Below are 69301 nucleotides of genomic sequence, written 5' to 3' on the forward strand. Positions count from 1 at the left end.
CTGCTTTTTTCCCTATGAGTTATCTTTTGCTCAATCTCATGTGTCACCCTATATAGTCTACCACTTAAGGTGACTTCTATACACAACCCTGGGGGTCCTTTCCAGTGTCATTCATGTCCAACTCCTGTCTCAAAAATCCTAGCTATATCAGTTTCCAGAATCCCAGTGTCCATCTTCTGAACTCCTTGGACCTACTGGGGTCTGCCTCCATTCACTCTGCTTGTACATGATTTCACAATTGACAGCTTGCCAACAGCCAGAACAACCAGGCAGTCTCTCATTTTCCTTTTCTCCTGGGCTGCCTGTACCAAGTGTCTGGAAATACTTACTGCACCTGTTTTGTTTTGTTTTTTGTTTTGTTTGTAATTTGTAGCAGAAGAGCAACTGCAGACACTGTTAGTACTTGCTAAGCAGGGGTCCAAATTTTCCTAACCCTCTGCTCTGTGAGAGAGTAACCACTTGCTAGAATTCCTAGTTATTCAGACTTAGGAAGCCTGCTGCGTCTTCTCAGTTTTCCACGTGTATTATTCACAGTTATTTAGATTGTCCTTATTAAGATAGCATGTGTTTTCCATCTCCTGTCAGGACTGGTCATTTTCGTGCAGTTTAAAGGGGTGGAAAAGGAAAAGCGAACAGAGAGAGCTATGAAAATGTCCTGCTCAGAAGGAGGTTGAGTTAGTAGAAGTCTGTATGTATGTCTTTCTTGACACCTCAAGGAAAAGGAGCCCTGTGACCAGGGCAGAAGCAAAGAAAAGTCTTCCTAATGGATCCTAAGAGATGCCCCCAGAACTGGAAGATGAACACCTCCCCAGAGGACAAGCAGAGGGCAGAATGTAGGTGGTTACTTGGAAGGCCCAATGAGCAAGACTGCTCTAGGAGGGTCCTGGAGTGGCCCTGGGGGCAGAAACAGCAGCTAGGCTGAACTGATCTGATGAGCCACACTCACAAGCACTCCACCTGGGACCAGTAACTCTAAAACAGACATGCATGGAAACCTCAGAAGCAGAAACTGATGGGGGAAGTCCTGTGTATATGTCAATAAAGCACTGTTGGCCAATAGGAAAGCAAGATAGGTGGGACTAGGAATCGAGGAGGACTCTGGGTAGGAGAAACACAGGGAGTCAAAATGTAACCGCCATAGGGATAAGAAGCCTGGAAACTTCTCTGGTAAGAGAAATACTTAGATTAACAATTATGGGATAAATACTTAAGTCAGAGCTAGCCAGTAAGAAATAAGCAAAGCCAACAGCTTCATAATTAATATAGCCTCCTGTGTGTTCATTTGGGATTGATGCGGCTCTGGAACCAGGCTGGCGGAAGGGCGTCTCTCTATATATATGGGTGTCTTGTCTACATTTATGTCTATATAGCAGATGCATACCCCATACCTGTGCCTGAAGAGACCAGAAGGGAACATCAAATTCCATAGGATTTTATAGACAATTGTTAGTTGATGTGTGGGTGCTGGGACTCAAACCCAGGTCCTATGGAAGAGCAATCTCTCCAGCTCCTCACTATGGATTTATACTTCCCTAGTGACTCATGATGCTGGGCATCTTTCCACATGCCCATTTGTATGTCTTTTTTTTTTTGAGAAATGTCTATTCAAGTCCTTCAAACAATTTTCTAATCAAGTTATTCAGTTATTATTCAGTTATTTAAGATCTTTATACATTTTGAACAGTAACTTCTTACCAAGCACCCGGTTAGCAAATTCTCTCTCCCATTCTATGGGTCGCCTCTTTTTGCCCCTTGGATTCACAGAAGTTTTAAATTTTTTGATGTAATCCAATTTTTTTTCTTTTGTTGCTTATAAGAAACAATACTTCAAGAGTCAATTCTATGACTCTTCTCAAAGATGCTTCTGCAGGAAAAGAGAAAAAGTTCTGTCATGATTATCATGATTGGTTTGCCTCAGTTTCTCAGCCTTATGCTCATTCACTGAGCATTCCCAGCGGGCTAGGAGTTAGCCCTCCATCCAGTCACTTGCCTTGGCAGAGTCAGCACATGGGGTTAACAGAAATCCTTTCTTGGCATACACATGCTGAAGAAAGGGTTCTTTCTATTCTTTTATTTATTGTTTCATTGTTGTTGGTTGGGTTTTATTTTGGTGGTGGTCATTTTGTTTTGTTTGTCTAAGTATGGTATTTCAAGTCATATAGTGAGAAACCTTGAAAAATTAACTTCACATAAAATATCTGAAATCAATCAATGAGTGTTCCTGCCTGGCTACATCCTGCCTGTCCATTGGCCGGAACAGCTTCATTCATTAACCAATAAGAGAAACATATTCATGGCATACAGTAGGACCTCCCCTATCAAATGAGCCACTTATTCAGAAGAAAGCATCCCAGCTTTGCCAGACAGCTCAGACTTTGACCCCTTGAATGAGAAAAGATCTTCCTAAAAAGTGAGTAACTGGACTGAGGAATGAGCCAAGGCAAACACTTGGTTCCTTTTTCAGACAACCAGGTGCAAGGCACCTTGTAAGCGCCAGCATCCAGGATACCGACTGTTTCATGAGCCCTAGTTCGGGTCCAGTCTCCTGCCAAAGACATGCTGAGAAACCAGTGCTTCCCTAATCTCAGTGGTAAATCAGCCGCTGACGGACATTGTGAAGCAGACTGATCTTCAGAAGTCCAAATCCACTGAGTGAACTCACCGTTTTCCTTTTGTAATGGAAAAACAGATCCAGTTTAACGGAAGATGACATCAGCCACTGACTTCAAGATGCTAGGATGTGAGGAAGTGCTCCCAGGCAGGTACAGAAAAGCTACTGGATGCTGTCCAAATTCCTCACCCTTCAGTGAAATTTTCCCTTCCCCTGAGGCCTCACCAATGCCGTGGTCCATGAACACTCTGAAATCCACTAGCTTCAACCCATTCCTTTATGTATGTCATGTGTCAGGCTAGAACAATGACAGCGATGGAGGTGGTAGTGTTATAATCAGTATGTTATGATTGTGGTGCCTACAAACAAGCCAAGGTAATTACAAGCTATGTAGAAACAAGGGTGACCAATGCATGGGAGACTTAGTACCACACAATTTTGTACCCCAAGTAAAGCAAGTAGTCTCAGGGGAAAGACTCAAGGCAGCCACATTGTGGAGAGACACCAACACAAAGCAAGGAACTTACATCTAATGCCTACACACACTGACGCAGATACTCATCGACAACCCCTACACACACACAGAGAGACACACACACTGTGCTGGCTACTTTCACACCAATTGACACAAGCTAGAGTCTTTGGGGAAGACGGACTCTCAAATGAGAAAATGACTCCATAAGATGGGCCTATTGGAATCTGTAGTGCTTAAAAAAAAAAGCTATGGCTTGGGGAGGGCCCAGGCCATCGAGTGTGGTGCCACCCATGAGCTGGTGGTCCTGGGTACCTAGAAAAGCAGGCCGAGGGAGCCAGGAGAGAACAAGTCAGTAAACAGTGACCCTCCATGGACCCTGATCTTCTGCCTGAAGGCTTCTGCCCTGGCATCTGTCAGAGATAGAAGTTGTAAGGTGAAATAAACCCTTTCCTTCCCAAGTTACTTCTGGTCATGGTGTCTTATCACAGCAAAAAGAAACCTAACTAAGACACACACATACACACACACACCCTGATACCAACACATGCACACACAGACACACAAACCCTAATAGTACCACCCACTGACCCACACCCATACACGCCTTGATCACACACACACACACACACACACACACACACACACACACACCCTGTAGTACCATCCACCCACACCCACACACATGCCCTGATCTCTCTCTCTCTCTCTCTCTCTCTCTCTCTCTCCCTCTCTCTCTCTCTCTCTCTCTCTCTCTCTCACACACACACACATACACACACACACACACTGATGCCGCCGCCCACTCATAATAACAAGAGACTCATTCTTCCTACCCCGGTTTAGGTTTTTGTTTTGCTTTGTTTTGTTTTGAAACATCCTCCGCCTTAAAAATAAAAATGAGAAATGAGGCAAAATCCCAAAGCTCCCTGAAGAATTTAGCGGTTAGCTGCTGAATTTATGATCTACCACCATCCTTTGTCCCATTACAAACAAGTTTCACGTGCACCGTGCAAGCAAATGCACCCTGAGTTCCCAGGAGGAAACCGGTGCTCACTGGAGACGCTGACGGAATCTCAGCTGCAGAGCCGCCAAGCCAGGCGTGGTGTGTTTGTTGCAGAATCCACGTGCCCCCAAGACCTACGTTCATTCCCAGGGGTGGGTCCGGGTCTTCCTTCTTCATGTTTCCTGGCTCATTTTCAGCACAGGTCAAGTTCAAATGCTTCCTACAGCACGGACAATGATGGGCCGTGAAGAATACCAGGTGTTTCTGATTTAGGTCTCCTCCAACAGAGAACCCAATCAATTCCAAGGTCGGAGTTCCTGTCCCTGCCTGCCAGGCCCAAGTTCCAATACCAATGGAATGCAACTGCCCTGGTTGGGAAGCAAAATCTTGATTTCTTCTTCCCACCTACCCTTCCCATAAAAAGTCACCAAGAAAAAAAAATAAGTTGGCTTGAAAAAGAGACCCCAGAGATTAGTTTGGACATCGCCACCGTCTGTAAATCAGCATTTTAATGAGTTAAGTGCACATGAATCAGAAACACAAGGGTCACATTTCCTCTCAAATACTTGAGGTTGGGGGTGTACAATACACTCCCAATTTGGCCTAATCCAAAATCAGGAAGCAGGCCAGACCCTTGTCAAGCCTCCCTTGTCCTGATGTTTGAAAACTCAACAACCAGGAACGGTTCTCCCAGCAGCCCTTAGCCCTGCAATTCTGCAGCGAGACGGTGCTCATGGCAAACCCCAGTAGCCCAAATCAACCCAGAGCAAAGATACCGATGGCCAGATGGCCAGACGGAACCGGGGGCAAGCAAAAACGAGGACAGTGAGAGGGTCTGATGGGAAAATTTCAGTAAGAAATGGGCAATTCCAGGAGAGCAAACATTCCAAACGCTGAGAACGCACAACCATGCAAACAGGTGACAGTGGTTCAGGGTAACAGAGAGTTAAAAGCTAGAGCAGCCTTTTCCTCTGAGAAAAGGAGGGGTGGAAGGGCCTGCGGTCAGAGCTGTGACCCTGTCTCTAAGCCCAAGTGTGACTGGGTGTGTGTTTTTCTTGACTTGATTTTAGAAGCTGAATCTAATTCCTGCATCTGAATCTTCTCTTGCACAAACTCCCTTCCGTCCACCAGGCAGGGAGGACTAGACATCAGACAAGGAATCTTGCCTTCTCTGGACCTTCTGGAGGCTCAGCCTGAGGACCACAGGCATGTTGAGGTTGGGAGAGAAGTGTGCCGGGACAGACCTCTGTCCTCTAACTCAGGACAAAGGAGTCACAGTGCAGAAGGTCTTGATGGAAGGTTCCCGCTAGGAGCCAGACTGTCTGCAGCCCACCAGCTGCCCTTTTCCTTCATGGAGTTATGGCACAGCCAAGCTAATGCTAGTCCCTTGCCTGGGAGGATGCATTCTTTCCCTCCAACTACCTAATGGAAGCAAACACAGATGTCTTGTCCTGGTGAGCATCCGACCTGACCATATTTAGTCTCCATCAGGGAAGGTTGTCCTCACCCGTTTGCAGCCTCCTTCTCCTTCTCATGAATACCTGCCAGTTCTGGCACTGGGGAGAAAGGCAGCGGAAGAGAATCCTGGGAGACTGCATTGCCTGCAGGATTGGTTGAGCTGCACTACAGGGACGGCCCAGTTGGAGACAAGGCTAAGATGGCTTTGTGCTGACCTGCACGGCAGTTTCTTCCTGGTGCTTATTTTTCTCTCTAGTCAACAACTGATCACCTTTTCCTCCCCCCACCCCTTCTACCTCCCACCCCTCCTTAGAAGCCTTGGAGCCTCCCCTAAGCCTGACCCAAGTCAAAAGCTGATTTTGTTGTGGCCTAGAAAGATGCTGTAGCTACAGCCATTGCATATCTTAGAATGGAAGTTGCCAAGCTGGGGAGTGGCTGGGGAGGATGGCCTTACCCCTGAGGAATCTCATATATGGTACTCACCTTACTTATCCCTTGGGTTAGGGCGTGCAATTCTCCCTTCGTTCATTCAGATAATAGACTTATCATCCAGGCAAAGAGGCAAAATCACCTGTATCTGTGTAGTGTCTTCAGACATTGAGGCGGCAAAATGGAAAGTGAGGCCCTTAAGCCATAGTCTCCCTTCCCGCCAGCCTTCCCCAAGTCTGGATCATGACAATGGGCCTCGGTGCACACCATCAAAAGGGTGCAGCAGAGATGAGATGGTGCACACACGCCTCCCTGAGACCTCCTGCTCTTTCTGTCTTTGGGAAGGAGAAAATCCAGTGTGCGGCTTTACGCTTTGTCTCTAAATCCTGATGACCAGGGATTCTCAGAGAAGCTCTGGCCTTGGGTCCCAAGGGCACTCAAAAAGCAGGTTTCCTGAAAGAACAGACACCAAGGCTCCTGACGCAGGCATTTGCAGGGATGGAGGCAGAAACTTCTCCAGAGTTCCCCCAAAATCCCAAGGACCAGGTCATGTGGATTCCGATCCTTTCCCAGCATCCAGGCTGGCTAGTTTGGGCTTTCAGGTGATGGGTAGGCCATCCTAATGAAAGCCACGTGGTGGGGGTTACTGTTTAAACCTGCTGGCTCCTTTCTGCTTCTTCCCACCTCCTCTCTCTCTTAAACACACATGCAGCGCTCCCTCCCTCCATTTAAGCAAACAACCCTCTCCGTGATTAAGTGCAGCCCCTTCTTATCTAAATACCACACAGATGTATGAGGACATGGGAGCCTGCTGCTCTTCCAGAGAACTTATCTTCTCCAAGGCCGCACAAAGCAGCCTTCCTTGGCCTTTGCTGACAGAAATTCTAATACCTGCACCCTAGTAAATCAGCCCTGCTTGGCAGGCTGTCCCCCATTTGTCAGAGATAGGATTTTCCCTCCAAAGACTTCAGTCGCCTTTCCCATCTTGGCTTCCCCCACAGCAAGCGTTTGAAACTGCCCAGATGCGAACAAATGGAACACAGAAAGTCCCACCTCTGTTGGCAACTTCCTGTCTTACTTCAGCCATCCAGATAACACCTTCAGTTGGCTAGCTACAACTGCCGCGGCAGTGGGAACTAGCACTGTTAAGGGACACAGCTTGAAATGGTAACAGAGTAAAGATGGGACCTTTGAGTGTCCCTGGAGGCAGAGAGAAGAGTATACTCCAGGGGGATGGCAGTTTAGGGCTAGGCGGTGTACAGTTTGCCTCGCAAGGCCTTAGGTCTGGCTCCCAGCACTGTAAGCAATTAAAAAAAAAAGTAGTGAATGATTCAAGATTAACCCTAGCTAATTTGGGTTTATAATCAGTTCTCACTCCAATTGGTTTTGTTCTCGATTCAAAGTATGGCTCATATCTTGAGTCTAGAAGAGATGGCTTCTCATAAGGATTCCCAAGACACATTGTTCCAATAGGTGTAAGGACACTCTGGAGCCTCGAGAGAGACCCAGCTCCCACTGTCCTTAGAGGTATGAAGTCTGTAGGTGGTGGATCACACACTAGGGAGGCAGAGGTGGGGGGATCTCTGTAAGTTCAAGGACAGCCTGGTCTACAGAGTGAGCTACACAGAGAAGCCCTGTCTTGAAACACCAGAGAGAGAGAGAGGGAGGGAGGGAGGGAGGGAGGGAGGGAGGGAGGGAGGGAGAGAGAGAGAGAGAGAGAGAGAGAGAGAGAGAGAGAGAGTTACACTCCATCTTAGATCCACAGAATCAGAACCTGCACCTGTCCTATGTGGCTTGTGCTTATTAAATCTTAGCAGTGCTCTTTGAAGATCCAGATGTGCCCTACTATAAAGGAAAAAGCCGAGTCTCATCCCCTCCCTCTGAACCACTTTATTAACTAATATCAAAGTGACCCACAATACTTCAGGAGATCCTGTAGCAATGTGTGTGGAGGAGAAAAGAAAAAGTCCCAAATAAATACCTGCTTTTTTGTTCCCAAGCCATGTTTGGGCTATTAGAAGGTTTTGCAAAGATGCAATGGACTGGGGTCTTGGAACAGCCAGCATATGACTTACAAGTTCTAAATCTGGTGTTATCTAGATTGTCAACTTGATTGGACTGTAATGTGCCCAGGAGAGATAACTAGATCTTGAAGACTCTGACCCAGTAATAGTTCAATCCTTTGATGAATTAAAAGTTTGAATGAGCTGTTGGGAGGGAAACTGCAGGTGGGATTCCAGCAGGAGGATGTAGGAGAAGTGTTCTTGGGGCTGCCTCTTGCCCTGACTCCTTGCTAAGACTTTTCTATGTTTCCTGTGTGTTGTGAGCACCTGTTTCAGTGAAGGGGAGGCAAACTAACATATGAGACCCCATTACCACCCTTCATAATCAAGATTTCTGGGGCTGGAAGCCAGGAACTGGACACGGGCATGTCACTCTCTGTGACCACCACACAGGCTAACGGGGAACCCGTGACTTTCATCAGGTGATGGGTCCAAGTTTTTCTTCCTTAGAAGCCAATGTAGATTTGCTGGCATGTCTGGATCCTATTGGGAAGATGGCGAAGACAACCTAACTTGGACCCACCTCTTGCTGCCCTTTGATAGGATCTGGCTAGTTCCTTGAAGACAAGTGACGTTATGCAGACTGAAATCAAGCTAGCCTGTAGTTCTAAGCACACCCACATTCTTAGGCCTGGGGATCCTGAACTCCCCAGCACCCTCCCTGAAACCAAAGTATATTTCTGCACACCTGTCATCATCTTTGTGCTAATTGGTTGAAAGAGGACAGTTTGAAATGTCATGAGATGTTATGGGTCATGGAAGTTTGGCTTCTGTAGGGGTGGTACCAAGCCTGAAGGAAATTCTCTCCTTAGACCACAGAAGAACCAAGAGGAAATGCCAATAGTCTACTCCGCAGTGCTTGCATTTCGGTATTTCACCAGTTAGGCGAGCATGTGAAAACCCCCATTCCTCGCCTTAGAGATGGTGATGTTGTGCTTGGGTAGGTGAAGTTTTGATGTGCATTTGGAACAAAATTACTAGTTGTTCCAATGTGGAGGAGCTTTTTAACTAGGGTGCACCATCCAACGAAGCTATCACTACAATAGAAGAACTCTGTAGGCAAGAAGCCCAACCCCAACATAAACAACCAGGGATCAGCAAAGTGTGTCACTCTGGGTACAAACGCAGACCCAGCAGATAATTCAGCCTACACAGCTGGGACTCAGGGACTGTGGGTTCTAATTCTAGCCATGCCAGTGACCCAAAGTCTTCTGGGAAGTCCCAGCCATGTCACATCTTAGAGTCTTCATCTGCAAAATCCCAGATGGGACCACAGGACCAGATACAAACCATTTCTTAAGTTCTGGCTGGTAATTTGAATGTGAACACTAAAACGGACCAGGGGATGGGGAGGAGGGTGGGGTATCTGAAACATGGGGCAGAAATCTTGGCAGAACTGAAACCCACACAGCCAGACAGACAACAGGCTGTTAGAGAGAGATGGTTAATGGGGAAGGAGGGTGGGGAGATTCATGGTCCTTCTCAGGTCTCTTCAAGCCTACCACACCCAGCTACCACTTAGAGGTGATGTCCTAGGACCGGAAACCGCCACTGAAACAACACAAGGGAATATGCAGAGCGGCGGAGTGTAGAGTGCTGGATGGCAGGGAGTCAGGTAAATCACAATTCACGTGGTTATTGATTGAGTGATTTTAGTGAATACATGGCAGGAAAAGCATGAAAACAAAACACATATGGGAATTACTATTAACATACGTGATAACATCAAAACATCTGGTCAAATGCAGTTAAAAAACAACACAAACGAAATGGAATGTAAAACATCTTCACAGTATTCAAAGCTTTTTATAAAACTTTTAGACTCTAAAAGTGGAGTCCTCACGCAGGAACTAGGGCCAACAGGAATTCCATCTGCGTGCTTAGGACCTGTGCTGCCAGGTCAGAGCAGCCAGCATGCCACCATCCAGATGTGGCCTCAGGTTTGCTTCTGAAACACATCTTGAAACACTCCAGCTATGAAGGTGCAACAGACCATCTAGTTGCATGGAGTCTAACAAGGAAAACGGGTTCTAGCTTTGGGAAATGAGATTTCTGTAATTTACACATTCATAGGAGGCCTAGAGCTCTGCTTAGATCCTGCCCCTGGGAGAATGTGGCGCTAACCCACCAACCATGAGAGCTGAGTGTTAACACAGAATGTTTTCAAAGGAAAATACTCTTACAATTCTTGCTTCCAAGTCTACCTTCTACGACAACTACAGATAGTGTGCAATGGTTCGGCGGGCCTGGCCTCCTCCTCTCCAGAAGGACTACTTGAAAGCTTTCCAAGTCTGCCCCTTTCACAGGCAACAATAGTCAGAACACACATGGCCCTCTGCTACTGGAGGCCAGTGAAATGAGTCTGCACATCGGTTTGTTGTACCTTTTGTCGAAAAAAACAAAGGTTGGTGACCACGTAGCTTTGTGTGCATACACAGCCTCCCTTTGTTGCCCTGAACTGCTGATGTCGTGGAATCAAAACTGCTCTGTGTGTGTCTAAAACCCTCACAGGTCCACAATGGAACTCTAAAGCCAGGGACTCTGAAGCTGGAGAGGAGCCGCTGCAGTCCACGGTGACCTCCTTCTGACAGCTACCTGAGGATTCCTAACCCAGAGCTTCCCAGTGCGGCCTCTGGCTTGCTATCCATGAAACAGCTAACACACCCGCCAGCTAAATTCATGTAGGAAGTCCTCTGCATAACACACTTTGCCAAGATGAGCAGACCTTCAGTGAGCCCTGAACTAGTGACTCGAGGTCCAGCTAGCTCTACACACTCACGAAATGTTTGCATTTCAGTTGGGCAATGAGAAAGTGGACTATTTCTAATTACTAATACCCATATGCATTTTAAAATAATCCAAAATTATAGACAAATCATTTAAGGTCTCTAATAACTTTATGATTAAGGTTGAAAGAATTTTTAAAGGCGTTATGATAATGGGATTACTAAACAGGAGGTTAATTAGGTCAGTATCCTACTTGGGTTGGTAACTAGGTTGGCTTGCTGACTTCCAGGCTACAGTCTTTTAGAAGTTACCAGAATTTTCCTGTTTCTGTGACAATCCAAGGCCACTGGATGACTTAGCGTGACTCCTCACAATCAATGCTGCACCTGGACTTCGTATGCCAGAGAGACAGTCAACAGGGGTCCTTGAGATGTGGTGGGAAAAGAACAGTCAGCCTTTGGTGGAAGAAATTAACGTTCATTTCTTTTCTCTTGAGAACTACCCGGACAACAGGAGTTAAGGCCACCGAAGGGACCTGGCTTATTTGCATCACTTATTAAGCATACCAACTTGGAGGAATGCCTCCGGGCACTTGGGAAACTGACAATGGTTAGTTTTGAAACCATATCCTTGAATAGGACACTTACCCTCCAAAAACACTAGTGTGTGTGTGGGGGGGGGGCTACAAAAGTAAAAGTGGAGAGGGGTCAGGCAGGCGGCAATTTCGAATTTCTTTTAACTACACACAGTCATGTTTAAAGAAATGGATCTCCTTGGAGAAAAGCAGTCTGGGGAGCTCTGTGGATTCCATAGCCGTGTGGGATCCTGGGCAGCACAGCACTGGCCGCGATTCCGGGCCTGCCTCCTCCCCAGCACATGCGCAGACAGAGTCATTTTCCACAGCACATGCGCAGTCAGCGTGAGGGCAGCCACCAGCCGTCTGCAATCTTAGCCTTGGTTATCTTTCAAATGCTCAGCGTGGATTTTCCTCCAAGCCTTGACGGGTGTATGGGATTTTGTCACTGTTTATGTTGCTGCTGTTCTTTTGAAATGTGACAGATGAAATAGGGTCCCCGTCCACCCCGACTCGTGACCAACTGATGCACTGCATTTGCTTTTTTCTTGCGCTGTATTTTTGAAAACCGGTAATCATGGGCTTCTCAGCCTGAAATGCCTCATGTCTCTTCATACAAAAGCAGGCCTCTGTCACCATTGTGTCCCAAGGGACCCACAGAAATGGCCATCTGAGACCAACAGTCTCCTATCAAAGGTTGGTGGGTGCAAAAGCTGAGGGTAGAAACAGGCAGTGGCCTCCCATCCAGCCCCTTGTCTACCCCATTCTGTACTGAGCCGTGTGTGTGTGTGTGTGTGTGTGTGTGTGTGTGTGCGCGCGCATGCGCTCGCGGGAGCCTGAGACTCAGTGAAAGGATTCTGCCCCTCCTTTTGCACAGTGACTGCTGGCCCTGCTGCAGCCCTTAAAAAGCGTTCCTAATCTAAAGAGCCCTGGACATAGCTGGCTGTGGCTATGTAAGGAGAAGGGAGTGGGGTCGCTGTAGGAACGGAGCCAGCTGCAATGCAAAAGCCACACCTGTAATGGACGAGGGCAATATGTGGACCCCAAGAGTCAGGGCCATCCACTCGCCCCCACCCTCACCCCAGGTCACACTCCCTCCCCAGCGCACCCCAGGATCACTTAAAAACAGACTGGAAGGTGGGGCACTCGTGGGTTTTCATTTTCTTCATGAAGTTTTTGAATTCCTTGTTTTTCTTGTCCCACTTGTGGATGGCCGTCAGCAGGTACTGGCTCTTCACCTTGCGGCCCATGATAAGGAACTGGTGGCTGAGGTTGTCCAGCTGGTGGCAGGGACAGTCGGCGCCGTTCTTGAGGAACAGCACAAGACGCTTCAGCTCCTTCTTCTTAATGGGCCCCAGTTTCAGGGGCTTCTTCTTCTTGGGGACGATCTTCTTGTCCCCATTTTCCTTCTTGACCTCTTTGATTTTCATCCTCAGAGCTAGGACAAGAAGGGGAAGCAATGAGAGAAGGGGAGGGTGAGGAAGAGAAAGTATTTAGAACAGAGGTTTCACTTGGAACAACACCCCACCCAGTCCTACGCAAAAGGAAAAGAGCTGGTCAATGGGCTACTGAGCTGCAAGTGCCCCCGGGGATTGCCGCAGGGCATCGAGAGGTTCTCAAATCAATTTTAGGATTCATCATGTGAATGGAAAAAGGCAGCTGATACTCATGCATGAACATTTCATAATGAAGTCAATTCTTTGGTATGTCAAAAACAATATAAAAAGAGAAGATGTCATATAATTCAACTTCATCTATAGAATCTCATGTTATTGTCCCAAACATTTAAAGAAAAAAAATTGTCCTAATTTTTCTTTTTAAAGAACGTTAGTGGTTTGGTTTTTATAGCATCCAAAACAAGACAGACAGAATCTGGGAGCATATTCAGCAAGGGAAATTCAGAGAGCCCTTCAAACCGTGTGCTAGGGTGTCAATGTCCAACTTTAGCACAGGTGAAATCGGAGTTCCTCTAGCTGTACGTTTAGGAAAGTTTGGTGTCAGGTAAGTCCCACAGATCAATAAGCCATGGGTGGAGAAAGAAAAAACAACCTACCCATCAACCCTCCCTCTTCTTTGCTTTGTGTCCACGGATCGAGTTACTTTTTGTTCCTCCAATATATGTTATGGAACACAGGGCCCCACTGTATGACAGGCAAGTATCCGGTCCTGATGGACTACATCCCGGCCCTGAATAGTATTTTGAACCTATGCGCAGCTCCTTCAGTGGTAGCCATAAAGGAGCCAACGGTCAAAGATGTTGGCTAAGCACACGGTGCCATGCTCCTTTAAAATCTGCCAACACTAGATATTAGACACTGGAAACCATCTTCGAGATATCAGTTACCAGATAACATGCATATCCTCTGAATTCTTTCCAGTGACAAGTCACCAGGCCCTCCACCATTTTTAAGTCGATCGATACTTATGCTGCACTCCATGAAGAAAGCCCTGTTTCTGAAACACATTTAGTAGTTACTGGTTCTCAAAGAGTGAGGTTGACCTGTAAATGCACTAAGTGTTTTGCTTTTATTCCTTTAATGGATGAATGCTAGTAACTCCATGAAGAAAGGACAATTATCTTCCCCATCTAAGAGATAAGAAAACTGACATGTGGCCAGTCAATTGGCTTGCTCGTTTGTTAGTTTTAAATTCCAACCCATGTGCATTAATTAACCATCCGTTATTTTAACAAATACCTAAGCTAAATCAACTGATAAGGAGGACAGGTCTGTTTTGGTTGACCTCCAGTTTTCAATCCATCATTACTGGCCCCATAGGGATGTGACAAAATAGCACATCATAGCCAGGGTACACAGCAGGAAAAAGCTGCTAGCCATATGGCAGTATCGCAAAAAGAAAGAAAAGAATGGTGGTTCGGTGTCCCTCAAGACATGCCCAAAATTACTCATTTCCACTAGGTCCTATCCCAGAGTGACACAGGGGTCCTCAGACCAAGTCGGCAGCATATAGGCCTGGGGGTGCAAAGGGTCTATATCCAAGCCATAGTGCCATGACTAACAGCACACTTCCAATTGCTTAGCTGTGCCTGCTGCCTCTGTGATTTCAAAATTCTTTATAATGAACCCAAAACGTAGCATCCTCATTAACTGGATCAAGAAAATAAAGGGTTCAGATGGGCTCCTAATTCCACTTCCGTTTTAGAACGGCCTGTCTCTAGCCAACAGCACAAGAGTCCTTCTAGCTCAGAGACTCTGCTAATAGAAGTCACCACAGAATGTTCTGCCGGTTACAAGGCCAAACCTTGGCTCCCTAACAAGTGAACGGGAAGGGCAAAGAGAAGAGTCTTGAGAGTCTAAGTCTGTGAATTTAAAATCCTCCCCCCCCCCATTGTTTTCTTTTTCTGATGAAAAGACATCCAGACCTTGAGGCTGACTTAACTCAAGTCCCGCATAGTACCCCAGGTCTGAGAAACGCTTCCTACCAAGGCTGGCAGAAAGGTCACAAGTAGATAGATCCTTGTGAGCATACATCCCTAGCTGCTGACCACCTAGCTCTCCTGGAGTCCCCAGTGCTCAGAACAGTAAGCTGAACCATAACTCCCCAGTGAATTCAAAGAATCAACGCCCCCACACCCAGCGGGTCACTGTCCACTGCTTCTGATTTGCTTGAGTCTCACCCCCCTGGTGAACAAAGCAATTGGAAGCCAGCGGGTGAGTGTTCCATGAATAGGCAGCAGAGACTGCCCCTCCAAGGCCTCACCCAGACAGGCCCAAACTGGCCCACACTTACCTCAGCTCCCACAGTTGGCTTATAGACCTGGGAGTTCACTTAGGAAAAATAAAAGGGAGATTTCACTTGTTCCAGTGTAAAACTTGATGAATGAGAGAAGTTCTCAATAGGGTTGAGTGAGGGGAGCAGCCAGAAGAGACTCACCACCTGGGCCAAAGCCAAGTGAATCTCATCTCTGCCTGCCTCTGCCAAACAGGGCCAATGGGAATGGAAAATAAACATTCCCTATTGTTTTCATCTTAGTGCCCTTTCAAGACCCATGGCTTAGAGCTTAGTCCTTAGTGGAACTATTAGGAAGTAGTAGAATGTTCACAAGGCCACAGTGAGGGGTCTTGAGGTCACTAATGTATGCTTTTTGACCTGGATGGCAGCACCCCCAAAGACCTTTCTCCAGTCTTTGGGGCTTTCTGGCCATTAAGTCCAAGATGCGTCCTAGACAACGTGGTGCCTCGCATAAGGCAACAGGCTAACTGATCAGGCACTAGCTGCCAAGACTGTTAGGCAGAAGAACCCTTTCCTGTATAAGCTGGTTGTATGAAGTATTTGCTGCGGTAACAGGAGGCTAACCCACGACTTACTAAAGACAGGATGCAAGGCAGTGAAAGTGACAGCTCTGGTCCTTTCCCAAGGTGGATGACGCCCAACTATGCCTTAAAAGTAGTCAAGTCTCACTTGCATCGCCATGAGAGAGGAATGCACATACCAGCAAACAACAGGGGAGTATCTTTACTACAACGAAGTGTGTCACCATTTACTGAATACCTACCATGCGCTGTGCTCGAGAGGTAAACACAGGCCAGGTGCTCTGGCTATTACAGTGGTTCTCAACCTGTGGGTCACGAACCCCCACAGGGTGGGGTTCTCATGGCAGATGTTTGCATTACGATTCATAACCTTAACACAATTACAATTATGAGGTAGCAAGGAAATAATTTTGTGGCTGGGGGGTTACCATGACATGAGGAAATGTACTAAGGGGTTGCAGCGCCAGAAGGTTGAGAACCGCTGATCCCCTAGTCCTTGTTTACTATTCTCAGCGACAGCCAAGCGGGCATTTTGAGTGTTTTCCATTTTGAGTGTTTTATTATAGTCAGGAAGAACCAGGGCCACACAATGGCAGCACAAGGCTGCAATTTGTAGGAGATGCAATCAGGATTGGAACCCATAGCCAAGCCCACAGACCAGGCTCTCTCTCTCTCTCTCTTTCTCTTTCTCTCTCTCTCTCTCTCTCTCTCTCTCTCTCTCTCTCTCTCTCTCTCTCTGTCTCTCTCTCTCTCTCCCCCCCTCTCCCTCTCCACCCATTATTGAGTTTAAAATGCTGTTGCTTCAGTGGAAACTATTTCTTGATTGTGCTGCTTTTAATCACAACTCAAAAAAAAAAATAATGTTCCTTTGTCATGACCATGTAAAGGAATTTAGTTTACATAGGTGGGGGACAGCGAAGGGAGGAGGGAAACCCATGATGGAAATGTGGTATGCATTAGGCTCTCCAGTTCTTGGCTGTTTGGCTCACTTTCCTTCTCAAGGTGGAGACAGTAGGGGAGAAGGCACATGTGGCCAGAATTGCTAACATCTTTCCACCTTCCCAGGGTCTGCTTTGGGCGTGTGCATTACCTGGAGTGTGTGATAGGCAATTACCTGTCCGAAGTTAATTTCTCCACATCTGTGGGTGCCTGGGCTAACTCTACCACTACCACCACCATGTCATGCCTGTGGCAGAGTCCAAAGTTGGTACTGGCCCAGAATGGCCAGGAATCGGTACTGGCCAGGAGGACACTAGGAAATTCACCCGTGGATGAGTTTACAATGCAAATGGCGGTGGCATCGAGGACACAGGGGACAGCTGCTGGGACAATACTGTACGCACTGTCTCGGTGTTCTATCTGTAAGACACAAGGCACAGCCTCGCTAATGGCATGGCTTATGTCATCTCCAGCACGCCATTTACCTGTCCTGTTCCATAAACACTGCATTGAAACTAACTTTTGGGATCCAGATTGCATCCACCTTAAAACAAAAGGAGAAGAAGAAAATAAAGGAAAGTAAAACCATTTTTTCCTTAGCAACAATTTAACATGCCCCAAGGGGAAAACATTACTCTTATCTATGCATTACTGCCAGCCCAATAATTCAGACACTCAGAAACTTTGAAAAACTCCAAACTTGAGGTTGCAATTTGTACTTGTTGGGTCTTTCTCAGAAATCTTAAAGCAAAACATCTCTTGGGTTTGAGTACCTCTGAGTACATTTCAGTAGACCATGAAAGCCTCATTCCACTTTCAGTCACTCAAACCATATTTTCTGCACACAAATTATCCTTCCTTGACAGCCTCCCCACAAGGCTCGGCCATATTTCTGAGGCTAAAAGGAGAATCAGAAAAGTCCTAAAAATCATCCCAAGCCTGACTTCCTTCCAAACTGCCTCTTCCTCTTGACATTCCTAGTCTACTAATAGTGTCCTTCTACCCCCCCACCTCCCCCAGTACTCCCCATCCCACCATGGCCAGGTACAGTCACCAAATGCAAGGCAGTCACCAGCTCAGGGCCATCCAGTTAAACAGGCAATAATCTACTGTTGCTGTAGGTATCTAAGAGGGAAACGAATAAGCTGGGAAACGTAGGAGTGTGGCTGAGTCAGAAATCACACTTGAAACTCAACGGATTACAGGTACCATGAGGGTGAAGTATAGAGGACAGAGGAAAAAGGAGTGTCCCAAAGAAGTGCCTTGGCTGGGAATAAGGGGAAAGAGGAGAGTTATTAGAAAAGCACCCGAGGCAAAGATGAAAAATAAACAAAACAGCCCAGGCAGGCAGCTGTTTCAAATGGAGGGGACACCTCCCCATCCCAAGGGCTGAAGAATGCGTCTAAAACTGGACTGCCTGGGGATGCAGGTCACTGACATCTGGGCGAGGCCAGGATCTGAGCCAGCAGAGGTTATTCCAGAGAGCCAACAGCCAATGGAAAGGAGAGACAAAAGCATCCCCCGCAGACAGGCCCTGAATTCCTGGAATGTCTAAAAGAACAGCACCCACTGATGACCACACGCCAGACGCACTAGATGGGGGTCACACGAAAGCGCTCCAGTCCTTCCTGCGCTCGACTGAAAATTAGTTAAAGCAAAAACAAAAAAGAGAAACACAGGGCTGAAGAGGTAGCCCGGTGGTCAAGAGCACTTGTTGCTCTTGCAGAGGATCTAGGTTTGATTGCCAGCACCCACACGGTGGCCCACAACTATCTGTAACTACAATTCCAGGGGATCCAACATCCCCTGCCGGCCTCTGTGGACACTGGCATGCACTCTGTGCCCATGCATACATCCATATGCATAATTAATAAATCTAAAAACATTCACAATAAACCAAACACATACAAGAAAATGTCAAAGACAACAAAGACACACCAAGAGCATTCTGAACAGCAGAAAGCAGACAGAAGGTCAGACAGAGAAGACAAACTGAAACCAGCTGCTAATGGAGAGAGATGTCTGATGCTGGTAGGAGCAAGTTGGTCCCCATAGCAGGGCCCACAGATGCTAATGGGCTGGGCCACAGGATGTAGCTGTGAATTCAAATGACTAACCTCACCTTCAACCCCAGCAGCAGCCACAAGGTTTATTCTATATGGCAGGTTTGCATCAGATAGGAGGGAGCGGGCAATGTGTAGGAGATGTCACAGCGTCAGGTAAGACTGTTAGGTAAAAAGTAGGACCCTCGGGGCTTGGAAGACAGAATTGGCTGGTTGGATGACTCAGCAGGGAGAGGGGCTTTAATAACCTGACTTCAATCCCTGGAGCCCACATGGTTGAAGGAGAGAACTGACTCCCACGAGCTATCCTCTGACAACTCCCCACACACACATACACACATGACTCACACAAATAAATGCACAAAAAAAAATGCAATAAAGATGCTCAAAAGGGCACTGATCTCTACCTCCAAGTCAGAGAGTTGAATGGTCTCTCTCTTTGAAAAATCCAGTAGCTCCAAAGAAAAGACCATGGGTTTTTTTGACTCAAGAACCCACAACTGGTGCTCCAAGTGGAATGAGTTCCCACGATGGTTTTTGTTTTTTCCCCTCCTTCAAAATCTCAAATGAGATGGGTGGTGGTGACACACACCTTTAGTACCAGAATTTGGGAGGCAGAGGCAGGTGGATCTTTGTGAGTTTGAGGCCAACCTGGTCTACAGAGCAAGTTCAAGGACAGCCAGGGCCACACAGAGAAACCATAGATAGATAGATAGATAGATAGATAGATAGATAGATAGATAGATAGATAGATACATAGATAGATAGATAGATAGATAGATAGATAGATAGATAGATAGATCCTCAAATGAGAGCCAACAAATCACAGGTTTAATACACAAAAAGCTTCCAACTCCATGTGTCTCAAATTCAAACATCTAGGCAAGGACTGACAGGATTTTAAGGTAAGTCTAAATGTGAATGATAGAGGCCAAAAACATAGGAAATAAATAGGGGGAAAAAGGATCCCAGAGATAACAGAGAAAAAGTAGGAAAGCATAAGAAATCTTTAAAACGTGATCATATTGGGTAAGTTACCGTATCATATAACAAGAACAGAAAGCTATTAAAGGAAACCTTGGCAGGACAGGACTGTGTTCAATACACGTGTTTTAAGACAGGTTTAAAGACATTTCCTGAGATCATAAACAAAGTGACAGAGAGAGAGGAGACAGGAAAAGCATAAGAGTAGACTGTGGACCCGAGTCTCTACTTCTGAATAAAGGGGCTTACAAAATGGGGGTGGGGAATGGAGGAAATAATATGTCAATTTTCAGAGACGAAGAACACAAACTCTCAGTTTACATGGCGCCCAGCTCAAAAGGTTCGGGACACTTAGAAACATAAGGAACCAAAAGACATTGTGAGATACAGAGAGAAGACCCTCCTAAGACAAAGGATCCAGCACCAGGGTGGTACTGGATTCTGCAATAGCAACTCTAGGAGCCTCCAGGACAATGAAGGAAAGACTTTAAAATCCCCAAACAGGATACAGAGCCAAACCACCAACCAGTGCTTAAGAACAGGATATAGACGTCTTCAGACATTAGAGGGTTAAATACCAATCTTTCATGAGGACTCTTTTTTTTTAATGTAGAAGTTAATGAAAAGAAGTATAAGATCCAGGAAAATGAAGAGCTAACGTCAAGAAACCCAAAAGAAGGCTTCCAACATCCTCGCCATTACACTTGGCACAGTGGCACGGTTCCAGTCCACCCAGACTGAGCAGCCGGCAGGAGATAGTGCAGGAGACATATTGCTGTATAGCTAAAAGAAAGGGGGGCCTGGGTTCATAACAGGAAACGGGAAACAAAGGAAATAAAACGAGGCAATTACCGTCTCAAAGGAAAATGAGGGGGGATAAACGAGAGGAGATGCGGTGGTGGTGCCCTTCACCGCTGGGCTGCAAATAACGCTGACGCAACACCAAGATATTAAACTACACGCGAGCCAAGCCAAGAGCGCTGTGTGGCTGCATTGGGAAGACGATGCGAAAAGAGACTGTGCTCGGCTCTAACTGTAGAGGCATCAATACAAAGTCTGAACAAGGAGACAAAGGAATCAGCCCCTGCCGGTCCCGAGCTTGCTGCAGTCTGCCAACCCCCTCCAGAAATTCTACCGAGAGAAAATTATCATTTCTCATTTTGTGAGACTGGGGTGGGAGGGCATGAGGGAGAAAACTGTAGTTTTATCTTATTAGGGTTTTTTATTTTTATTTTACTTTATATGCATTGGTGCTTTGCCTGCACGTAGGTCTGTGTGAGGGTGTCAGATCTTGGAGTTACAGACAGTTGTGAGCTGCCATGTGGATGCTGGGAATTGAACCTGGGTCCTCTGGAAGAGCAGTTGGTGCTCTTAACTGCTGGGCCACCTCTCCATGCCCTGTTTCCTGTTTTTTGTTGTTGTTGTTGTTTATAATTTTTTTAAAAGAAACCCTTTCATCCCTATTTGATTTTTAGACTATATTTTGAGACACAATTAGAAAGCTTATGGTCTCAGGCAGAACATGCATGAGTTACAAAAACAAGAGATCATAACGGAAACAAGTTATACATTTCCAATTTAAATGAAGCAACAGTTTTAGTTGGGGTTTCTTAAGGATTATTTTTATTTGGATAAAAATCTTTGCTTTTCAGCCATTTCTTTGTTTCTTTCTTTTCCTTCTTTCTTTGGTCACTGATTTGTTTTGTCCTGTCTTTTAAGGAGTGAAGGAGAGGCAACCAACACATCTTGTCAACACTCACCATTTTCCAGATGAGAAATCCATTAGGTCGGAAGGCGCCTTGTTTACTTTGAGCTGTGTAAGTCATAAGAGGCTGGAAACCCTCACAGCCATGACTACCACCTGCTGCTGGCCTCTGCCCAGAACTGCAGTGCGTCCTGAAGCAAGGATGGAGGGATGGGGACCATGGACCCAACGCCTGCACTCATTCTTTCCAGCATCACAGACGAGCAATCTATATATAGGGGCAGACCCCAGAGTACACAGCCTGGTTCTAAGAGATTTGCTTTATCCTAAATTACTCTCTTTCAACGAGGTTTCCAAACAGATGATCTGTGGAGCAGGGGTGAGCTGGTTCCAGTACCTGCCTGACAGCCTTGTCGCCCCATAGTGGCCTTTCACCAGCCAGAGTCGGCTACCCCTGGTTTAGGAAGATGGGTACAGATAGGCACCTCTGTATACCAGCCATATTGCCAGCTTACACAGCTCCTGCCAATGGATCATGCAGGTAAAAGAGGGTGTTCAGATAACAAAGCTTCACTCAGCTATGAAAACTGCAGGACCAGTTTTCTGCTTCCTCATAAACCTCCCAAGGCCTGAGGCCAAAAGCACCTTCCCTGAACTCAACTGTGCAATTAACAGCCTGGGCAAGGGCCATGGGTAGCAAGAGCTGCAGCCACCTTCCAGAATGCAGCAGAGGGCCTGGTCAACATGGAGAGCTAGCTTCGAGACACTGTAGCCCAAATGTGTCCTATTAACAAAGGTATCCCAATGGTGGCCTGACAGAATCCACTGTTCCCACCAGGAACCAGTGTTTAGCATAATTAATTTGTTTAGCAAAGAAAAGAGCTGGTACTCCATCACAAGAACTGAGGCTCTATTCCCTGGCCACAAACCACACACTACATACTTCCAGGCATTTCCTGACTATAGAACATATATTACATACGTACGAAAGATTGAAAGCCCCACCCAGTTACAAAGAACAATGGGTTAAAATTTTTTGAGTGAATCTAATTGAAGTTGTCCTGTTTTCTGGATCCCAGATAATTTAGAATTTAGGGAGCTGATCACAGAAAATAATTTTGTGGCTCCCCATACACACACCCTGCCACTACCACCCACCACCTCTACCCCACCCCCACCCCCCACGTACCCCCACACGCCCTGTCACTCCCCCATCACCACCGCACACACCCTAGCAGTTTCTGAGTTAGTTCACTGCTATGTGTCTGACTTCATGGACTGTACTGCTTCCCCACTAACTTGGGCTATGGCAGCAAAATGGAACTTTCACCCAGAGAACAAAGTCATGAGTGGTGTGACTTTCATCTCAGAAGCATGGCTCTGGCACCAAGAATTTGAACCCCTAAGTAGAACCAAATGCTTTCTCCTTCTGGACTCAAACATAACCACCCCTATCTACCTACCAACCAGGAGGATGAGAAGACCCACCTAAAGAAGTCAATCATTAGGGCTGACTGAATCTTGGCTCCAACCCTGCCAATCCTGCCAAAGCCAACAGCTGTTCCCACCATGGGGGTCACTGAACTTCCAGCCCTCTCCATCCCACCTCCTGGTGGTCCCAAGAATGCCAAAGTTGCAAAGTCTCCTAGTCTCTTGGAAGGAAAGAGTAAGAGTAGGGAATGGGATTCAGAGCCAAGGAACTGGACAAGCCATGAACTCTCAACAGTGACTGTGAACACAGGTCTCAACCCTGGGCATCAGAATCACTCAGATATCATATTGGAGTAGAGACTGCTGAGACACCCTCTGCCACCCCTGCCCTCCCCATGCCTCTACCATCCCCCCATGCCCTCATCCTCTACTATCCCCCACGCCCTCATCTTCTACCATCCCCCTCACCCCTCTTCTCTCAGTTTCTGATTGGGCAGCAATGGGATAGGGCCCAAAATTTCAAACTCCCAACAAGTTCTAGAAAAGCACTGATGCTGCTGGGCTGGGGACCAGCTCGAAAGACACCAAAAGGCTTTTTGGACCTAGCAGCATTTACAGAGTCAGTGAGGTCTTTGGGGCCTCAGTCCCTTAGCCATGGCTCTTGCAAAGTCAGAAAACAAAGGCTTTTCTAGCAAGAGGCAGCGTATTCTGGAAGAAACGTGCTCACACCCAGAGTTAGCATACCCCAGCAAACCCCACTGTACAATAAGAACAGAGTAAGGGTGTTTCACTTCTCTCTACAAGTGCTTGCAGAACAATGAGCAAATGGAGGGATGCTCTCTCAGCCCAGATACACGGAGAAGGGCCTAGGCCCTCCCCCAAATGATGTGACAGACTCTGGTGATCCCTCATGGAAGGCCTCACCCTCCCTGGGGAGTGGATGGAGGGTGGGATGGTGAGGTTGGTGGGAACATGGGAGGGTGGGAGGGAGAGGGAATTGGGATTGATATGTAAATAAAATACGTATTTTAAAAATGTGACTACTTCACATGCTTTTTGAGAGAGCTGTCCATGGACTCTTTACCAACTTGTTGCAAATGTATCTTTAAAGAATAAAATCAGATAGGCATAAAAATAAAGATTTCAACATTCTAAAAAAAAAAAAAATCAATGAGTGAAGTAGTTAGGTGTTCCAGGCCTGCAATCTAAATCTAAACCTTCCAGTTTCCTCGGCTGTCTTGGAAATCTAGCACTGAATCCCAGACCACCCAAAATGTAAATACCTCAGATAGCACAGGTGGCCCTCGCTGCTCATATCATCCAGGGACTTTGCCTGCACTTATCCCAACCCTGCATTACATCAAACGACAGCCAAAGAATATGACCTTAGTCTAAACTGAAGTACAACTCCGGAGCAGAACACACAGGGCATACTCCAAGCATGGTGACTAGCAGGCGGTTCGCGTCATCCCATTAAAGCATGCACCAGGACAGGTGCTGCCACCCTGGATGCTATTCCCTGAAGAAACCATGAATCCAGTGCCTCTGAGCAATGATGGCCACAGACACACTTCGGCTTTCTTGCATTCATTCCAAAGTGAGTCATTCAGACGCAGCATGATGCTTTCCCTATTTAAGCCAAAGGATCATGCAGCTCTAGGAAACTCTCAGCCAGACAGTCCCCAACCCTGCTGTCCGTGGCCCTCAATGTCTGAACGTTTGAATAGACATAGCTTTACATGATACTGATCCACGAGTACGCCTTATCTGTCCTCCCCGAGGCAAGTTCACAGGAATTCTGCTTGGCTACTACTGCAGTGCCTGGGTCACTAGAACGATCAGTGGGGGGAGGAGGGAGGACAGAAGGGAGAGGGAACTGGGATCGGTATGTAAAATAAGATTTTTTAATCTAAATTTAAAAATTAATATAAAAAAAGAATTTTTGAGCACCAAAATGAATGGTCATTGCCCTGAAGCTCACAGCCTCATTCATGAGACTAATTCTTTACACAAACACATTCTTTAGTCCGTCTCCATGCATGCCCCAGGTCCCTAAGTTCCTGAAGACACTCAGCTCCAGATATGTTTCTAGATGACACACATGGGAAAGGTCAATGCATTTGTTCAGGTTCCAACTAGACAATGGTGGAGCCGGAATTTGAACCCAGGAAGTCAAGTTCCCAAACTATACCTATCATCCAGGATCCCTGTGCCCCGGATGTCTTTCTTGTCTATGATAGAATGCTGCTTCCCAGGCCTGGGGTCAGGACAGATCGCATTCCAATCTCATTGGCCCCTTTTCCTCCCAAGGGCATTCTATGTGTCAAAGGATTTAGAGGATAACACCCCTCCAATTCAACACAAAGTTGTGCTAAGACCAAAAATAAAGACAATGTCCCAAATCCTGCATTCAAACCATCATCAATTCTGCCCCCAAACCCATGCCCATGTCCTCAGTAACTTCTACAGTAGTATACTTAGTTAAGCATCATGTTCATTCTAACTCTGTACTGTACCCACCTACATTTGAACTTTCTGGTTTGTTTGTTTGTTTGTTTGTTTGTTTTTTATCCCCTCCAAGGATTTGTGCTCACAGCAGGGAGACCCTGACAGACTGCTCTGACTCCGGTCCTCAGCCAATCTGAGGCCCTAAAAATATACCTTCTCCATCCATGAGAAAGACTGGGGAGGAGTTTAATAAGTGGACGGAGCACACATGGGTCTCTCTCACCCATCCAGAGGTCCCCTGGGAATGTACACAGATCCGGAGAGAGGATAGTGTAGTCCCAATAGGAATGCTGGTCTCTCCAAGGTAAAAATTGGTCTTGACCTGATATGGGTTAAGTCAAATCCAAGAATTCAAATATAAATCAGGATTAATACAAGGCCCATCTCAAGGCTGGCCTCGTAGCTATTCCCAGAGTTTCTCATGACTTTACAGCTGTTAGTGAGCTGGCCTTCACTCAGGGTAGCAAGAGATGACAGCCTGGAGCCGAGTCTCCTGGTCCCTGCTCTCCTGCCCTGTCAATCTCTTTTCTGTGAGTACAAACAGGAGAAGAGAAATTCTGAGAATTTAGGAAGCAGGTAGGTAAAAGGGCTGCTTAGCATGGGTTCTTGCTTTTCATGATACAATCTCTCTCCCTTTGGGCCTCAGAGAAATTCAGAACATCTTCCCTTGGCCATGACAAATAGTAAGTCTCCTAGGACATAGAAGCTGCCTATGTAACGGGGGTAAATAGTACCAGGCCTTTTCCTCATGCATTACACACACAGCAGCCACTTTAATATCCACAGGGCCATCTCCCCAGCCACAACAATCCTTTTTATAGAAGTAAAAATACAAATTCCTCCAAGTTTCTTGTCCCTGTTCATTAGCTCAAGCAACCCACGGTGCCAAATAGAACGTGTTCCTTTGCTTAGACTAACAGTTCCCATTAACCCAACAATGTAAAGCTGTCTCAGCCGAGTCAGAATGCAGCTGGCATGATCAACTGGGCATCAATCCCCACCCTGAACCGCACCGTCACTACGTGTTTGCAACTGAATTAAGTATGTAAGCGCTGAAGAAAGCCGACTGCTCAGGTTACCAGGAAATGGGACCCACACATACACAAGCACATCTCAACAAAGACATAGAAGCCCCTGAAAAGACGGGGGACTAAGGATGACTCTAGTTTATTAGGCCAGACTTGGAAGCAGGGCCTGATGGGAGGAGGAAACTGTGGCTCCAGGTTCAGGTCAGATGGCAAGCCCTGATGTTCAAGTCCAAGTAAAAAGCAGTTTCTCACTGACTAAGCTCTCTTCTTCCATGCATCCCACAGATGTCCCTAAGTAACCATGGCCTGATCAAATGGCCTTGGATCCTCTTCTACCACCTAGTGGTACACGGTGACTGGCCTTCCTTTAGGGAGTCCAGTCCCAATTTCCCTTGAAGAAAAGATGGTGCTCCATGGCATGTGAATGTGTTTTGGAAATGTTCTTTCCTCTTGTGCTGGGAACAGAACATAGGATTTTATGTATGTTAGGCATGTACTCTACAACTAACTGTACCTCCGACCCTTCCGTGTGTTTAAGGGACACGGGACACAGGCCCAAATCCTTAGGGCAAAAATGAGGTTTAAGAGGTCATATAGCCAGATCCCAAACTACCACCCAGAGATGGCATGGGCCAGCACTGCTTAGATGCCAACAGCTGCTGTGGCTGCCACTGCCCCGGTCCCTTCAGCCTCCTGCCATTTTACCTTCTACATACCCAGACTTGGAAGCCACACAGGTTCCGATCGCTAAGGACAGGCTACTTCCCCACACATGAACAGCTCTCTATCCATGTGTGTTGGTGCCAAAACAAAATCCCAAGCTGGAAACTAGGGCCCACTCTGCACTAAAGAAGTAAAACCTAAATTCACTATCAAGTCACTTCCTGGAAGCTGCAGCACAGAGGGAAAGCCAGGCTGGTGGCCCCTCCGCCAGACTTCTCCTCCCCAAGTGTGGAAAGACCCTGGCAGAGCGGTCTCCTCCCATTCCGAGACCATTGAGCAGATACAGCAAGGCCACAGCCCACAGACCCTCTTGTCCGACACAGCAAAGTCCCTGCATTTTCTTGTGGCTCATCTAGGTACTGCTCAGCCCTGGGTTTGACCAGCCTTCCAGGCAAGGTAGGGACCTAGGACAGACAGGACTAACTCCAATCCAAAGGTTGGTGTTCTTGCTGAAGATTTTGGATGAGGGTCCCCATGATTTTCCAGGCTGAAAGAATGTGTGGGCCCTGGCCTGGTTTTCACGGGAACCTAGGGTAGCACAGGAGAGTCCAGAGCAGACTCTCCACATTCTCTGACTCCCAAAGAGCATGGGAAAGGGGGGACCTTGGTGGGTCCAAGGGAGGGAAAAGCTTCCTTCGGCTCGTGTACTCTTGATGTGGAGCAATCACCGCAAACAAGAAAATGTGCCAGGAGATACATTAAGTCTGTAAGGAAAGAAGGCTCTAGGCAAATAGCTGTCAGTCAAGGCAAAAAGCAAGACAATATATTGATTCTACTCCTTGCTCAATGAAGGGCAGCCTCACACACAGCCTCCTCCCCACTTCCCTAACACACACACAGCGGTGCAACTGGAAAGACAAAAAAAGAACAGGCTTTTAAAAAATCACCAGGAAAACTGATACCAAGAGGGACCTTGGGAGAGGGAGGCAGGACCAGATACTCAGGCTTACAAGGGGGTAGGCTGGGGGAGGAAGAGACTCCCCAGGGCATGAGCTTCGCCGCATGTCTGCTGGACCGCTTTGCTGGCAACTGGACAATTGTTTCATGATCTGGCATGGACGGCCTGAGCTGTCTGGTCTTCATCTGCAGGCTCAGGACTTCCAGATGTTCCTTTTACTCAGCTAGCATTGCGTTAGGTCTATTTGTGAGGTCAGGGACTAGAGAGGAGCAGGGTTCGGGAGGTGGCATTCTCGAATATTGGTAGCGTCTAATCAGCTCCTTAGTGAAAACCATTGCGGTGGTTTGAATGAGATGTTCCTCGTAAGTACTTGGTCCCCAGTTGGTGCCTGTTTGGAGAAGGTTAGGAGATGTGGCCTTGCTGGAGGAAGTATGCCACTAGGAGCAGGGCTTTGGAGCTTCAAAGGCCATTTTGAATTCGCTTTCTCTGTCTACTGTTTCTGGTTTGAAATATGTATTCCCAGCTACTGCTCCTGCTGCCCTCTCCCTCTCCTCTGCCATCATGAACTCTAACCCTCTGGAACACTGAGTCCCAAATAAACTCTTCCTTCTATAAGTTGCCTCGGCCATGGTGCTTTATCACAGCGACAGGAAAGGAAACCATCTCTGGTCCCCACGAAAGGCGAAGCAGGTTCATCTGCGACCCAGCATCCTCCACCTGCTGGAAGACACACGGCAAGTGTTCCATGCTTTACTACCCCGGGGTCTGAAGGGTTGAAAAGGATCATGTTAACACCTGGATTTCTGCCAAGTCAGACCCTAGAGGTCACAGACTAGAGGGACCCTGCCTCAGCATGCTTCCAGGAGTGGGGTGCACACTCCCCGACACAGCAGCCCGTCCCAAGTTTGCTTTCCGCCATGAGCCATATTCTTCCAGAGATACACAGAGCAAAGTCTTCCCGTGCATGGTGAGGCAACCACGGGTTCTCACCAAGTTTATAACATGTACGGACAGACCCGTCTATTTTAAGGAAAGATGCAGGGAAGGTAACTTCTAGGCCCTTAGGAAAGGACATAGTTACCCCAACCGGCAGCTCACTTCTCATCAAAGCTCTGTGATGAAACATCTGCATCAGCCACTATGGACCACAAGTTTGCTGAACACTAGGTCTGCATTAGCACAGAGTGTGAAAAATAAGCACAGCCACTTGTTACTAAAATCCCATGGTCCCCAGACATGCCCTATCTGTCCAAGTGTCGGAAGATACTGCGCCTTCTTTGGAGCCATCAGTTAGCACAGACTCAAACCTGCGTTTCTGAGCACTGTTTCCCACCCAGTGCTTCAGCTCTCAGAATGACAAATTAACATTAACCCCCTCTGTGAGCCCAGAGGTGTTTAGCATCGGGCTAGCCTGTATTTTAATAACCTTGAAAATTCTTTTTAGGCTTTCTCTGAGAAAAACATTACCATGAATACCCTGGTTTAGATTTGACACATATGTAAAATACACTTCTTTCTTTTGTTTGTTTTTTAAGGAAGATGCAGCTAACGAATGCTTTAGGGGAAGATGGCCCTGCAGGGCAAGCCACCAGTCCCCAACCTGAGGAGGAAGCCTCATGTGGGGTTACTACACAGAGCCATAATAGGGCACCTGTTTTGTAGTTTGCAGGACACAAAGGCAATGCCATGGGCTACAAACACTCCCTCAACAAGGAATGTACGTATGACTAGTCCTGCCGCAAAGAAAACTTTGCTCAGATGGCCCTGAGAAAAGCCTCATGTGTGGTAAATGGGAAGCAGAGATACTCACTTCTGAGTTCTAGACAGATAGTACTTATTCTGAGCCATGCACGGGGCCGCATACCTGTAATCCCAGCTTTGGGAGGCAAACACGGAAGGAATACTACAAGTCAGAAGCCAGCTTGGTCTACAGAAATTACCTCAGACAAGCCAGGGCTCCATGGCATGGTGCTGTCTCAAAAAGCACAGAAACGGTTAGAAATGTAACTCAGTTGGAAATGTAACTCAGTTACATCAGTAGAATACGTGGCTAGGATCCAAGAAGTTCCATTCCCAGCACTGTGTAAACTGGACACAGTGGAGCACGCCTGTAACCCTAGCACGCGAGAGGTAAACGCTAGAAGATGGAAAGTTCAAGGAAATCTGCTACACAGCAAGTCTGAGGCCAGTCTGGGATGTATGAGATCTGGTCTGGAAAAAAGGAAGGGAGGGAGGGAGGGAGGGAGGGAGGGAGGGAGGGAGGGAGGGAGGGAGGGAGAGAGAGGAGGGAGGGAGAGGAGGGAGGGAGAGAGAGGAGGGAGGGAGGAAGGGAGGGAGGGAGGGAGGGAGGGAGGGAGGGAGGGAGGGAGGGAGGGAGAGGAGGGAGGGAGAGAGAGGAGGGAGGGAGGGAGAGAGAGGAGGGAGGGAGAGGAGGGAGGGAGAGAGAGGAGGGAGGGAGGGAGGGAGGGAGGGAGGGAGGGACGGAGGGACGGACAGACGGACGGACGGATGGAGGGACAGAGGGAGGGACGGAGGGAGGGGGTAAGAAAAAGAAGTCGAAGAGGAAAGAGGGGGAGCAGGAAGAGAAGAAGGAGAAAAAGGAGGAGGAAATACTCAGTCTGTGCTTTCAAAGTACTTTCACACAATGTTGTGACAAGCCCTCACAGGTGCCATAGATCACTGTGTGTCTGACGACAAACAGTAAAGAGAAGGACGGGACCCATACCTGGGGGTGGCCCAAAGAACAGTCCAAGGTCAGGACACCAGCAGCCACCCTGGTGATAGCAGAGAATACTGGTCTCCAAACACACTGCCCCTCAAAATGGTCCTACCCCCCCCTCCAACCATAGCCAGTCAGCTCTTCAGCCAGGTCTCTGCCTTACTTACCTAGCCTCTGTCCCACCCTCTCAGACACTGGCCTCTCTCCCTTACAAGCCTATCAGTGTTCCCAGGGGACACAGAGGTGTCAGTAAGCCAGAGTTTGGCAGAACAAAATCCAACATAGTTTCCAAGATGGATAGCTCACCTCTGAGATGCTTCAGTTTACTTAAGGCCATGAATGCATGGCCAGTTTAAGTCACACTAGAATTACCTCCGATGACCCCAAAATGTATGCTATGTACCTTAACATCACATCTTACTTCATCTCCTAACACTGAGATGTTTATTCTTTGTTTTGGACAGGTGAGTCCACTGAGCCACCAAGCAAGCATAGCCTGTACCAACGTGATCATCGGAAGAGTTACACACTGAATTCAGGCTTATCGACTTCTAACCCTATACAACTTTTTCCACCATGCATTTTAAATCCTGGGGGACAACAATGTAGTAGGACCGTCTCTGTCAACTGCTGGAATCTGCTCAAAGGGATCTTGCCCACTTGAATCAGCAAACACTGAAGCATGCACTGAGAGTAAAAAACAAATCGTAAGTCAATAGCGTTGTCCCCCAAATGTAGGAAGGTGGCCTCTGGCTTACAAAAAGTCAGAGAAGGCCCTTAGAAGCTCTGCGAAAGCCCTTCCAAGTAGGAAAAACAGCAGTGTGCTCTCCATGGCTTCTTTGTGAAGCAGTGGGGGAAGAGGAAAGCCCTGGGCCACATCAGTGGACTCCAGGCACAGGGCAGAGCCAGGCAGGCTCCAAGAGGCAGACTGCCATTAGTTTACACACAGCTGGGCAGCCCGGCTATACTATTAGGCAGCTGTGCTGTACCCACACTTACAAACACAAGAGCCACAGGTACAGAGCCTAGACCATCATACACTGTGCAGCTGCACTGACGACTCCCCAGGAGACACACTTGAGTGCCCAGAATGTAAACACACACACACACACACACTCACACACCCTACATGCACCCTTAGCCTCACCTCTTATATAACTATTGCCTCTCTCCCCCTCCCCCAGAGAAACCAATACACCTGAGCTGACCCAGTCCCTCAGCCCTGACCAATGTCGTTACCCGTGCAGTCATCAAATGATAACTCCAGAAACTGTTTGCTGCCCACCAGAGCAGCTAGCAAGCTCAGGAGAGCTTGGGCAGCTTCTGATGGCAGCTGCTCTCGTCAAAGCTTAGCTCTGTGGTGACTCGTGGGTCAGCTGATTACAGGCTCTGGCCTGCCCAGCACACCCCGCACAGAGGTTTCCCTGACCAGACGAGCAGGTGGTTCTTCCCTGAGCCCGTGTTTCGGCCTGACAAGCTCTACCACTGCCCTGCAGGCCAGTCTTCCCTGTGGCCCTTCCCCTCCCTTAGAAGAACGCCCCCTCCCTCCTGTACTGCAGGGCCCCGACTCTTGGCTACTATTAGAATGGCAGCATTTAAGAAGGCATTATCCTATATGCCCTCTGATCCCTGGATAATGAGGCTGCAGAGGCGGGCAGGAACTCCTCTCAGTCACACTGAACAACGATTTCATGTGACTAACCAGGGCAAGTCTGTCTTACAATGCACCCAATTCAGTCCCACAGACTCCATTAAGTCTCCATCAGCACTTTCTTCCCATAAGGAGCGTGAGTTGTTATGGCCTGGGAAGAGAACACAGGCAATGAGGGGAAGCCTGAGAAATTGAAGCTCTGCCTCAAGCTGGCCCCAGGAGCACACAAAGGCATCATAGCCCTGACATGAGCCTACCCCTAGAAAGATTGTACCTCACTTCCAAATCTCACCAGTGCCTATCTGCCCAGTGTCCTCCCCCTTGTCAAGACAGATCTCCCCGGGGGTTCTCAAGTCCTTTCACGGAACAAAGGACAACATGCAACCCTAAAAGAACTATGTCATTGAAATCTCTCCTGCCTATACTCATTTACGTAGAGGTAAGAGCTAGCTTTTGGTCAACAGAGATCTCACCCTCCCTCACCAAGAACTTGCCTGGGGCAGCTTTCCCTGGAGTCCCTGGAGAAAGGAAAAGGCTTGGGCCTCTTTAGTCAGCAGGGTTGGCTCTCTAGCTGACATGCCTGGCTCGCTGGAAGGACCCCTCTTCTTACATCCATTGGAGAAGCAACACAAACTGGCTCGCTGGAAGGACCCCTCTTCTTATATTTTTGGTTGTGAGCCTAGCCTTTAACGGCTGAGCCATCTCTCCAGCCCAGGACCCCTCTTCTTACATCCATTGGAGAAGCAACACAAACACTTCTATGTACATGAGCAAATACCTCTAGAGAACAATTCCAAACTGGGCAGATATGGAAAAACCTTTGAAGGGACTCTTGTACTCAGTGCAAGTCCAGAAGTTGGCAAAGGGATCCAATTTGCACAGGGGTAGATGCCGTCTATGCATGGTTAGATTTGCAAAAGAAAACCCATATATCATGTGCCTGTATTTGAGTGGACAGCTGTTAAGTGAAGAACTTGCGATCTGAAAGGCAGTCCGCTAGCCAACACAGGCACCTGGAAGAGTCTCTCCGCTGTCACCGCACCTCGCACCTCCTGGCACACCTTGGCATGGAGGGCAAAGTACCTAGGGGAAAGGTCTGAGGGAAAAGGTCAGGACTTTCTCCAGCCAGAGCTGCTTCCAGCTCAGTTTGCCACTTGGGGGTTAGAGGAGGCTGTCTGCCGAGTTTCAATCTTGTTCCCCTACACCTCAGGACCCAGCCCAGAGCTGACAAGTACCTGTTAGTATGCCCTCCTTCCCTCCTACCTCCAAGCCTCACCTGGGTGGAATCTCTCCTTGGGCCATGGTTACAATCAAATTGATGACTACCTGTGGTTGGTTAGCATTTCAACTGTTACTTCTAAAAGAGAGAGAGAGGAGGGAGAGGGCAGGAGGGAGGGAGGGAGAGAGAGAGAGACAGAGACAGAGAGAGAGAGAGAGGTCCAGTATTTTGGGGACCACACCACCCTTTAGGCCAGTGGAAGATCACAAGGACCAAGTCCTTCTCTCAATCAATCCTGGGGTCTCTAAGCTTCCATTAGACTTAGCTCTAAATGAGGATGCTAAAAGCTCGTTGCTGGGAAAAAGGCAGACATTCTTCACATACTTTATCTGATTTCAGTTCTGCCATTTCAGCACTATTAGCTGCTGAGGTCCTAAATCCCTCTCCTTGACCTTGACCCCTGAACCCAGGAACACCCTTCTTGACTTCTTTCCTGTTCTTAATCCTCATGGGTAGCTATGGAAATCCTCTGAATTCCTCTAACCCCTGTGGAAACCCCTCAGGCCCGAAAGATGAAACTTCACATAAGAAGTGAGTAGGGCCCCAAGACCCTGTGTGCTGGCCCGCCTCACTCTCCAACGCATCAAGGCTAGGAAATGAATCCTCAGCGTGGCGGTGGGACCAAAGGAAGCACGGGATGGGCACTTGTGGTTGGCAAGACCAGGAGCCACGTGTCACAGGTCGGTGATGCCGAAAGGGATGGAGCTGGCTGTCTGGAAGTAGCTGTGTGTGTCTGAGGGTTTTGTCACATTTTATCCACATCCGCTCTCACTCTGAGATCTCCTTCATCTAAAAGACACTTCCCAAAACCGAATGGCTATACAGTGGGAAACACTGTAGGAAACCAATGTCAGAAGCGTGCACAAAAAGACGTCCCTGAGACAGTGCCAAGAGGAAGTGTTCTGTGGAGACGAGACGGCTGGTGAAAGACTAGATAGAAAGGGAGAAATCCCCTAATCCTGCCTGAGTGAGAAAGAATGCGGCCTCGGGAAAACTGACTCCTCGTTTTTTCACCGGAACCGATGTACTATTTTGGTACCTCAGCTCACAACTTCCTTTCAGAATTTGCAGATAATTTCCCTTAATTCCTGCCCTGAAGAAAGCGATCTTTTATTCCCCCAAATGTAAACATCTCCTACCCCAGAATCAGACCTAAGCACTGTGGGGCAGCCTTGCCTCAGGAGGTCTGCAGCCGTGTTCTAGCCCCCTGAGGAACGAAGGCTGTACTGTCTCAAGAGTGAGCATGCATTCTGTGTCCCTGAGCCTAGAGAGATGTCAGCTCTTCTTCAAGCCTCCTAAAGGAGTCGGTTGGAGCTTACGTTACAGTGCCCACCCCACTTCTCAAAATGGTCCTGGCTAGGAGTCCTTTGTGTGATCCTAAGACTCTGGCAGCTTAGCCTGCCCCAAAGGAGCAGCTTCCATCTCAGGCCCGCTCAAGAAGCTACCGCTACCATCTGGACACTACCTATTCCCTGCAGATTCGTGTATGAAAGGTAGGTCCCTGCTGGTGGTGTTATGTTGGAGGTTGTGGGAACTTCGGGGAGTAGGGCCTAGCTAGAGAAATAGGTTATGGAGTGCAGGTCCTTGGAGGTACCTTAGTCCTAGTTGAATCCTCACTTGGGTCTTTGACTCCAGTCTGCCATGAAGTATCTCCCTTCTCCCCACATTCCCACCACCACAATGCTCCACCCAAGTGCCGGGAACCAAGTAATCATGGACTAAACTCCCTGAGTGAACTAACCTTCCTTCCTCCAGGTACATTGTTTCTACCAGGCATTTAGTCACAAGTAGCAAAAAGTAGCTACTACGACTGCTACAAACAGTTAAGGCAACATCTTCCTTGGAAAGGACTTCTAGGATTCGTTTCATTTTTTTCCTCACTACAATCTCTCGTTTGCGCACTCCGTCACTTCAACTTGTCTTGGGCACCTGCTTCTGCACCTCTATATCCCCAAACAGACCTCCTAAAGCCTCTTAAACACCAGAGAGCAAAGGCGGAAAGCCAGGAATCTGTCTGTCATCGTCCCTCCTCTCTCCCCACCCCACCCCCCCACACTAGAATTCAGACTCAGCAGAATGCAGAGTGTTTCAGGCCCCTGTCCCCACGCACAGGCCCTTCAATACAACCTGCCCCCTGTTAGTTTGACTGAACAAATGCCTGTTTTCAAAGAAACCTAAGCTGGTTGCTTCTGCTTCACCTCTTCAAAAGAGGCCATCCCGAGGCCTGCCCCTCCCAGAACCAGGAAGTCCCAAGTGGCAGCACTAAGTGGTATTCAAACCAGGAAAGCCCATGTGGCTGAGGCAGCCCCCACAGACAACTGCAGTGCCAGGTCTTCTCAGGCAGGCCGGAGTGACAGCGCTAGCGACAGGCAGGGCCTCTTACACGGCAAAGCCATAGTTCAAATATTTATCGTGTGTGTCTGGCTTTCACACAGAATGCGCAACCTGCCAGTTACCACTGTTTACCTTGGTAGAAATTCACGGGAAATCTTAGTCTGAACAGGCCTAGAGTTTATTTTACTGCCAGAGAAACAACTTTCTTTGATAAATCATCCGTGTGACAGTGTCCCTGAGAGACTAAACAAAGATCTCAAGCATAATCTACAGGCCTTTGAGAAGCCTTGCAAAGCTAATGCGTGTTTAATTGGCTGCTCTAGGCAGGTTGGGGCAGGGCAAGGGTCTGACATTTCTTTGGCCATTTGTTCTCCTTTAAGAAAAAAAAATACAGATTGAAGCTTTTGGCTCATTTCTGCAAAACTGGATAAAACCTACCAGCATTTCAAGGCTCCTTTCTTCTGAATATAGCCTATTTGTGGGGCTGAGCATCGCAAGGAAGCTGTTTGAAAAGGAACTCCAGGCCTGGACTACGGCTTGAGGAAGGGGGGAGGGAGAGTGAAGTGCCCAGACACAAAGGGGGCTCTCAAATCTCTCTGAAACAGACCCCAATAAATTATGAGCCGAATATATTACGGATAAGATTTCTCAAAAGACACACTACCTCAAAAGAAAACTCCAGTGGGCGTGCCCCGGAGCTGGTGTGGAGTGGGTTATAATTGTCTGGTGGCCTCTAGCTGCACGAGTGAGGAGTGTCATCGAATGCAAGTCGGACCTCCTTCCTTCCTTCTAGACTATATAGGGGGAGGAGGCGTGGGGGAGGGGCAGCTGCTTGTCTGTATTTGGTTTTGTTAACTACAGCCGCGCAAACCTTCAGGTTTTCAAAGTACTTCATAAACCCCTTCTGCTAATCAGAGAATTACCTACGTATTCCATTCCACTTCTTAATCTCCGCCCCCCTTTTTTTTGCAACTTTTCTGTTTGTCCAACAAGATTAATTTCATCAGTGACAGAATTCTCCTTCCTAGACTGAGTTCCATCCTAAAATGGTTCTTTGTACTAAGTGAACATTACTATGGGGGTAAACAGCTTCTACAGTCCAGGAAACGGCAATTAATCTACTGGGTTAATTCAGTTCTCTGAATGACACCATGTTGGTATTACAATTCGAGACAGCAGGATCAGGGAGGTTGAGAGACTTTCTTGTGGTGGCCCAGCTTAAAGGGTTTGGATTTAATCCAAGTCCGTCTGGCTCAGTCCACTTGGCCTCTCCACCAAGAAGAAATCCAACAATGGCAGAGTACCTTCTCTGTATGAGGCACAGGGCATTTAAAGTCCGCATTCTGAGAGCAAAGGAGCACTCCGTCTCCCTGTCACGGAGCTCCTCCACCATCTTGGCAGGACAAGAGGGCGGTGGGTATGCAAGGGGAGAAGGTGGCATCAGAAGGTCTGAGCTAGCTTGCTGTCCAGCAAGGGAAAGCTGCCAGGGTACCAGTCCACATCGGGCAGCCTTGGGCTAACTCCTTTTTCTTTTTCATTATAGACTGAAAAAGTCTATAATGGGAGCGCACGGGCTTGCTGACTTGTGGGGCTCCACCCAACTCAGCGTATCTTCACAGTGACAAACTGGAACAGGTGACACACCCAGAACTCAAAGAAATAAGCAGCTTGGGCTGTCACCAGCCCCATATCTCAGCTTGTGCCCTATTTGCCCTTTTCTACCACTCTCCAGAGGCTTCAAAGGGTGACAATCAAGGGCAAATCCCCTTGGCTGTTACATATAATAACAGTCATATACCAAAAGGAGAGGGCATCAGGCCTCGTAAGATAGGCTGAATTACAGACAAATACTGTCTGATCCCTTCCCGTGAGGCCCCTTGAGTGGTCACATTCATCGGGAGAACGGGGAATGGTGTCTGCCAGGGGCTGAGGGGAAGGGGAAAGATTACTGCTTAATGGACACAAAGCTTTAGTGGAGATAATGAGAGCTCCAGAGACAGATCTCGCGATGTTCCCTCCACAAGGTGAGTGCACCTCACACCACTGACTGAACACTTAGAAATGGTTGCGACAGTTAAGGTTTCTGTTGGGTTCCCACCTAGGAAGCTAGGCAAGGGGTTGGGCTGCTCAAACCAGGGCATCTCGGCATTCATATCGGAAGGCATTCCCAAAGACGTTTAGATGACACTGAATGGCAAGTTCTAAATAGCCCAGAGATACACTTAACCTGGGAACAGGCATCATCCAGTCCTAAACCATGTATGTACACACCTAAATCTATCAAAGATATGCGCCATACATCTCAAGTCTGGCAAGGGTGAAGGGTTGAAGAGAAAATTGAGTTTGGTTTAAAACTCAATTGGGTAAAAGCCGTGAAGGCAGATCGGGGATGGGGGGCAACAAAATGGGCATTCCTGGGTACCACTGGTAGGACACCATTTCATTTTATCTGCCTCTCACCAAATCTGCACCTGGGTATCAGCTACCATCTCATAGGGGAAACCGAGGCATGGAGAATTTGAGAGGTTTGCTCAGCATCTAGGGCCCACACACGGCAAAGAGATAAAGGATGTAAGTCTGTCCCAGAGGGTCCGGCATCCTCTCCTGGGGTTCGCTGGCTTGAAGATGCCAACATGATGCTCAATGACATCTGCCCCGCTTAACATCTTCCTTCCAGGCAAGAATCAGTGATGGAGGAAGGGTGTGTCACTCTCACTGGAGGGGAACACTGGCTCTTTACAGCTTTTCCTCCTGGCTCCTCAGTGTGTGACCTCAGCCTAGCAATTCCCCTGCTTAGGCCCTGCCTCTGAGACCTCAGGCTGGTCCCCCAGGTCTTAAACTTTTACAGAAACTCTCCAATCTGGGATGGAGGATGAGTAGTTGGCTATATTAGCTACATGACCCCGGGAGGTTTTCAAGGCTTTGAGTTCAGCACGGTCCACAATAGATTTTCTGAACCCATGCCTCAGGTAGCCTGGTTAAAATGAAATACGGACCACGAGCCATCTTACACTGTCAGTGCTGGAATCAAAGGACCAAGCTCACAGTTCCCAGCACCTGGAACACTTGGCAACCGTTTCAAGCTCAGAGAGTATGGATGAGATGAATGTTTGCATATTCTCCGTGCCCTCGGTTTGCTGTCTCCCTAATCCCGAGTCTCTTCTATCTGTTTGATTTTACTTTGGACGACCTAGACTGGTTTACTCCAAACCCAGCACGTTGCTCCCCTCAATTTAATAACAAATTGCACATCCCACTTGGAAGGGTTGGTCTCCTTTACTGTGTAGGAGACATTGTCCTGGGACCAGTCTGAGCACAAACGGGCCTTATTTTGTTCTAAGACTCTGTTTTTTTTTTTTTTTTACATTTTAGCAATGAAGTTATGTTTTCTTTGTCAGTGGTACAAGGCAGATAGAGCATCTATTAATCGTGCAGAGGGTAAATATGGCCCCAGACACAGAGCCTGCTCTCAAGAAGCTACGGTGCTAGAATTGCCATGTTGGCAGCTGGCTCCCCCGCGCCCCCCCCCATTTCCAAGAGGAAACCTGAAGTTTAGTTTGGAAAGTCGGAGCTGACTTTTTTTTTTTTACAAGAGAGCAAACTGCCTTGCAGAGAAGCTCAGCCCCCAACAGCCGCTCAGCAACCCGTCCCGCAGAGCGCAGAGCGAAACTTGGTCCTCCAACAACCACTCAGCCAAGAAACCTTGAGAGAGGCAAAGTGAGAACAGATTCATGGAGGAACAGGGACCACAGGAAATACTTCTAGGAAACATTCCCAGTGCTGACTCAGAGTTGATTTTCTTTTCCTTTCCTATTTGACTAATTTTACTTACTGCCAAGCACAGTTGTTCTCTTTGAGGAAACCTATAAACAAACAAAGGGACGATATTCTCTCAGAGGGCAAGGAAAACTTCGGTAGCGGGGTGGAGGGGGATGGGGAGAGAAACCCTTCTTCATGAGTAGAAAACACTGGCTGAAGAAGCTGCCAGAAGAACTGGTGGGTCCCAAAAGTAAAGACGCAGGAGCAAGGGAAGCCATGTACTTCCTTGGGAAGGGTGGAAAGACCCTGAGGGCACTCACAGGAAGTGGGAAAGAAGGTAGAGGAAGTGTCTGGAGGTGGGTAAGAACCCACTGGCAGCTGTGAATCAGATTAACATCTCCCTGAGATAAACTGGCCTAGAGAGAGATGGCCGTGGGCATGAGCCATTAACAACAAAGTTGTCATGCGGAAGCTTGCAGATCTGCACTGGCCCCCTTAAGAACTGAGCACAGCACCCAGTCATGGCATAGTAGGAAGGGCAGGGAAGACCCAGGCAGAGCTGTGGGTCCTGACTGTGGTGCAGCAGGCAGGGTGACCACCATTTTGAGTCTGATGGCTGATCTGATGCATTCCTGAGCACCAGCGCTGACTTCCTACTGCTGTTTTTGCTTGTTGAGGGAAAACAAAAATGTGCTCCGCACTGAGAGGGCAGAGTGCGAGAGGAGGGAGTGATTATATCGAGGCAGACGTGTCACGGGGTTGGACATGCATCCTTCGGGGGAAAGGTAGCAGGCTCGGCATGTCCGGCTCCACACTGGCTGTGGGAGTGACAGAGAAGCAAAGGGAGAGCGAGCGAGTGTGTGTGCGCTCACCCCTGAGGAGCACACCCCTCACACAATGCTTTCCAGCAACTGATGTCTTCCCACCGGGGACACCAGGGCCACTTAATATAAAGCTTGATCCCTGGAGCGGGGAGTCAAACATTCTTTGCTCTGTGTTAGCTTGCATTGTCAAATGTCTTTGTTTTCTGACTGAATCCTATCAGTGTGGCTCACTGCCTCTCTTCCTTGAAATGAACCGAGCTAGGCAACAAGTTTCTCAACAAGGCTGCATTCTGCAGGGGACTAAGAAGGGCAGGGCTAAGCTCAGTCCCCACAGAGAGAGAAGAGAGGAAAAATTCTAGTTATCGTTTTTTCTAAAAAAAAAAAAAAAAAAAAAACCTCACAAGCCAAAAGCCAGGAAACTCTTCCTCCGTCCCTCAGAAAAGTCTAGAACACCCAATCCTCGCCAGGCACAGATGGGCACCTGCATGCCATAGCCCTAGCACTCAGTGTTCCTCATCTCACAGGAGAGGGGGGAAAAACCCTCAGAGAGTCAAAGTATTCCAAGGGGGAACGTTAGCTCCTAGCTCATCAAATGTGAGGATTGGTCAAATGAAGCCTAAGGTTTTGGAGGACCTCATGAACCAAGGGGAAAATACTCTTAGGGTTACAAGGAGTCTTAAACGGGCCCTCACTGCGGTCCCCAGTTCCTACTGGTTATTTACCAGGCACTCCTTAAGTAGTAGCAGCCAGGGAACTTGCCAGCTTGGCCGGTATCTACTCCCGTGGGGGAACAGCCAACTCTGGTGAGTTGAACTACATCCTCTGCATTTCTGCCTCCATTAGAAAGCCAACCTTACCATAGCAGGTTCTTTCAAAGGCTTGCCTCTTCCAAAATAAGCTGCCACAAACCCCCCCTGGGAACAGAATTTTTGGGAATAAGGGAGATTTAACAATTCGGGGTTTGGTAAGTTCCAGACAAAGGCTCCGGACCTACATCCACTTTCTCAAAAAGGCTGTGCAGACCCTGGCCTTTAAATCCCTATAACTTCCACTCTGAATGAAACCCACCACTCCAGAAAAATCACTGAAGAGTGTCTGATGAGGATGCAAATTTTAATTTATTCTAGGTGGGTATTTTTGGATTAGCGTCTACCCTAATTCATTGTACTTAATAAATGTTGGGTGAAGTGATGCATGCAGATGAAGACTCAGACACAGACACCCGAGTTAGAAGCTTCCTTAGTATGACGTCATTCCTTGCCAATCACCTCCATACATTCGGTTCTAGGGATTTCCATCACGCTTCCCCGAACCTGATAAAATTCCATCAACATGAGGGAGGCATCCAGCAAGGCATGACTTTCTGGGTTCCATCTGAGATGGTTCCCCAGACTCACACAATGTCAAGGCAACAGGTAAAGTGAACCCTCTGACATGCCAAATGAAAGATCAGTGATACGGGAAAGGTCAGCCTTTTCTTTAGCACGCTGAAGAGCCATTGGGACCTCAGCCACATCTTAGCCCATTCTTGCAGTCCTCACCATGTAGCAAGAAGCTTCCTGCCAGGGTTCCTCTGCGACTCTTACTTACTTTCTTTCCAGGTTTATCCTTGGGAAGGACCCGGTGTATCTCCGTGGCTGAAAACCTTGCTGCTACAGCAATATGGGGCTTTGTTTCCACACAGAGTATGAGGGAAACCCACCGGGCTGGGCCCAGTTTGGGGACCTCCTGAAGGAGCAGAGCAGAGCTAACCTCCAGATGGGAATGGAGGGATAATCAGCCTTTGCATGTATCACTGCATAGGCCATCTGTAAATTGTTCGTCTGTTGATACAGGATCTGCATATGCAACCCAGACTGGTCTCAAACTCAAGAACCCCCTGCTTAGGGGTGGAGACCTCTATGAGCTGGGATTATAGGCATTGCCACCATACCCGACTTCTCCTGAACATTCTAAATGAGCTCAAAATAAAACTGCAGAAGGTGTGTAAGGTATGGCGGCCGGTACCCCTATGCTCAACATCAACTTGGGAAGTAGATATAAGAAGATGAAGAGTTGGAAGCTAGCCTGTGCTACATAGCCACTGAGAGGCTGAGGCCAGACTAGGATAAATCCAAGATTGTTTAAAAAAACATCTTAAAAATTTTAAACGACAAGAAAAAGAGGGTGTGATTCATACAAGCAGCAAAATGTAAAGGAAGCCAAAATTAAAACCCATCAGAAATAAATATAACTTTTTTTTAAAAAATGGCATGCAATAAGCTCAGTGAGCGATGGTGCTTGCCACCAAGCCTGACAACCTGAGTTCAAACCCCAGGAACCACGGGACCAAAGTTGTCCTCTGGCCTCCGTATGCATGAGCATACACAAGTAGTTTTTAAAAAATAAATAAATAGCTGGCCAGTGGTGATGATGCACACCTTTTATCCCAGCATTGGGGAGGCAGAGACAGGCAGATCTCAGTGAGTTCAAGGTCAGCCTGGTCTACAAAGTGAGTTTCAGGACTGTTACACAGAGAAACCCTGCCTTGAGAAGCCATAAAAATATATAAATAAATAAATAAGCAAGCATCTATTCTCATTAAGGTCTCTTTGGCAAGTGATTTGAACAATAAAGCTTCTGTACATACATCTGCAAACACCCTGAGAATATGTGAGCCATGACACACAAACTCCCTGGGCTTGTGAGTGCTCCCTCCCATTCATGGGAGCTCATGGGAGCATGGCACTTCCCATTACCATACTCTTCCTGTACTTTATCATGTCAGGCTAATGAAAACACAGAGGAGACAGCTCTGAACAGACACGAAAACTCACATCACCTACCTTTATACTTCCTCCCATAAGAAGTGAAAAATCCACTCTCAGGGACACAGCCTGGAATTTCCAGCATTAAACTAAATCTGTCCTTCAGCAAAATGGGTCTGACCTTGACTGCTGCTCTATATCCAGCCGTGGAGACCCAAGCGAGGGAGGGGGCAGGCTCCAAAAGGGCACAGTTCATACTGTTCTTGGAGGTTCAGGAGTCATTGGGTTTTCCTGTTGGCCAAAGAGGCCATCCTACAAGGGTCCTGAGTTTGCTCCCTAGCCCAGTTTAGCTTTGCAGGTGCTGATTTAGAATTCTTTTTCAACCCAGAGTGACTTAGAAAGTACGGAGAGAGATCACACTCCTGTGTCAACATCAGTGTTCTCTGCCCAGAAGGCCCTGACTAGGATCTCTGGTGAATCAGCAGTGCCCAGAAATCCCCCCTCCTGGGAAGGCACCCCACCCACCCTGGGCCTTCTCAGTTCAGGGTAGAGTAGTGCTGACACCTAGGGGTGGGTATAAAAATGAGACCACAGAGGAAGTCGAGCCAGGGCTGCTACTGCAGCAGGTGAAGGGCACTTTACCCTCAGGCACCTGGCTTCACCCCTGTCCCCAAGTCTGCCTCCCTCTGCCATCAAAGAAGGTTCCTCCAAATCTGGGACACAGAGGCCTATGTAGTCTAATTTTAATAAAAGATGGCCCATGTTCTCCTCGTGAAAATGGAGGCAGAGGATGGAAAGCTCAAACACGATGCTCCCTCGAGCTCCAGGTTCAGGGGGAAACACAGGACAGGGAGAGGTGGGGATTCCAAGAGCCCCGAGTGAGGCCGGAACTCTAGCTTACCAAACTCGCTCGCACAGAGATGTTCCATGATGGCCTCGGATTTCAACTCGTTGTCACATGGAGGACACACTGGTGTACCTACCAAGGGGAGGCAAGCAGAAACAGAAGCTGTAAGTCACAGTGATAGGGACCCCTGGACAAGAGGGGGGGGCAGACGAGCCAGGGCTAAAGGTCTGGAATTCCTGAAAGGCACCCAAAGAACGGCAGTGAAGGGGTCTTGAGCTCAGGATCACTGGCATAAGCAGATGAATGTTTTCTTCAGATATTTTGGCCTAGATATGTCGAGTGTGACGATTATTTAAGCGACTGCTTATCTGAGGCCAGTAGAGGCAGCTCCAGGCTGCTATGAGTGAGTGCCTGAAAGAAAAAAAGCTGGCTTACACACCAAAACTGATCTTCTCCTGGTTTGCTTCTAGTTCTCCCCCTCCCCTTTATCTGCCCCACCCCCCACCCCAGTTCCAGCCCCCTTCCTATTTACAAACTCTGAGCAAGACAGCCCATCAGGTCTCAGGGACCAAGAGAAGAGTCATACTCAATTACTCAAGTCCAGGACCCTGAAGTGCCATAGGGACACTCCAGAAAGCAGGCTGTGGGGGCTGGGGTGGGGGACGGCAGGGGCTAGCCAGACCCACCAAATGGAGGACAGAGCTGACTGAAGAGGAAACCCTTTAGATGCTCTTTCATGAGGTACTTTGAAGAGAATGAACGGGGGGGGGGAGCCACTGAGAGGTAGCTAGGCCCCTGTGGGAAGCGGCTTCAGAGGCCTCCTTGGAAAGACAGAGAGAGAGTGTTTACAGGAGAAACCTCCAAGGGTTGAAGTAGCTTATCATCTCCCTTTAATTCCTCCTTCTCATCACCTATCAAACAACAGTTTATTGATGACCTAGAAACCACAAGTACACTAAACATAGTCTCTTCCCAGCACCCTGGACACTGGTGACCAGATCCTGACTAGAGTTGAAAGGAAGTCACCCTGAGGCCTTAGTCGAGGTGGGGTCTGGTGTGCTGAGCATCTCTGCCCACCAGCTTTCACTTCCCGTCACCTGTGGCTCACCAACACCATCTCTCCCCCTTTCTCCATGGCTTGGGCTATGAAACAGGTACCCTCCTGGGTACGGCTGCTCCCCAGTGCCCTCCCTCCAGGGCAGGGAATGCATCTCCAGGCTGCAACCACCAGTTTCTCCCCCCACACATTCCACACTCTGGCAGCTGCCTTTCAAATTCTGGGGGGCAGAGGCTACAAAACCCTTCAGGTCAGAAATACGTTTCACTCCCAGAGCTCGAAACTGGGTTCTGGAAGTGATATTTCTGAACGACAGCAACAACATAAAACCTCTTACTCAGAAGTCTCCAAGAAAGAAAGAAAAAGGAGGACAGGACCATGAGACCTATAATAGGAAATGAACTGCGTGTTTGGGTTGCCTAGCTGTTTTCATGGTTGCTTTTTTTTATTTTATTTTTTTGGTTTTTCGAGATAGGGTTTCTCTGTATTGTTTTTGGAGCCTGTCCTGGAACTCACTCTGTAGACCAGGCTGGTCTCGAACTCACAGTGATCCTCCTGTCTCTACCTCCCGAGTGCTGGGATTAAAGGAGTGCGCCACCAACGCCCGGCTGCTTTTTTTTTTTTGTAAGTAGACATTATCACACTGCATAGTTCAAGGTATAAAATGTTAAGCAAAGGAGTAGCAAGGTATCCAAACATAAAGACCAAGTTTTATCGGTCTCCTTATACACCCCCAATTCTCCTGGCACTCTGAGGCTCTGCCCCCCAACAGGACAGGTGTTTCAGCCTGTGGACTCCTCCTGGCCTTCAAGCACTCTCGGTGTGAAAGGTGCAGTGTGGAAGTAGACCCTGTTTATTTTCAACGCGCCTTTCCCTCTTCTCAATTCTTGCCACCAGGAGCTGAGCAGCTCTCCCCGGAGGGAGAAGAATGTGTAATGCAATATTAATCTCTGCCCCTCATGCGTCTTTGGGGGCCCTGCAAGACTGCCTCACAGGAGGAATCTACTGAGACTTCCACTGGACAGGTAAACCAACGCATAGCTGTAAAGCGTGACGCAAACGATGAAAAGACTACGAGATTTTGTACTTTGTCAATGTTTACAAGAGAGTAGAGGGGAAAGCCAACGCTGGAATCAGGACTAAGATCACTTGTAAAATCAGTGTGCATAGGGAGAGGAGAGACTCGGGGAGAGGTGGAGGGAAAGATGGGGAGGCAGGGAGACTGACTTTCATCGGGCAGCTAGCTCACTAAGGGGAGAGAAGGGGGTACCATAAGGGAGCCTCTGGGAGAAGTGGGGGCTCCCTGGCCACTCCAGCCTGTGACTACACGGCCTGACTGACCTAATGCACAACAGCCCTAAACAACTCATCTGAACGCGATGGGCTCGTTCATACAGCTCGGTGAACTGGCAGGGAAGGAGAATGACAATTTCCTAGTTCAATGTATGTCCAAGATCTAGAAGTTGGTCTCCTGGGATGGACAGCACAATTCCCTTTCCTGTCACAGAAGCCAAGGTAGTGCGGGCAGCCACTGTTTGAAAGAGAGGAAGTCAAAGTCTTTGGCTCGTTTCTGATGATCAGGTTTACCTTTAATAACAAAGAATTTCCCAGTATTCCTAAAACTGAATACTAAGATGTAATGTAATGCTGTGTTGAAAATGTGGGGCTTCAGTTTTAAAACAGGGTGGATAATGATCCGAGTGAGGCACCTGTAGGGAACTTACTATCATCTCAAAGTCGCAGGTCTTGTTCCAGGGCCTCCAGTCTAAGGCTCTGGGGACCAGTAGTCTAATGTGGCTTAGCCTTCACCTATGCACACACAGCTTAACTCTCAGCCCTGGAGGGCAAAGCCGGGGGTGTACATCACATGGGATACCCTCGGAATGACAGGCTGGAGGGACAGTGGTGCCTCTCACAAAAATCAAAAGCACTTCAGAGGAAACCAGCCATAGTCACAATCCTGCCAGATAACACACACTCTCTCTCTCACACACACACACACACACAGAGAGAGAGAGAGAGAGAGAGAGAGAGAGAGAGAGAGAGAGAGAGAGAGAGAGAGAGAGAGAGAGAGAGTTCTTTATTCAGCAAAGAATTGCTCTACCTAAGCGCCAGGCAAGGATGAACCGGACACATGGATTCACACAAGAGCATCCAGAAATGGGTTAGGGTGGGTGTGCCCTTTGCCCTGCCAGATTTGAAGGGACTGGTTTGGGGGACCCTCAGAAACAGTGCCCCTCCCTTCTGGTCCTCTTTTCTTGCCCCCAAACATCAGCCACTTTACACAAAGCTGTTTCCCACAGGTTTGCACTTTATGCCCAGCAATAGCCCCAGAAAAGGGCAATCAATCAGCGGTCACGGGGAATGGAAGGAACACAAACAGAGCTGGCCACAGGCTCTCCTGGCAGGCAGGAGCTAGGAAGGAAACTCTTGTTTGCAGGGGGTGGGGGTGGGGGGGGCTAATGGGGATAGAAGGCACAGTCTAGGGAAATGCTCAACCCCCAGCGAGCCGTCTCAAAAGACTGCACATACCAGCCCTGAGGACAGGGGTGCCCAGGGCTACCATTTACCTTACAGGCTGGGGCCCATGCCAGACAAGGGCAATCACTTTGGACCTACCTTCCTCCCCAGAATGAATAGGAGCCGTTCAAACGTCCCACACGTCTACCCCAATCCTCACTCTGCGGCAGCCAAATGAGGCACTAAACAAGAGGCACTTGGCAGCACATGCCTGTAATCCCAGAGCTGAGGAGGCTGAAACAGGAGGAATGTGTGTTCAAGACCAGCCTGTGTTGCACACCAAGAGACTAGACCCTGCCTCAGACAGCCAAAACACACACACTTTAAGATAAGCTAAAGTTTCCTCTTCAGAAATGGCCTTGGGGTGCGCTTTTCTGTGATAAGGGCCACTGGACAAGAAAGAGTATCTGCTATTTCTGAGCCTCATCCCACAGCAATGAACTCAGTCCCAAGAAACTCCGCCCAGGCTGCTATAGGGCTTGCTTCTTTGGGTTCTGTGCATGTTTTGTTTTTTGTATCCAGATTTTTTTCCCTCTCTGTCTCTGTCTCTCTCTCTGTCTGTCTCTGTCTCTGTCTCTGTGTGTGTCTCTGTCTCTCTGTCTCTCTGTCTGTCTCTGTCTCTCTCTCTCTCTGTCTGTCTCTCTGTCTCTCTGTCTGTCTGTCTGTCTGTCTCTCTCTCTCTCTCTCTCTCTCTCTCTCTCTCTCTCTCTCTCTCTCTCTCTCTCTCTCACCTTTAAATACCGGGTTCCCAGATGAAATTCTGCTCCCCCAGGGTTCAGAATTTGCAGAGCCCAATTTGCAGGTCCTCACCCCCCAGGAGGAGATAAACAATGAGCTAATTACATTTTTATCTTTCTAATTACCCAAGGATTTGTGTGAATGGGAGACGCAGGGGGTATGGAAGGATGGTGGACAAGAGATTTTTGCATTCCCTAGATTTGCTAAATTCAAGGCTGTAGCCTGAATTTAGAGGCAAAGAAACAGAAGTGGCTCTTTCCAAACTTCTTATCCTCAGTTCTGCAGCACGACAGGAAGATAAACTAAGGCGAGGGGATGTTTTGTTGCTGTTTGTTTTGTTTTTAGAGAAAAAAGAAGACTTTCAAACTTATGAAAATAAACACAGGTTTCCCCCCAGTCTGAGTTTTCTGCAATTTGGGCGAGTTGTTTTCCTAGGGAGCAGTCTCTGTTTCAGATGTTAAGAGCTTTGGGTGGGCACCCACCTTTTCTTGAAAACCTAGGCTTAGCTTTGTTTCAGGTATGGAAAACGTGGAGCCCAGGAGGAGCAGCTCCACGTCGTGCCCCCCCCCACCCCAGCCTCACCCCCAGAGCCGAGGCTACCCCAGCAATCTCGAGGCACCTGGGGCAGGAGAAGGGCCAAGTGACGCCCGGTCCTCCTAAAAGCTTTCGGGACTGGGTCTGCACACCTTGCTGGCTGCCGTGCACGGCTCCCCGTCTTTCCCCGCTGCAGCCCTGGCCAGTGCGGCTGGACGCGGGGGCAAAGGAAGGAACACCCTTACCTTGGGGCTTCGAGGCTTCAGTGGCATTGGGCGGGGTCATAGCAATGCAGACGTCTCCCTCGGGGAACTTGTCACACTTGAGCATCTCGGGCCAGTAGAAGCCGAAGAACTGCATGACCGGCTCGCACGAGTTGCGCACGGCCTCGCAGAGCCAGCGGCACGGGTAGATGGGCCGGTCCAGACAGACGGGCGCGAAGAGGGAGCAGAGGAAGACCTGGGTGCCCATGTGGCAGTTCTTGTTGAGCAGAGGCACCCAGCTGCTGGCCTGCTGCTTCACCTCTGCCATGGTCTCGTGCTCCAGCAGGTTGGGCAGCACCATCTTCTTATAGCCCACGTTGTGGCACAGCCTCAGGTCCACCGGGATGTCCACGCACTGCGGAGGCTTGGTGTAGAAGCGGCCGCTCTGGTATGAGCCGATGTCCGACTGGAAGCTCACGTAGTCGTACTCGCTGGCCGAACCCGCAGCCAGCAGCGAGGCAACCAACGCCAGCAGCACGCCGGAGGTGGCCCCGCCGCGGCCCCGCGCGCTGCGCCCGCTGCCCATGCTGCTCGGCGACGTCGGGGCTGCTCGCGCTGCCTTCACTCGCGCGTCCCGCGGCAAACTTCCCGGAGCCTCCGGGGACAAAGGCGTAGTGGCCGGCCCCGTCCGGCTCGCGGCCGCACGCTGCTCCCCGAGTTCGGGCCGATGGGGCCCTCGGATGCCGCAGGCCGCGGCGAGACTGGCGCGCGGGGCAGGGAGCGCGCGGGACAGACCGAGTGCCGTCCCGGCTCGCGGAGGCGCGGCGGGCTGCGGGCGGCTGCACCTACTTGCGACGCTGCAGCCCGAGTGCGCGGTGTGCGGGTGGCCGAGCCCTGGATCTCCCGCGCGCAGCCAATCAGCTCCGCGCTGCCGGGAGCCGCTCTCCATACCGCGTCAGTCAGCCGCTCAGTTAACCAATCGCGGCGCCGGCCAGAGGGATCGGTTTACTAGAACTAGACACAGGTCAACACCCCTTAAAAAGCAAAACCAAAAACTAAGCACATACTTCGAAGAAGGCAAATGCAGTGAGAAGAGAGTAGATGGACGTGTGGGGTGGATAAAGACGATGTTGGACGCTGTAATTAACGTGAATTGATTTGTTTTGAATCTTCATAATTGATGCGATTGTGAAGACTTTTTTTTTTAAACACGTTTTCCTAATTCCAAGCAACAGCGCAACAGAACAGAAGCTCTCCGCTCCGCGGTTTTTTCTTTGACGCTTTTACCCAGAGGCAGGCTGCTTCTCTGCGGACTGGCAGGCTGAAATTGAGGAGGGGGGTGTCTTTTAAATTCCCTAATAAGCCTGGGCTTTTGCAAAGACTAAGGGAAGGTGTGTCCAAAATACAACACCTTTCCGGGTGCTAGGGGGCAAAACGGGAAAGGGGGATCACTGTGGAGGACAGTACTGCTGACATGAGTGTTAGTTTTGGAAGACAGTTTACATTTTTAAAGGATATTTTTAAGGCCCTACACAAGTCCCAGATCAGCTGATAACATACCTATGTGCAAACATACACGATGGCATGTTTGTGGATTAGAAAGTCAAAGCATAAAAACAAAACAAAAAAAACAGGAGCACTTATCAGCATGGCTAGGTGGATACCAACTATCTGTCAGATACACATGCTAATTCGGAGGCAGTCTAGGTCACAACCAAATTATTCCAGCAACTCCACAACAGGCAGAAGTCAAGCAAGCAGCAATAGCTGGACTGTTCTAGCCTCCCCTGCCCTCACTAGTCATTTCCTGGGAATTACCTGAGTGCCTTAAAATCAGAGGTGTGATCAAGAATGGACAGGAAAGGTATAAGCAGTTCATGAAGTTCTCTGCTGTGTCCTTCAGGGTGCCTGGAGGGATAGCCAAGGAGGCAATGCGGTGCCACACTGGGTGGCAAATGGGCTGCCACTCTTAGCTGCATGGGGGGACACAGCTGGAGTTGCTGCTGGCCCAGGCAGCTTGCTTATAAAGCCCCAGGGACTCTTACTTGCAGCTCTATAGAACTAATTTCTTGGTTCCAAGTAAAAAGCCCCGGAGCTTGCAAAGATGCAGGGATTTTTTTTAGAGCAATCATGCACACCCAGACACTGTGTGACTCCACTGCACACCCGGGAAGCAGCTGCAGGTGGTCAACATGCCTGTCCTTCCCAGGCCCAAAGCCAAACAGGGAAAGGTCAGGCAGAGCAAGGCTGTGTATGACCAGGGGTTAATCAAGAAACAGCCTGCAATGCTGTTTCTGCCTGAGAAGCTAGGAAACCACATTCTTCACAAAGAATAGAGGCAGGAGACCAGAACTGTGTCTCAATTCAACCGTCAGGGCTAAAACTGTTTGCTAGAAGGTTCTTTTTCTCTACCCAGGCTAGACCCTCTTTGCAGGCTAAAGTGTCTGCTTGCTCATTGGAAAGATTAGCGTTGGTAGATAAAGAGCCTTTGCCCTCTGAATCAAAGTTGAGCCCACCCTCACGTACCTGTGTACAATTCTCCCAAATAGCTGGAGGACTTGGGTCTACCCTGGGGTACAATGCTGGGAATGAGGGCAGGTGATTCGACTCTGATGCCTGTAGAAGTCCCCGGTCAGGACTCAACTTCACAAACCCATCCACAGGAAAAAGTAGTCTACATCCGGTCAGCCTTGTTGACTTAGATGCCCCAGCGTTCACCTCTTTGCTTTGCCCTCTGGTATTATGCTGTAGATACAACTGTCAGTTCAGATGAGGAATGTCAGTAGTTGCGTAGTTCTGAATCCTTCTAAGGTCCAACTGGGAGGGAAGACAGAGTCTTGCTGTCCATCCCACTTGAGATGAAAAATGTCCCTGTAGGCCACCCTGCAGGACAGAGTCAGCCAAGGCAGGCTGCACTTACTTTCTAGTTTTCATAGCACTAGACTGTAGGTAGATTTTTCATTGGGACTGTCATCTCCCCAATAATGACACAGAAACTTATTGTTAACTATGAAAGCTTGGCCGATAGCTTAGGCTTGTTTCTAACTAGCTCTCATAACTTGAATTAACCCACTTCTTTTAATCTACTTCTTTTACGTGGCTCGGTTACCTTTACTTTGTAAATGCCCATGCTGCTTGCTCTCTGTCCTTGTGGCTCCCCCTTCTTCTTCCCCGGTCCTCTGTGCCTGGAAATCCTGCCTAGCTATTGGCTGTTCAGCTTTTTATTAAACCAATCAGAGTGAGATATGTTTATATGGTATAATAAAATATCGCACAACACTAGACCGTATGCTTTAAAGTCTAATCTCCCTTTCTCTGATAGTATACATACAAGAGAAAGTTCTAGAACAAGGGATGTTTAAAATGCTATTACCCTAGCACAGCTCCTGGAAACCTTGGTTTCTGAGTTTGAGAACTGTAAACCAGGAGAAGCCCCTGGCTTCCTCCTGCCCTAACAGCGTCAGTAAGCAGGGACAAAATGAAGCTTTACCCTTGCCTTTTTTCACACGGCTAAGTGCCTCTTCATGAAAACTGAGGGGGCATTTTCCATATTGCTTCACATCAGCTTAAGGGGGCACTAACCAGTCTCAAAGCTGACAGGAGACTGGGGTCATAAGGGGCCTCCCAGTACCGAGCTGGTGACCTCTTTCCACACAGAATGACTTAAAATCGGGAGAGGAAGAACCTGCCTAGGCCGTGTTCTCTTAGGATTTCACCAGTGATTTGTAGGCTACTCCAGGAATAAGATCAGCAGACACCCACAGATGAGCAGAACTGCCAGGGGCAGAGGGGCCACTTCCCGCCTACAGCCAGGTAGTGGCGACTCTAGCATAAGGCAGAAAATAGTTGGGAACCATGGTATGTGGCTTCAGTTATGCTCCCAGCACATCTCCAGCTCCCAGGGTATAACCTGCTTCCGTCTCTGTGGGTTTAGCCCACTTGCCCATGAGGCAGAGCTATGCATGCTTATTCAGCTACTTGTGACCTGTTCTGCTACTTACGAAATACAGAACGTGACCTCTCGGCCTGGCCCAGTGGCACATGCTTTAACACCAGCACTTGGAAATGAGATCTCTGTGAGTTTGGGACCAGCTAGGACTACACTGGGAAACCCTGTCAAAAAATATTTTTAATTGAGTTACCAGTATCCAAGACCATGAGAGGTACAGATTTGCAGTCAAGTACGAATACCTTAACACAGCACTCAATATGAGACACCACGAAGTGTGGTGATGTTCTTACATGGACAGGCTGCTTCTCCAGTCCACCTTGGAGTGATTAGTTTTGAATTCCCTGACTCCTTTACCAACTGACCTGCCCATCAATGGGTTTAGGAGTCTGGAATTCATCTTCAAACATCAGAGTCAGGCCTGATTCTTTAAACCTACAAAGAGATGCAAATCCACAATGGAGAGGTCCAAAGCCCTAAAAAGGAACCTACAACTGTCATTTTGCTAAATGATCACAATGCTAAATTATCTCCCAAATACTCGTGTTTATGGCCATAGCTTCGTGCTCTCTTTGATCAGAGATGATTCTTACACGGCAGGTGGCAGCTAGGGCAGACTCACAACCGGTCACAACAAGTATGTGACTATGCAATGCGGCCCTGAACGGGACAGTTGTATCACGTCCTCCAGGACTTAGGGGGGCATCTCAGAGAGAATAGAAGAGCCAAAGGATGGAGTGACACTCAGCAAAGGGGACACCTTGTGGACCCAGTGCACTCATGAACTCAATGCGGCTGTGGTTAACTGCACAAGGCTAGGCCCATCAGCCTTTCCTCATAGATGGTGGACGGGGCCTTTGAGGTCCTACTCCTTCGGGGGGGGGGGGTCTATTGGCAGTTAATGGTTGCTAAAGTAGAGGCATAGTTTCCTTCAGTGTTGTAGCCATTTGTAAATGACATCCCATAATGTGCATGCAAGCAGTTCTAGTGGAATGCCGTGGAGTGGACCACACACACAGAGACAACCAAGTAGAAGGGGACTTGCTGCGAAGAAGGATTTCAGGGGGCATGAGAGGGGAAAAGGGTGTCAGGGCCAACCGCAATCCCAATGTATACATCCCTTGGCAAGGTTCTTAGCTGGTGTAGCTGGCCATCTCAGCTGCCACCACCAGGCCTTCTGGCTTCTTTGGGACACGGCCACCCTGATGACACAGTCTACTAGAAGTTTCTTCCTTCCCTGTAGGGGGCTTTGCTCCCTGTTATTACATCTCATGGGGCTGCATAGCACTGGTTTCTACCTACACCCCATCGTGGTCCTGGGAAGACTGCATGAGCCGTTTATTCCCTGGAGGGGAGGCTGTGGACACCGCCCCCGCCTTGATGCTCAGAGGTGTACGGACACTATCCTTGCCTCGATGCTCAGGGTGTGCTTCCCCACTCTCCAGAGGGGTCTTTGTCAAGTTGAGTTTAAACACTTACTCATTCCTGAATACTGTAACTTGTCTATAAATATATGAATTGTGAATCAAAGCACTAGAAAGAACTAGAGTTAGATAGTACAATTTGACACAAATTTGTAAAAAATGGAAATTAAAAAGTCAACTATTTCTATGATATAACCCCTCAGTGGCCCTTGGACTGTCTTCAGCTGCATTGGGACATCAACACGTACCCTTCAATGTGTGTCCCTGGCTTCTCCTGCCCCCTCTGCCCCTCCCCACCTCTTCTGCTTGTCATTTGCTTGGGAATTTTTCTCTGCGGTCCCCAGACTTGCAAATAAAAACAGGATGCCCATCAGATTTGAGGTTGACATAAACGATGAGTAATTCATAGTGTAAGTATGCCTCATACAGTATCTGGGGGCATACTTTTGCTTTAAAAATTGTATTTGTTGTTTATCTAAAATTCAGATTCTGCTGGGTGTCCTGTATCTTGACAGTCCCGCCTGTTCCTTTCTCTAATGATACTTTCTATGGGCTGCTGTGCCTGGTCCTCTCTCCATCACTTCCCTCCTCCTTCCTAATCAGATTAATCTCTCCTCCTCCTCCCCTACCCCCTACCCCTCCTCCTCCCTTCCCTCCCCCTCCCTCCCTCTCCTCTCTCCTAGGCATCCGGGGCACCTATACAGTTCACAGCCTCTCTCATGTCTACAATGGTGGTTTCTGAGGATTTGCTGCATGTCTGTGAGCTTTTGGAGGGTGGGTGTGCCTTGCCAACATGGGCTGCATCCCAGCCCCGAGCACTGCCCCAGGTGTATATATATACATGGAATGTTCAGGCCCTTCCTCCCGGTAATACACACGAGGGTGGTAGAAGACACATACTCGATGGAGCACCGCCTCTGAGCACTGATTCCGCACTGAGATTTCTGAGAACCACGGCAGTAAGTATGAGCAGCAAGCTCGTGTGGTTCCTTCCATTTCCAGGAAAGAAAAATACCTCCCAGGTCTGAATCCTACAGTGACTGGTTGTTGGTGCCTTATATGAAGATCGTAGGAAGGAAGCCATCTACACAGGCTCTCTTCTGTCTCCAGAGCCTGCCCTGTGAGCAGTAACCTAACCCCCATGGCCACTTTCTGCCCCAAGGAGGAGGTTGCTCAGTGGAAGGTGGGAGGCGGGTCATGAGTATAACAGCTGGTTCTGGGCAAAGAGAAGAACTTCCTGGAAAGAAATCATGCCTGAGTTCTTGGCACACAGACCATGGACCGACAGGAGCTAGTACACAGAAGGTGCATGTGCAGGGAAGGGTGTGGGTGTCCTGGGAACTTCTGGCAGAGCATCTAGGAGTGGCGTGGGTGCCTGGTTTGTCACATAGGCCCTTAAATATAACAGGTTCAGGGTCTGGTTTGTACATCTTTTTTCTAAGGTCAGTCATGCCCAGGCCAGGAGAAACATGAAGGGTAAAAGACAATAATAGAAAGGGGCTCCCCAGTGTGACACCTGGTTCAAGGCATTACAAGGATACCACAGAGCAGGAGACACTAGCCTTCAGGAACCTGGACGGGCCATCCTTCTGATCATGGCAGGGAGAGAAAGTGAAGTGGCAGGAGGCCCATAAATCTGCCCGAACTGCCCCAAGGGACAGCTCAACTCCACAGCACATGCCTCAGGACCATGGGTTAATTTACCTCACCGTCATCCTCATGGAGGTTTAACAGAAGCCCACTGGGACGTAGATGAGATGTTAGAGGGGAGAGCATCCTCTCCCCTCTGGAAAGCCCTCACCGTATGTACATCCCAGCTCCACCTAACTGACCAATGCCTCAGTCCTCCACTATCTGAGGGGCTCCACTCACCTGTATAATCGGATATTTCTCTCCTCCCTGCCAGTTCCTGAATATTCACTTAGAGGCTTACATTAATTATAAATGTTTGGCCAATGGCTCAGGCTTATTACTAGCTAGCTCTTACATTTAAATAGACCCATGGGTCTTGGCTGCTGGGCACCAGGACACAGACAGGCTCTTTCCTGCATCCTGCACTCCAGGTGGACACTAGCCAATAGGCTTCCAATTGGCAGAGATCTAAGGTCTAGAGGCAGAGAGGGGCTGCCCCTCAGAAAATGGGCAAAATAGAACACGTATTTAACACAAGCTATCTGGCGTCAGTGGACTTTATTATCCCCAGTTTACTAGGAAAAAACCTAATGTGGCTACTAGGAGGGAAGAGGCTGCCACACATCAGCCCGACAGGCACCTGCCTCATGGAAGAGCCCTGGGCTGGGCAGAGTCCAGCTTGCTCTCCCGGAACCGCATGCCCTTTGGCAATGTCTTCACCCCTCTTGAGTCTCAGGCTCTTAGTACAGGAGGGAACTAGGCTAGACAGGCTCAGACCCTCCAAACCTTGATGTTTGATGCTAAAAGAATGTTTCCTCTGGGGTCCCTTAACTGAAAACAGCTTGAAAACTGAAAACCCAAAGCGAGTGCTAGTGATCATTACAGTCATTGGCAAAGATCATTGTGGACAGAGGAAACAGTGCTTTCCTGGTGGAACTTAGAAAATTAATTCCTGTAGCTCACAGGTCAATAGGCAGGAGGGTTACCAGGTGGGTATGGCTGAAAGAAGAGGACATCTCCCTGTCCCTTGACTCTCTCTTCTGCCATGGATGCAAGTGTCACCCCATAAACAAAACCAGGACTCACAGTCTTAGGCATTTAGCGTCTGTCTTCCCTCTCCCCCTTCCTCCCTCCTTCCTTCCATCCTTCCTTTACAGTCTTTCCTCCTCCTCCCCTCCCTCTTCCTCTTCTCTTTTCTCTTCTACCTCCAGAGCCGGAGAATTCAGCGTCTCATGCATTCATACACGCTAAGTAAGCACCTCAACACTCCCAGTCCCACATTTTCCCCAGGACATCACATTATCAGTGTCGCTACTTTTGAGAGTATCTCCCTGTTTTTGTTTTTGTTTTTTTTTTTTGGTGGCCCTGAAAATGTCATCCCAAGTGCTTAAAGATATGACATCGAAAGCAGGGTATGTTTGAAAAGACTCCCTCCTGGCTTAGATGTGGACATCCCGACTCCAGGAGGTCTTTTCGCCCTCCATCATGCCTTGCCCCTTTTCCTTGCTTTATCTGCCACATTTTCTGATTTCCTTAGGCACTACAGGTTTGCTCCCTATCACAGTCTACCTTCTAATACCAGCAAAACACACACGCACGCGCGCACACACACACAAACACACACACACAATGCTTCTCAAGGTTGGATGTTACTGCTATTTCTACATCCCATAGAACAGTGCTCATATACACTAAAAACTCAATAAATAGTATTGTGGAATGAATAAAGGAATGTGTGAATGATTTCATGAATGTGATTTGGATTTTTTCAGAAATGAACTTGAAAAGAAAAAGGGAGAAGTGAAGAGAAAAAAGACTGTCACCTAAGACACTGGGAAAGGGTCCCCTAAAATGTTCACTGCCTCTGGACACTTTTCTGCAATGACAGTGGGTTACTTTTGTAAATAACGTAAGAGGATAAATATTTATTTTTGAAAAAGAGGATAGATTGATAGAATAACATCAATCCAGGGTATGGGGGACAATGTGGGGCTCTTAGTCCCAGTTACACAGCTCCTTAAAAATCCTGCTTCGTTTAAAACATTGGGTGGTTATTGCAAAAGATCTAGGGTTCACATTTTCTGGATAAGTGCCCCCATTGTCCGCTCCATGGTGCATGTGGGATCATATTCTCCATCTCCCTTCCAGACCACACAGAAGCCAACGAGGGAGAACTCTTAGGCCAACAATCAATCAGCAAATCGTTAATGAGTTCCTACTATGTGCAAGGTTGGTATAAGGTGTGTGTTCTCTCACACTCTCTGGCTCACTTTCCCGCTAAGGCACACACTCTTCTCTCATGGTTACCCCAGTCTGCTCTCTTGGCTCTCCTGCACTCCCCTTGGGCATGTAGTCATTGAACCATTAGAAATCTCTCCAGAAGAAGAAGAAGAAGAAGAAGAAGAAGAAGAAGAAGAAGAAGAAGAAGAAGAAGAAGAAGAAGAAGAAGAAGAAGAAGAAGAAGAAGAAGAAGAAGAAGAAGAAGCAAGCTGCCAGATGTCTTCCACCTGGTCCACACCTGGACAGAGGAGCATGGGGTGCCGAAATGGCCCATAGATTCATACACCCTGCTTGAGGTTACAGAGTAAGCTACTGAGGTAACCAGGCCTGTGAACTCCCTTCTGGCATGCTTACTTCAGGCCCCTCTCTCCACACTTCTGTCCCTCCTACGCTTGACACCTATGCTCCAGGGATATCCTGCCATGGCGAGGCCATGCCAAGAGGGAGACCCTAAGGGTCATATACCAGGGGCATGCTGGCAGATGTGTTTTCCCAGACTACAGGAATTCATCTTGTAAGAACTTGCCATACCAACACCTTTCCCATGTGGATTGGATCCTGTCCCAGGAGGGAAGGGTGGGGAAAGCCTTGACTATTGCAGTGTCTGGGTTTTCTGCAGAGTCAAAAGGCATCCCCCCGCACCCAGAGAAAGTCTGTGAGATCTGGGTGTCACTTGAACTTACAAGGAGATGGAAAGTTCAGGGATTCGGATGTCTGAAGCATGTCTGTGTAGGAGGCGGGGTCCGGAAAGGCTTGTGAGCATTTCCCACAATGCTACCAACGCCCAAGCAGAAGCACATTAGCCCCCGGGGTCCAGTTTGGTCTCTCTGGAGGGCATTCTCATGTGAGCATCCAGCCTTGTTCTCGACACAAGCACATTTGCCCGGGCCCAGGGACCCCAGGCACATCTGAGACCTTCTGTGTTAGCTAATGTCACCAACTGTTTCTCCTGCTTTACCCCCCCCCCACAACAGCAAACGCTGTTAATAATGCCCACAGAGTATCCTTAAGAAACCTGCAGGTCTGAATCCAGCTTCCTTCTTTCCAAACAGTCTACCTGTGTGCCGTGGCTCTGACTCAGTGTCTTCCTTGAGCTCTGTTGAGAGCCCTCAAACCACAAATGGCACCTCCTTTCTCCACCCTCAGCTCTCCTATAAGGAGGAGACAATCCCCCAAGTGGCACAGCAAGCAGGGGGCTCCCGCTGGTTCTTAAAATGTGAACAAAAGCCACCTTTCCAAGGATGCTCAATAGCTCATCAGCATCAGGTTCTGTGATGTGCAGGGCCCAGAAATCAAGGTCCAGCACACAGATCCATTCTCCAAGGTCACCTATTTCAAAGCCCGAGTGAGTTTCAGATTCTGTCCCAAGACTTCCTGGCTCCTGCCTTGTGTCACATACCTCCATTGTCTATGCAAGCCTGATGTGACCTTCTCAGCGAGTCAGGGGGTGGGGAGGTAAGTCAGAAGGACCTGCAGGGATGTGCACACCAGGCAATTTGTCTGAAGCCCTATATCTAACAAGTAGAGAAACTGAGAGCACAGGTTCAGAAAAATCATCCTCCTTTCTTTCCTCCCTTTTTCCCTCCCCTCTCCCTTCATCCCTTCCTCCCCTTTTTGTCCTACCATATAGCCAAGGCTGGCCTAGAACTCCCAGTCCTCCTGGGTGCTGGGATTACTATCACGTTCTACCATTATGCTCAGCTTTGTCAGAAAATCAATGGTAGACACGATGGCAGTAATGGCGGCAGGGAAAAGGAGCTCAAAAGTCCAACAAAGGGCACATCTTCTTGAGACCCACTTAGTGTATCAGGTACTGTGTCACTTGACAAGAATCTCCAGGCATGCTGAGCTGTGCTATGCCCCAGGGCACAGGCTTTGCCTGGATGCTGAAGGATTGGCTACTTGTGGGGGCCATTACACATCTGACCCTCCTCCATGTCCTCGCCAGCAGCGGAGAGGACCACGGTGCCCTCTGCCCTTTGCATGCAGCTGTGGCTACACAGTGGGGTGACTCTTTATAGGGGGCAACAGAGGTGGACTCTCGGAACTGTTTCCCAGTCTGCATGGCTTTTCCCCTTCGATGTGTCTTTCATTCCTTGCTTTTAAAAGGAAAGCAAGGTCTCCATTGTATCCTATTGTGTAGTGGCAGCCTGGCCACTGGGTTTTTTCACCCTGTCTCATTAAGATGGATGGGGCTATGGCCTTATTAATAATTGGGAAAGTTTCTCTTTGTTCCCTCTTCAGCCCTTCATTAGCCATTCTGCTCTAGGGGCTCCATATACAGCCTCACAGTATCCGGCTACCAGGGACCTGTACTGCCAAAGCGGCCTCCCTTGAGCCAGAGATTCCTGCCCCGAGGAAAACTACCTTCTTGCTCCTAGATCTGGGCATCTCACTAGGAAAGACTGCAAGCAACCAAGAGATTGCATTAAGGACTGCTGTACCAGAGAGTAACAAGCCCAAACCCTAGTCCAAGGTCTACCGTCTCCCTCTGTTCTGGCCCAGGCTTGCTCTCTGCCCCACTGTCTCCGACTTCGTCCAGAGCACCACTTAGCAACACGCACTGGTCATCGTGCTGGAGGACAAGATGCCCAGCTCTTCATCGCCAGCTGTCAGGACACAGGGCAAATGTCCACTTTGCTGCTCACACGCGGCGAGCTAAGCAGACAAGCTTGTTGTGTCTCTTGACATTCAGCTTCTGGCAGAGAAAATCAAAAGACCCCGGACACCCACACATGTGTCAGAAAGTAGGCAGTGCCTAGGATGGTTCGGTCTGGAAGACTTTCATAGGAAAAGGTATTCCCAATAAAGTGACACTTAGCTTCAGACCTGAGTGACCAGTGAGGACCTACTAATTCCCTAAGGAGAGTCTAAGCTTCAAGGGCCTGGATATCCTGCGCTTGAGCAGCCAGGGACAGACAGGTGCTATGTTTGTGGGACTGACACTCAGGGGGCCTGACTAAAGGTTCCAGGAGGTGGGGGAGGCCCCTGGAGCTCCCAGTGAGATCATCCGGGGCCCAGGGCAGTTCATGGGACACTGAGGGATGAGACAACTGCTCGCCTCTGTGCTTGCTGCATCTTTGTGCTGTTCAGTCCAGGGTCAGGGAGAGTCCCCTCCCCCCATACACACACACACACACATGGTGGGGACCCTTGGGGCTCCTTGGCTTAGTCCTGGAGCTACAAAATCTTGGTGAACAGAGGAGAACAGCATGGTTGGGAGCACCCAAACAAACTAGCCATAACGCCACCAGAGATCCTGCCAGGCTCTGTAGTTTATAAATTGTGTGTGTGAGATCCTGCCAGTCTCTGTAGTTTGTAAAGTGTGTGTGTGAGATCCTGCCAGTCTCTGTAGTTTGTAAAGTGTGTGTATGTGTGTGAGAGAGGGGGGTTACAGAGAAGGGGGCAGAGAGAGAGGCACAGAGAAAGAACGAGGGGGGGGCTAGGAGAGGAGAGAGAGACTATAGTTTGTAAACACCTTAGAATGTACTACATCTTTAGTTTGGGCTTCATCAGAACTGCCCTCCTTCTCAGTAGCTTTTCCCTTCTATGTGTCTTTCATTCCTTGCTTTCCCACCACTCACCCTTGCTCACTGCGTCCTGCTAGAAAAATGGACGTCCTCAAAACGTTCTTCAGAATTCCTTTGTGGACATGGAATCCCTTCAACCTCGGCCCTGTCTGCCCATTAAAGGAATAAAATGTGAAATTTGATTTCTATTATGCTACTCGATTTTCTTTAAGCCCAGATGACATTTTTTTTAATGCCCTGGACTTAATAAACCAAAGCTTATTTGCACAGCCAAATAAGACAAGATTCTTTCTGCTCCCAGTTTAAGGGATTCCAGCCCAAATTTCCCTCCCCCACCACTGCCCTGTCAAGAAGATTAATGCCCTTTCTCCAGTCTGTGAATGGGAGGCTGGGCCACCACTGACCTTCCAAGGAAAAGGTTCCATGTTTTCTTGCATCGGAGCAAGAGAGCTAGGTGGAGCAGAAGCATGTACACACACACACACACACACACACACACACACACACACACACACACACACCAGAACCCGCCAAAGGGAGGCTTCTATTCTCAACCAGTTTTATAACTGCATTAAAACTTATCATAGCATCTAAAGTGAAAGAATTAGGTTTATCGTCGGCAGTATTGGGGAGCTGCCAGGAGTAGGAGGAGACCTAAGTTCAATCTAATAGAGTTATTCCCCCAAATTTAGTGAGTCTCCACAGTTGCTTCTTTCGGTCCATATCTCACAATTGACTGACAAGAAAGCAGGAGTGAACTCAGCGGGTAGCTGCTGAGTGCATAGCATGTACCAAGCCTATAAGAATGCCAAGGTGCTTGGCTTGAGCCACGACCCTTCTGTAGCCAGCCAGCATGCCTCCATGCCTTGCTCAGGTCTTGTCTGGTCCCCTTAAGAGCTCTGCTGTCCAAACTTCCAACCTGATTGGCTTTCCTCACTGCTTGGTAGTTTCCTAGAGGAGCTTTTCCTCCTCACACCCAAAGCTGCAGAGAAGATAGAGGCAGCCTTTGTCTGCGCTCAGTCTCCACCCAGACGCCTAGTTCCTCCTCTGTTGCATTCTTAATAGATTCATACACATTTCCGAGCGCATTTCTGCAGACTGAAATGGCAAAAATTCTCAGAGCTATTTTACAAGGGTGCTATTAATGGATTTAAATGAGATAATCATTTAAAACCAGGATGGGGCTTGCCAAGCAACTCTCAGCACTCGAAGGGTTCCCATGCTGCTTACCCACAAGGCCGGATGGAAGGGCTCTCGGAATTTCTGCAGCACAGCTGAGGGAATGTCCATCTCTGACATCCTGCCCCAGTCTAGCATCAGGAGAGGCCCTGGCACACGGTGGATATGTGTTGGTTAGATGTTTATTGAAATTACTCAAGAGCTATTCAGCTCTGGGTGTTGATCTCTACGGAGCTGGAAGCTCTGGTGAGCCCAGGAATTTGCTTGTAAAGCTGTGCCAAAGACTCAACAGCTCTTGGTATTTGCACACTTGCAGGCTGGCAGCCTTGTGAGCCACAGACAACAAAAATGCCCATTAAGATGGGCCACTCAAGGCACTGGGGCTGGGATGGGGAGAGCAATTGCTGTGGGAAATACCTTTAAACATATACAAAAGTGCTACAAGATGACTAGGACATTTTACATTGACCAATTAGTGTCTCTATGTGTCACTGACAGAACTAATTGGTTCAAGCCAGACACAGTAGCAAATACCTATGGTCTCTGCTGCTTGGGAGGCTGAGGCAGAAGGATTGTTAGACCAGGAGTTCAAGAGCAGAATAAGCACACTCCAGAATGAATAAAATGAATGAATAGATATTTATATGAATGAAGTTTTTTTTAAACTTTTAATCACCTCAAAACCGACCTTCCAGAAGCTTTAGAAGGTTCTTGTGGCCAATGCTTTTCTTCCCTAAAGCCATCCAGCTGTTTCTGGTGTTGCTTTCACGTCCATTCCAAACTTAATGAGTGTGGTTCTGAGTGGCCGCTGTCAGAAGCTCTTGAACAGGATGGGAAACACCTAACTTCGTGCCATCTCGCCAGATTGTCAAGGCTAACGAGTGAGGCTGGTGTGGATGCATCCGCGCGCACGTAAGAAAGGCTGGAGGCGCCAACCTCAAACTGCCATCCCTGGTAGCCTGGTAGTCCCAAGCTAAATACTACACATGCCACACCCACCCAGAAATCTTGGGTGGGTCCAGCTCGCCTACTGCAGCTGCTTCTGACCTCAGGGGCCCCTACAGTTTGGTTCACAGCTGGCCCTCCAGCTTCGTCTCCCAATCACTCTTCAGCTCTCCTGCCAAAAACTGGGCATCCCCTGAGCAGCCACAGACTCCACCATCTAGCTCCCTCTACTCAAAAAGCTGAGCACTGTCACCTCCATCCGTGGAAATCTCTCCACCCCTACTTGTCCAGGTTCAAACCCTCTGCCCCGTGTCTGAAGGATCTCTTCTCTGTTTGCACGTGACCATTGTCCCCTGCTGTGTGGCCCTGTGGTCTTGCCACTTTGTTGTATGCATGCATTCAGCTCAAGCCCCCTCCTAGACTAGAAATGAATAAAGAGCAAGGCAAGAATCTGTGTATTTACCCACAGTCTTGCACAATACTATGTGTGGTCAGATAGGTCTCTAAAGGAGGGAAACAGGAGGGACTAGGAAGAATTAGGGAATAAACAAGGAATGAATAAACACAAGGCTGCCGTGAGATTTTTGTCAGAGTCCCACTTAGTAACTAGAGGGGGCAAGCACTCCAAAGATGGCAAGAGAGTGGCTACTCCTGCCCCTCCTTCCCACCCCGGGCCTTCTTTGGGGGTTTTCAATACACAGGCCTCAGGAAACAATACACAAAGCCCAACTGAGGTGGCCTGCCCAGTGAAATGCTCTTGCTTGAGAGCCACTAAAAGTCAGGGACAAACCAACCTGCTGTACCCCTTCCTCTCTGACACCCCCAAAGTTGATGTGACCACTCACAGTCCCCTCAGCCAGGGCATCAGTGGTTGTCACCAACAGTGACAAATCCTCTAAGTTAGACCGGCACACGGAAGCCCAGCCTCCAGCAGGAGCCAGGCAAGAAAAACCACTCAGGCTCAGCTAGGCAGTTTGCTGGAGCAAGTTCTACTTCAGTGCCCTACTGGACTGATGTTTGTTTGGTTGCTGGCTTCTTCTAATCTCCACACCTCTCTGAATTAAAAAGAGAAGCAAGAAACAAACCAAGAAAAGGGACAGTAATGTAGTTGGGAAGCGTTCCTGGCAATAAAAACAGGGGCTGCTAGCTCCTGGAACCTGCGTGGCAATTTTAGAAAAACCAACACAAGTCACTGTTTCAAGTTAGCCGACACTACACTTTTTGCCTCCTAGTAGCTTCTGAGCCTGGGCTTGCAAGCTGGAGATCGTCCGCTTATCGCTTGACACAATTCACAAAACCCGGCACCAAGGGGTCCAAAGTAATCGGTCTTACTTTGCTGCCCTTTGCCTCCCCCTGTTACAGAAATAAACCGGTGGTGTGGAGACCCAGGGTCTCCGTGCTCCCCAGAACACAGCACCAGCTCTGAAAGCCCAGAGGTTTCTGTCCTTTTACAACCCCTTGCTCTCTGTGACCTTAACAAGTCACAGAATAGCTTAGCCTCAGGCTCTGCGTCTGTAAAGTGGGGATAACAGTAACCCCTGGTCAGTTGCCATAGGAACTAACAGAGTCTTTGAGGAAGGGAGAAAGCGTGCAGTGGAGAACAGTCTGGCTAAACCGGCAAGGAACAAGGACGTTTCTTTTTCCTGTCTACCTTCTAGACCATCTTACTTATCCCAGGCTTTGGCCGCTACTCCTGAATGCTTCTCTTTGAAGCTGTCCAGGCCTCCCGTGCTTGTGTTAGCTCCTGACACGAACGGTGTTCCTGTCCATCCCTGCTGGAGCTACAGCACATCCACGCATGCTCCCTTTGCCTCTGGTTGAGATCAGCCCCCTTAGAAGTGCTCAGGAAGGATGGAGCGGCTGACCACAGTTGTCACTCTGTCCCAAACGCCTGTCCTCTCTAATCACCCTTCTACCCTGGCACAATGCCAGCTCTATCACATGCCTGAAATTTCTTATTTAATCCTCATAGTGAGGCTGTGTCACAGGAACTATTACTGTTCCCTACAGATAAGGGACTGGGGCCCAGAAAAGTAACTTTCTCAAGGTCACACATAGGAAATGGTGGAGCCTCCACCTGGGCCCAGGGGGCTCCAGAATCAAGGTCTGCTCCTCTCCCTGAGCCTGTGTACCTGTGCAGAGAGAGGGAGCAGCATACGCACACCAGCATCGTGTCAGGTGCAGGGATGCAGGAAAAGACAGCGTTATTAATATTCCCAACAGCAAGCCTGCATAATTTGTTTTCCAAATGAAAACTGTGTAATGCTCTCAGTTCATTGAGCCTCTCAGAGGTAACTTCAGACTCAATCAAGTCTAAACGCTCTAGATCCCCCAAACCTGCTGGGGCTGCCTAGGCTCCAGAGACCAGGCTCAGATGCACACCGGTAGTCGAATCTGCTGCCTTCATGACGGTGGTTTCTGAGAGGTAATAAGACATCATTTACTTAAGGACCTCCCCATGACCTCCCATGTCCACGTTGAGTTCAGCCAAGCTGTGTTATCTTGGACAGCACCGCATTGGCTGGCTGGCAGATAAGTGGGGCTGCCTTTATCTAGGCTCAACTGTTTGTTGGTAAGGAACAGAGGTTGAAAGGATTATGTAGAGGCTGGGGATGGTGATTTAAGGTAGGAGATATTGATGTTCAAGGGGCTGTCAGGGGTGGGTAGAAAAAGCCTGCAGAGAGGAGGGGAAGCCCAGGGAGTGGGGTGCTGGAGGTCAGATCTGAAGTCTGAGCACCACCTCTTCCACCCAGATAGCTGCTAGTGCCCCCTGACTCCAATGGTGGCACTTAAAGCTGTCCCACGTGCTGGGCACTCATGAGACTCTGTTAGGAATGTCAAGAACTGCGAGGCAGAAATCTCTACAAAGCATTTAGTATCTCGAAAAGCAAATGGCCCTGAGTAAACCAGAGTTGCTGCCACTGTCACATGGTCATTCTTAATAAAGACTTTCCTAGGGCATCCTTTCTTTATGATATGTCTCTTTGGTGCTTTCTCCTCAGAGCATAGAGCACAGGTTGATTCTTTCCTATCCCTGCTCCATCCTTTTTCAGCAGTACAGGGACCACTGAGTCACAGAGAACTTAGACCACCCTGCAGCCACCCCCTCTACACAAACAGAGCTGATCATCCATAGATGAACCCTTGGAACCCTCGGAGACTGAGGCCTTATCCTTCTGGCAGACTACTGGATGGGTGAACAGATGCTGCCCCTTAAGTATCTACAGCAGTGCAGTTACCCTTGGTCCTTCAGGAGCACATGATTCTCCTAGGGGGAGGTGAAGGAAGCACCTGCTTGGCCAGAACAGGTAGCACTCCTCCCTGCTATGCTCCCAGCAGGAACCTCTGTAAGTGTAGACCTCCAATGACCCCCTCGTCTCTCTAGTGAAGTGACGTGGCCCATCCCCCTCATCCTCAGAATCTGGGGATGATGACCGGTACCTCATGTCTTCTCTTACCTGTGGTCATTATCCATTTGATAACAGAGACTGTAAGAGAGAAGGACTCTTGGGAAAGTGAACGTTGTGACTCACATCAACACTTTAAGTTTGGGACATCTGGGGACCAGAAAGACTTGGTTGGGAAGGCCTTAGATTGGCCATCCTGCACAGTGAGAAACTCTCTGTCAGTTACTCATTGGCATGAGCAACTTGAGCCAGAGAGATGACTCAGTATATAAAGTGTCTGCCTCCAGGTCTGATGAGCTCGGTTCAATATCCTGGATCCACCTGGTAGAAACAGAGAGCCAATTCTTTTGGGTTGTCCTTTAACTTCCACACACATGCTGTACTGCTCACCTAAATAAGTTAGTAAATGAAGGAAGACAAAAACCTCCAAACTTAATGACCTTACTCACACATCAGGTTGGTGTCAGGATGAAACCTCTCATTTCTCACTGCTAGAAGCAGCTCAGAATTTCTCACTGGGCGACAGTTACGGGGTTCTAAAGACAAAGAGGACAAGTGATGGTCAATCTATTTGTGTCACAGCACCAAAACAAGTGACCCGGCAGAGCCCTGTCACAGAGTAGAAGGGAATGTGAATCCAAAGAGGAGACAGACTGGGACGTCTGCAACCCACAGCAGCTGTTAACTCAGACCATCAAGCGGTTTGTTGCATTTAGCATATTCCCTTCAGCGGAACCAAGAGCCTATTTTGTCTGACTTATAATGGACGCTCAACAAATGCTTCAGTGGGTGCCCTAGATGAATAAACTCACATTGAGCAAAAGACAGGATGTATGCATGGGTGGACGGACAGATAGACAGATGGACAGACGGTGTGATGGATATGGTGGGCTGTGAAAGGACGGATGAGTAGATCTAGATGTTAATATTCAAAGAGCCTATGGATACCCTCGTCTCAGGGAGAGGATTCTGGAGTTTTGAAACTACAAGAAAGACACATCTCTTTAAAAGACAAAATAGGGTGAAGAGATAGCTCAGTCAGTAAAGTATTTGTCCCGAGAACACAAAGGTGTCATTCCCAGAACCCACACAAGAAAAAAAATGCAAATGAACTGCCAGGATGGCTCAGAGGATAAAGGCACTTGCTGCCAAGCCTGACCCTGTGGAACCCACACGGAGAAAGAGAGAGCCAACTCCCAAAGGTTACACACGTGTGCCATGGCACACGCACACTGACTCAAAATAGATAAACACACACAACATAAATAAATAAGATGCAATTCTGATTAGCAGAGACTCACAAGTGGTCAACATTCAGAACAAAAGATTGGCATTCTCAGCCCTCAATGGGACATCTATGTCTCACACACACACACACACACACACACACACACACACACACGCACACACGCACGCATGCACGCACGCACGCGCGCACACACACACCCTCACGAGGCTCAGGGGTCATCGTGGAAGATAGGGTAGAAAGACGGACGAGCCAGAGGCCGTCAGTGACTGCAGCCAGACAGTGTTTCCCAGACATAGCAGGGCAGTTACACACATGAACTCACAGCAGCTATGTGCTGCCATGCACAAAACTTGCACAAGATCAAGCCAGACACAAAGCCCAGCATGGATTGGGGTGGTGGGGGCAATGCCTGAAGTCCCACCCATAGCTGTGGAGCTATTGACAATTGATGGCTGCTAAGAACGAGCTCATTTCTTCAAGGATGAGGCTCCCCAGAGGCTGCCCACACTCCACTAGCTGACCCTACACCAATGGCACATGCTGGCAGCACTTGGTGGGTCTTTACAAAAAGAGTGCATGACATTGGGCGAGAATAGTGGCA

The 69301-nt window shown here is 48.5% G+C and overlaps 1 protein-coding gene and 1 pseudogene across 1 annotated transcript; both read right to left on the bottom strand.

The window, feature by feature from the left end:
- The window catches only part of LOC101840893, a 4335-nt pseudogene extending 1483 nt beyond the window's left edge, over nt 1-2852 (bottom strand).
- A 6822-nt stretch (nt 2853-9674) lies between these two features.
- On the bottom strand, nt 9675-49988 carry Sfrp1 (secreted frizzled related protein 1). Its single transcript, XM_005066558.4, has 3 exons — nt 49148-49988; nt 44108-44185; nt 9675-12778 (listed from the first exon to the last, which is right to left on the bottom strand). The coding sequence occupies exons 1-3, from the start codon at nt 49689-49691 to the stop codon at nt 12456-12458; spliced, it is 945 nt and encodes a 314-aa protein (XP_005066615.1). The 5' UTR covers nt 49692-49988; the 3' UTR covers nt 9675-12455.
- Nucleotides 49989-69301: the final 19313 nt, after the last annotated feature.

Source organism: Mesocricetus auratus, unplaced genomic scaffold, assembly GCF_017639785.1.
Source record: "Mesocricetus auratus isolate SY011 unplaced genomic scaffold, BCM_Maur_2.0 Super-Scaffold_100026, whole genome shotgun sequence".
Lineage (NCBI taxonomy): Eukaryota > Metazoa > Chordata > Mammalia > Rodentia > Cricetidae > Mesocricetus > Mesocricetus auratus.

Bases quoted from the DNA above. Each gene is read 5' to 3' on its own strand.
- Sfrp1 (XM_005066558.4), bottom strand. From the start codon at position 49,691: ATGGGCAGCGGGCGCAGCGCGCGGGGCCGCGGCGGGGCCACCTCCGGC. The intron at 44,186-49,147 runs GTAAGGGTGTTC...TCCCCTTGGTAG, and splicing joins TGAAGCCTCGAAGCCCCAAG to GTACACCAGTGTGTCCTCCA. The intron at 12,779-44,107 runs GTAAGCTAGAGT...TTCTTGTCCTAG, and splicing joins TCTCTGTGCGAGCGAGTTTG to CTCTGAGGATGAAAATCAAA.